The sequence below is a fragment of the Passer domesticus genome, chromosome 9, assembly GCF_036417665.1.
Source record: "Passer domesticus isolate bPasDom1 chromosome 9, bPasDom1.hap1, whole genome shotgun sequence".
Lineage (NCBI taxonomy): Eukaryota > Metazoa > Chordata > Aves > Passeriformes > Passeridae > Passer > Passer domesticus.
In genome coordinates, this window is record NC_087482.1 from 10184039 (window position 1) to 10253837 (window position 69799).

The 69799-nt window shown below is 51.7% G+C and overlaps 1 protein-coding gene and 2 long non-coding RNA genes across 6 annotated transcripts; 2 read left to right on the top strand and 1 right to left on the bottom strand.

Annotated features, from left to right (window-relative positions):
• Positions 1-18445: 18445 nt before the first annotated feature.
• LOC135307131 (uncharacterized) lies at positions 18446-20594 on the bottom strand. Its single transcript, XR_010367860.1, has 4 exons — positions 20341-20594; positions 19921-20034; positions 19127-19292; positions 18446-18601 (listed from the first exon to the last, which is right to left on the bottom strand). It is a non-coding gene; the product is annotated as an uncharacterized LOC135307131 (long non-coding RNA).
• Positions 20595-27701: 7107 nt separating this feature from the next.
• On the top strand, positions 27702-39234 carry LOC135307620 (uncharacterized). 4 transcript variants are annotated; one of them, XM_064432026.1, is made up of 15 exons: positions 27702-28048; positions 29724-29795; positions 29997-30068; positions 30156-30257; positions 30708-30815; positions 31490-31561; positions 31650-31721; positions 31809-31907; positions 32357-32431; positions 36222-36293; positions 36927-36998; positions 37201-37272; positions 37359-37457; positions 38026-38188; positions 38719-39234. In XM_064432026.1, the coding sequence occupies exons 4-15, from the start codon at positions 30218-30220 to the stop codon at positions 38831-38833; spliced, it is 1059 nt and encodes a 352-aa protein (XP_064288096.1). In that variant the 5' UTR covers positions 27702-28048; positions 29724-29795; positions 29997-30068; positions 30156-30217; the 3' UTR covers positions 38834-39234. The 4 variants fall into 4 exon arrangements, with proteins under 4 accessions (XP_064288096.1, XP_064288097.1, XP_064288098.1 ...); XM_064432027.1 differs by lacking the exons at positions 27702-28048; positions 30708-30815; positions 31490-31561 and having other exon boundaries at positions 29059-29795; XM_064432028.1 differs by lacking the exons at positions 27702-28048; positions 29724-29795; positions 29997-30068; ... (4 more) ...; positions 31809-31907; positions 32357-32431 and adding exons at positions 33558-33784; positions 34069-34182; positions 34876-34947; positions 35036-35107.
• Positions 39235-42207: 2973 nt separating this feature from the next.
• On the top strand, positions 42208-51042 carry LOC135307633 (uncharacterized). Its single transcript, XR_010368336.1, has 3 exons — positions 42208-42416; positions 50549-50620; positions 50929-51042. It is a non-coding gene; the product is annotated as an uncharacterized LOC135307633 (long non-coding RNA).
• The last annotated feature ends 18757 nt before the right edge of the window (positions 51043-69799 follow it).

The following is a 69799-nucleotide window of genomic DNA, read 5'->3' on the forward strand; positions in this document are numbered from 1 at the left end:
TGGAGTCGTGAGGGGATCCCAGCCCATACTCTGTCACCACAGATGAGAAACGTTCCCTTGGGTAGAACTTTGGGATGGAGAGAGGACACAGAGATCACACGAGCAGTGTAATTACACCAATCGTGAGGGTTGTAGGCTTTGTTAATTGGTGATATGTCTTTTCGGTATGTGTTTTTGTTCAGATCAATTTCAGGCAAATTATTCTTTGGACGTCTAAAGTAAAATTTGACACAGAATGTGGCCTTGGAGGACCCCAATAGATCCAATTCTTGAGGTTCCTCAAGAGCATTGGGCAGTATTTTTGTCCACTGGTCCCAAGTTTCTACCTGGTGGGGTCTCTTACCTGTGGTGCGGAGAAGCTCTGAATTATAGGCGGGCCAGTCATCGGCTACGAAAGGAATTCCTACTAGACATGTGGAAAGTGGGTTATCAACGCTCCCCATGGATAAGCACATGTTATCCTGTTTTAATGTTCTTGCTAAGGTTACCCAGACATTATGGCTCGGCTGTGGGCCGATCCAACCGACGGCACATGGCACGGTGAGGAACATCCAGGCAGCAGTGAGAACAGCACCAACGGAGATATTTTTCATCTTTGGGCAGGAATGGGGCTTCTGATCGGGAATATAAGCAAAACTTGTTATTTTTATGGTAGGAGGGGAGGGTTAGGGTTCCTTTCATGTTCCTTTCCTCTGTTCCTTCCACCTCCCCCCTTTTATTTTTAGTTTTTTACTGTTTGTTTTTTTTTGGTTTTTTTTGGTTTTTTTTTTTTTTTTTTCTATGGTGCTAAGGGTGGGGGAGTAGGTAAAAGGTTAGAGGCTTTTGGTAAGGGTAGATAAAAGGGACAATAGGGTTTTTTGGGTAAAAAGGGTAATAACATCTAATTCAGAGAACAGTTTGTTTTCAGGCTGTGCCTGGCCTAGGGCTTGATGCCACAGAATGTTGTTCAGCTTTCTGGTTTGTCTGCTGCTGTGTGATGGGACAGTCGTCTCCTCCACTTGTGGATGTTTGGCAACGTCTTCGTCTCCAGGCCGAGCTGGTCTGGTTTTGAGGAGGTCTTGTGTTTGACTCAGGAGGATTCTTGTCACTGCTTGTGGAAGTAGTATTTGCTACAGAAGTAGTATTTGCAGTGCCTAGGTATGGTTTTATGTTTTTTCCTGGGTACCATCTTGGACCAGATGGTAGCAGAACACACGCATATCCTCTTCCCCACGTGATGAGTTCGAAAGGTCCCGAGACTTTATGTGTTTCTGGATCCTTCACCAGCACAGGTGGTTTCTCTGTGAGCTTTGCTTGGGTGGTATTTGCAAAGTGGCGAAGTATTGGTGGATCAGGCTCTGATGTTGTACAGTTCAGGAAGTTGATGACATAGAGAGCCTTGCAAAGTCTTTCAACTGGAGAAATTATTTTTGTTCCTCTCTGTTGCTGATTGAGGACTCTTTTGAGAGTTTGATGTGTCCTTTCCACGATGGATTGTCCTGTGGGGTTTGCAGGTATACCTGTCTTGTGTTGTATTCCCCACTCACTGAAGAACTCTTTCAACTTACGAGAGGTATAGGCAGGTCCATTGTCTGTTTTGATCTCCTTTGGTACTCCCAGGGTGGCAAATGCGAGGAGAAAATGTTTTATGGTGTGCTGCGCAGTTTCTCCTGTATGTGTTGATGCGAATACTGCTCCTGAGAATGTATCAACCGATACATGCACGTACTTTGACCTTCCAAAAGGTGCAAAGTGCGTTACATCTGTCTGCCACAGCTGGCAGCTGTTTAAACCTCGGGGATTGATTCCCGTCCCCATAGATGGTATCTGGTAGTTTTGACAGTTCGGGCATGTAGCAACAATAGCTTTTGCCTGATCTTTTGAAAGCTTGAACATTCTGACAAGGGCAGGCACATTTTGATGAAAAAATGAGTGTGACAACTTTGCCTGGGCAAAGATGTTAGGGACATTAGCAGTCTCTATTGCCATGGCTAAGGTGTCTGCTTTCCTGTTCCCTTCTGCAATGAAACCTGGGAGGTCAGTGTGTGACCTCACATGCATTATATAGTAAGGTTGTTTTCTGTGGGAAATTAAGCGTGTTAATGTGGAAATCAATTGGTATAACTTTGGATTGGAAACTTCTTTGAGAAGAGCATGTTCTGCTCTCATAGCTATGCCAGCAACATAAGCTGAATCTGTGACCAGATTAAAAGGTTCGTCTTTGAATTTCTCAAAGGCTCTGACGACAGCTGCTAACTCCGCAATCTGTGGAGATCCCTCCACTATTTTTATGTCAGATTCCCAATTTTGGGTCTTAGGGTCCCTCCATGTCATTACCGACTTGTGGGATGACCCAGAGCCATCTGTAAAGATGGTTAGAGCTTTGAGAGGTGTCCTGCTTTGGACTAATTTTGGGGTCAGATGAAATGTCACATCACGATTAAAAAGCTTATGTTTTGGTATATGCACTGAAATTTGGCCTGTATAGCTATCTAAGGCATACTGGAGACTCTCATTGGTCTGGAGCAAATGTTCCAGATCCCCAGTGGTCATTGGCAAATATATGCATGTGAACTCACACCCTGCAAGGGAACGGAGGCGAGTTCTAGCCTTTTTTATTAAATGTGCCATAATTTCTTGGAAGGTGGTAATTGTTTTTGTGGGTTGGATATTTGTAAAGATCCACTCCAGGATTAGTAAAGGGTCTCGAAGTTGAGTGTCCCATTGGAAAATCAGTCCATAGAACCTAGGTGCTTTTCCCAGAATGACGAACTGGAAAGGCAGGCTGGGCTCGAAGCGATGGGCTTTGCGTGAAGACAGGGCTTCTTGGACCTTGGTGATGGCATCTCGGGCCTCTGGTGTTAGAGTGCATGGAGAGTCCAGATTCTCCTTGCCCCGGAGAAGGCTGAACAGTGGAGCGAGGTCCTCTGTTGTAATTCCTAGCAGTGGATGTACCCAGTTGATGGATCCGCACAGACTGTGTAAGTCTCTCAGGGTTTTTGGGTTGTCTCGGATGGTGAGCTGCTGGGGTACGATGGTCCTTTCCCGGATCTGGAGTCCAAGGTAAGTCCATGGGTTGGTGTACTGTATTTTGTCCTCACGGATCTCGAATCCTGCCTTTTCTATGGTTTCAATAGTCCTTTTAACTGCTTTGTCCAAGTACGTTTTTTCTGGTGCACAGACCAGGATATCGTCCATATAGTGATGGATGATCGCATTTGGGAATAGGTTCCGAACAGGAGACAGGATGTGAGCAACATACCACTGGCATATACTGGGACTGCACTTTAGTCCTTGAGGTAGGAAAAGCCAATGATATCTTTTGAGTGGAGCCTCTCTGTTAAGAGAGGGGACGGAGAAGGCAAACCGTGGAGCGTCCTGGGGATGCAGCGGGATGCTGAAGAAACAGTCTTTAATATCAATGATAGCAAGTGTCCAGTCTCTAGGCAGCATCGATGGTGAGGGCAGGCCAGGCTGGAGGGGACCCATGTCCTCGATGACCTCGTTGATTTTGCGAAGATCGTGGAGGAGCCTCCACCTGTCCGTTCCAGGCTTTTGTAGTACGAAGACTGGAGAATTCCAAGGGCTGGTGGTCTCTACGATGTGGCCTTTGGCGAGCTGTTCATCCACAAGGGCATGTAGTGCGCGCAGTTTGACTTTAGAGAGGGGCCACTGCTCGATCCAGATCGGGTCATGGCATTTCCAGGTGAGACGAGGAGTGTCTGGCAGTGCGCGCTCCTCAGTGGCCCCAATCAGAAATCCAGACTGGGAATACGTAGGGAGGCACCCCACTGACATAAAATGTCCCGTCCATACAAGGTGATGGGGGCCCTTACCACCAATGGGCGGATGGTTGCCAACTTGCCTTCAGGCCCTTCGACGAGGATGTTGTTCTTGCTCCGCATGGAAACTGTAGCTCCACCGATCCCTGTGATCATGCCTGCCACAGGTTGTAGCTCCCAGTGTGCTGGCCATTCTGAGCGGGCGATGATGGTCACGTCTGCACCGGTGTCCAGCAACCCTGGTAGGTGGAACTTCTCCCCTCTGCAGGTAAGACCGCATTCGATGACAGGCTTACTCGGTCCCACAACCTGTATCCACATTGCTGTGGGGTTGAGAGGAAGCTGTTCCCTGTGATTCTTAGGCAGTAGAAAGGCCTGTGCAAATGGGGTACCCTTTGGAAGAAGATATGGTAAGTCTGTGCAGTACACCTGGACAAAGATTTCTTGTCCCGGGTGCACTGTTTGTACTTCTGGAACAACAAATATTTCCTTTGGGCTATGGAGAGAATCACCTATAATTACGATGTTAGAAGGACCTCCTTTTGGCCCACGTTTGCCTGTGGGAACACGATAAACCTTGTCATTTTTAAAGTCAATGGACAGTGCAGTTACCAGCTGACAGCGCGTTCCCTTTGGTATTGCTCCGTGTGTTGGGTCGTCCTCATGTGGTCTGGAGTCTCCTGGGATGGTGCGTGACTGGCTGTGGATGGCCTTTGATTTGGTGTCCTTGCCTGGGGCCCCACCACGCTCCGATGGAAGTTTCCCGGACGCGGCTGGTAGTACTGCTGATTCTGGGACCTTTTGTGGAAATTGCGAGGGTACCTGGGAGGTGACCTCTCTGGACAGTCCTTTATAAAATGTCCAAAATCTCCGCAGTGGTAGCAGCGGACCTGATCTTTAGAAGCTATTACTGCATATGCACTAGAAACTCCTTCTGCAACACCCTTAGTTACTGCTTGGGCCACTGTGTCTTCAGTGGACAAGTGGCGTGTGCAGCTTTCCAGCATTTGCTCTATGGTAGGCTCTGTGTCTAAGGGTAAGGCTCTCAGAATTGCTTTACATTTTTCATTTGAGTTACTCATGGCAAGTTTACACAACAGTTCTTTTCTTGCCTCTGCGCTCTCTATTTGTTTTTCCAGAGCATCCTTAATTCTATCCACAAATTTGATAAAGCTTTCATCTATTCCTTGTTTGATACTAGAAAAATATTGGGTGGGGGTAGAATCATCTGGGGTGAGAAGTAAGGAGGTTTTTGCTGCTATAGCCACGTCTTGTAATGTTGCCTTAGGTAAAGTATCAGCTTGGTCAGAGGGTTTCTGCAAATCCCCTTCACCAGCCAGCTGTTCGAGTGTAAAATTTGACTTATCAGCATCTGCAGCATAGTTATCTGATAATGTTTTTAATTGCTTTTTCCAATGCCTTTCCCAAAGCATGTACTCGGCGGGAGAAAGGAGGCACTGGGCAATATTTTTAATATCGTGGGGTACCAGAACATGTGCTGAGAACGTAGCTTCTAGGAAATTTCTAAAAATATGTGAACTTCTACCATGTTCTGTGGCCGTATTTCTTAATTGCACAAGTTCTTTATTTGTAATAGGTTCCCATGTCTTTCTATTAGTGGCACCTCCTTTTTTTCCCTTCTTATATTCTACTGGAAAGGCAGTAATTCTCTGAGCTAATTGCCAGTCCCCTGCCTGTGTGGCTTCCATTTTTATTTTTGCCCATGGATCAACATATTCTATTTCCAAATCAGAATCGCTGTCACTGCTGTCATCAGATGACGAGAAGTGAGAGCTATCAGGCCTTGCCTTATGTTTCTTATGGCTGGCTGGAGCTGCATTTGGCAGAGGTGCATGTGGCTGGGCAGGGTATAAGGCAGCACATGGCAGTACGTGGCTACAGCGCGACAGCATTGCCGGAGTGGCCGTGCAATGCGTGATACAGCATGCACAGGACTGGGGGGCGTGGGGAGGGGGGGCAGAACTGAGGGAAGTCTGGGGGGTCCCGACCGGGGGTCCCTGAGGGTGGGTGTGTGCCTGGGTGTGGGGGCAGGGGAGGTGCGGGATGGAGGAGGCGGCGGGACTGGAAGAGGGTGCGGCGGATACAGGATGGCTTGGGTCAGGGGCGGATACGTGAGCGGGCACGATTCCGGCGGCAGGCAAAAGCGCGATGGTGGGGGGGGGGGCGCGGAGACGCAGGCGGGCTGATCCAGTGCCGCAGCAGGGATGATGCCGGGGGCAGGGAAAGACACGATGGTAGCGGGGGGGGCGAGGGCGGGGGAGGGAGTGGGGGCGGGCGCGGCAGGGACAGGAGGGACGGAAAAGGGGGTGGGGGGGGCCCCAGCAGGGTCGGGGGGAGCAGGGGGAGGGGTGGGGTTTGGGTCGGTCCCGGCGGGAACTGGCGCAGATGCTCTCGGAGATAACGCAGAGCAAGGAGGCGCGCAGGGTGTGGCTCCCGAGGGGAAGGCGGGGGGGAAGAGGGGGTGGGCAGGGGCCGTGGGCGCCCTGGGGTCGGGGGGTTGTGGCGCAGATGGCAGGGCACTAGAACCCAGCGAAGTGCTGGAATCCAGGGTGGAGGGGGTGTTATCTCCTCCATTAGCATTTGAAATAGGCGCTTCTGTTAAGTGAGATAAGAACTTTTCGTTTCGTTCGACAGAAGTTAGCCCTGAGGTTAAAATCTTTTTGTTAGTTTTTTCTACAGCTTTAGTGATAGCGTGAAACATAGGTAAAAACTGGGTTACAGAAAAGTCTTGGTTAATTTGAAACTTATATATCGTGGTCCCAATTGTATCCCAAAAGGAGTCTAAGGTAATGGTCTGTGTATTAGTATCTGGGAAGTGGCAGAGAATCCACTTTATAAAATGTTTCAGGTTAGTTTTTGAAAGGTTACCTTTAGAAAAAGAAAAGTTGTTAGAAGATAGGATTTCTAGGATTAGGGAATATAAATCTCTCTCGTTCTGGGATCGCTTACTAAGCTTTGATCCCATTTTTCAGTTCCCGCCAGCAGAAAAAAGAGAAAAAAAAAAGAGAAAAAACCCAAAAAAAAGGACCCAAGGAAAAATATTTTGCGCGCAAGAGAGGCTGTGTTAAACTTACACTTTTCAGCCTGTTGTGGGTCAAAGTTCTGCTGGGGGTCGTCTGCTCGTCAGCCTCCACGGACACTCGCGTGCCCAGGTGTCGGGGTGCGGGTCGGCTGACCTCCTGTCCAGAAGAGTCCTTCTATAACGGAGAGCTTCTCCTTCCAGGATCTCTGGCGAGCGGAGGCAGTGACAATTTCACGAAGAAATGCTGCCCCTCTGAAATGCCAGGTCCGGCATTCAGTTCCGCGGCCAGGCTATCACGGCGGTTCAGATGTCGGCCCAGGGGCCCCTCGCTGTTCGGGCGTCCGCTATGTTCGGTGCGCCAGCTATGGCCCCCAGGGGCAGAAGCCCAGCGGGGAGGCCGGTTGTCCAGGATAGCTCACGGAGGGTCCAGGATCGCCCAGTGGGGGGGCTCAGGCAACCCAGGCAGCTATAGTGATTTGCAGTCAGCTCTTTAGTGATTTCAGCTCTTTCAGCATGCCTGGGGCCGTCACCCTGGGTATCGCCGCAGCAGACGCAGAGAGAGAGAGAGCAGCGCTGTGTGGGTTCCGCAGGGTTCTTTTATTGGGGTCTCCGCGAAGGGTCCATTGACAGCTCTCCTCTCTCGAACCGGGCAGGGCTAGGGGTTTTTATACCTTACAGGGGGATTGAAAACTGTCCAATAGTAAGGGTCAGGGGAAAAGTGACCTATGGATATACAGGGAGATAACAGGGTCCGAAAGCGGAAGAGAGGGGCTTCTAAAACCTTAGTCATGCTGACTTTGGTATTTCCTAGCTCAGGCTTCTGACCTCCAAGGCCTTGCAGGCCCTGTGCCTGCTACAGGCCAGGGTCCACTTTCATGATAACACCCGCCCTTAGTGATCATCCTGGAGACTATGAAATTTCAGGGGATCTCAGGCCCGTGGTGCAGTTTGGGCTCCCTGTCAGCTGATGCCAAATGCCTTCCTGCAGAGACTGGGCACAAGCTGCAGCCAGGCCAGGCTGGGAAGCAGCCCTGCGGGGCGTGAAAGCAGCAGTGGGGCAGAGAGGCTGCCATGGATCCCTTCCTGCTGTGCCGGGCACGGCGTGTCCAGATGTGTCGTTGTCGAGTCGGTCACGACACAAAGCATGGACTACAAGCAGTTTCAGATGGCAACACTTTATTATTGAACATGGCTGACCTTTTATACACTTTTTAATTGTTTATGCTACTTCTACCCTAACTATTGGATACAATAAATCAACATAACACCATTGGTGAAAAGTTACAGTGACTTAACTAACTTTCTAAATATACTTCATGCAGCTGTGAAGTTCTTATCTTTCTTCAGTCCCTCAATTCTCTTGGTCTCCTTGGTTACAGCCTTGGAGAGAGGTCCTTATCAGCCTCTTCTTTCTTCTCAGCTTCTTCTTGCTCCTTTAGCTAAGAGGCCCGCTGTTAGCCCCTTCCACACAGATGTGCAGCCAAAGGCCCTGACTGCTGAGACCCAGGGGAAGCATGAGGGAAATGCACCCACCTTGTTCGGTTTGCAGTAATTCTTTCACCATTTGTCCCATGATTTTGAGTGGCTGATGGGGTTTCTTGTGACCTGTAGCTTTGTTCTTTCGCCTCGGAGGACCTTAGAGCAACAGAGTTCCATTTCCCAGGAACAGATCCCACAAAAGCAGGGATCAGCCTGTGGGGTCAGCAGGGACACACTACTCACCCCTGCCATGGGAGCTGGGCTTGCGTGCAACATCCACCAAAGGACCTGGGAAAGTCCTCCCTGCAGGCACACCTGTAACACAACAGCCACAGAAGCTTCTGCCATCTCTGCTGATCTGCACGGGCACCACTGAGCCGCAGGAGCGGTGAGGGGATCGCGCAGGGCGAGGGCACACACGTGCATGGATCTGTGCTGGCACCTGCAGCGCTGTCAGGATATTGTTAAGAAAGGCACAGGGACAACTTGCCTCCAGCATTCTTCAAGAGCCTTAAGCCATCATCCAGCAGGGCATCCAAATAATGCAATTTGCCATCCCGATCTAGAAGGGAGCACAGATCAGAACCATTTCCCTGGTGTCTTGGGGCCCCCTCTGCCTCAGATAACAGGGCATTGCAAGTGGGTTGGGTAAGGTTGTGGGAGCCAGATGTGAATGGATGTGGCCAAAGCTGCACAGGGGCCTCGGGAGCTCTGGGCAGGCTCCTGGCCAATCCCCATCCTCTTTGCAGGCCCTGTGTAACATCCCTGGCGAGGTGGCTGGAGCAGCCCGGGGTGCATTTGGGCTCTCCCACTCCCAGAGCTAAAACTCTTGCTAAAGCACTAGTGAAAAAATGCAGCAGGCACTGCCACAATCATCCCTCCCTCCGTCTGCCCTCTCTCCCTCCCTTCCTAATTTCTTCCCTCCCTCTATTCCTCTTCCCCCTGAAATTCCTCCCTGAATGGAGAGGACATAACCAGGCCCCTCGGGACACACTGGAGCCTTCCTGTGCTGCTCTGTCAATTCCCCACCATGGGAATGCAGTCGCTCCTAGGTTTCAGGATCTGCCTCCCACGCAGGGACCCCAGCAGGACTGCTCAGTACCCAAGTGCCCTGAGCCTGCTTGGGATAATTCCCCTGGGCTGTGCCAGTCTTGTCTGGGCTTTGCCCGCACTGCCAGGCAGCAGAGGGGGCAGCTCAAACCGTAGCAGGTCTCAAGTCCAGAGGCACAGCAATTACCTCCCATGCCTGTGCCTGGCATCCCCTCTCTTCCTGCAGCCGAGGCTGGCATGGAGCCACTGCTTCCTTTGGGAAACGCCGCCCTCTGTACAGCCTCTCCATCCACTTGTGGAGAAAGGAAAAGCAACAGCTGGATCAGGTAAGACTGATCCCCACTGGATAGGCGGCATCATCAAGAGGCAATTCTTGTCAAAGACATAAACATCCTAGGTAGAACAGGGCCCACTTTCATCACAACACCCGCCATTAGTGATCAGCCTGGAGACTGCAAAATCACAGGGGATCTCAGGGTGGGCATGGCCTGTGGTGCAGTTTGGGCTGCCTGTCAGCTGATGCCAAATGCCTTCCTGCAGAGGCTGGGCAGAAGCTGCAGCCAGGCCAGGCTGGGAAGCAGCCCTGCAGGGCGTGAAAGCAGCAGCGGGGCAGAGAGGCTGCCATGGATCCCTTCCCACTGTGCCAGGCACGGCGTGTCCAGATGTGCAGCCAAAACCCCGGCTGCTGAGTCCCAGGGGAAGCATGAGGGAAATGCATCCACCACGGCATCATTCCAGATCACTCGGCATCTTCTCCATGTGTTTGGATGCCTCCAGGGACTTACTGTACCTTCTGGGTTTGTTCTCCATTCTCAGGGGACCTTACGAGAAATATTTCTATTTCCTCGGAACAGATCCCACAAAAGCAGGGATCAGCCTGTGGGGTCAGCAGGGACACACTACTCACCCCTGCCATGGGAGGCAGGCTTCTCTGTAGGAATCAGCAAAGGAGCTGGAGAAGTCCTCCCTGCAGACACACCTGTAACACAACAGCCACAGAAGCTTCTGCCATCTCTGCTGATCTGCACGGGCACCACTGAGCCGCAGGAGCGGTGAGGGGATGGCGCAGGCCGAGGGCACACACGTGCATGGTTCTGTGCTGGCACCTGCAACGCTGCCCCCCTGGCCCAGCTTTGGGCTCTGAGCTGGCAGCTCTCCCAGGGGAAAGGCCTTGACCTACCCTCAGCATCTCCCAGAGCCTCAGTCCTGGATGTGGGACCTTCACCGGCAGGTTCAGCTGCAACGAAAGGCAGGACAGAAGAGCTCCTGTGGCACTGCAGGAGATCCTCAGGCTGCCCACAAGGCTCAGCCCCGGGGCACCGCCCTGGGCCCGGCCCCTTCCCTCTCTGCTCTTCTCTGTGGCTGCACAGAGCACATGGAAGGACACACTGGCATTGCACACGGGAGGAAGACTGACAACTAAATGCTCCTTCCTCCCACTGACAGCGATCCTGTGGGATCCCTCAGGGCTCCAGAAGGGAGCAGAGCAAATTTTTCAGCCTTTCAACCCTGACAGACCCTTGAGGAAAGTGGCATGAATGAGCTCTTGCCACATTGACACTGATTATTCTATCAGATAAAACAGATATTCAGAACTTGCCTCCAGCATTTTCCAAGATCTTTAAAGTGTCATTCACCAGTACTTGCAAATAATTTATGTCGCCATCCAAATCTAGAGGGAGTAGAGATCATAACTATTTCCATGCTGAGTTTTATCCCCTTCTGCCTCAGGGAGCTGGGTACAGGAAATGGGAAAGGAAAGGCCATGGGAGCCAGTTGTGAATGGACATGGCCAAAGCTGCCCAGGGGCCTGGGGAGCTCTGGGCAGGCTCCTGGCCACTCTCCACCCTCTTTCCCTGCCCTGTGTAACATTCTGGGAGGGGAAAGGGAAATGGGGCTGCCCAGGGCCCCTTGGGACACTCTCCCTCCCACAGAGGAAACCCTCCCTAATGCCGTGGGCAAAACCATCCCCAGCGCTTCCCAGGGAGCAGGGAGCGCTGTGCCGGGAAAGGGCAGCCAGGCTGCCGGCTCACCTGCTCGCCGCGCTTGCAGCGGAGCAGCCTGGGCAGCCCTGGCAGGCAGGGCCACGGCCAGGAGCAGCAGGAGGAAGAGGCGCAGAGCAAAGACCATGGTGCCTTGTCCTGCGCCAGTCCCGCAGCTCTTGCTGCCACCGCTGTCCTGTCACCACTGTCCCAATGTCAGCACCACTGCTGCCACCGCCGCTGCTGCCACAACAGTTGTGCTCAGGGACTGACTGCTGGCTCCTTGTGCTGCTGTGCATCCACGGGGCTCTGGCACCTCTGGCACCTCTGTGACCTCAGGGCCTGCTGAGAGCTCAGCCTGCTGTGACCCCTGAGCCCTTCTGTGACCTCATGGCCTTAGCTGTACCCCCAGAGTGTGCGCCCATCTCTATGAATGCACTGCCCTGATTGTAAATGTTTTGCTTCATCAAAGGGCCATTCACAAAACTTTTTTTTCGCCTACTGACATTGCAGGTCAGGCTGTGTCCCTGGAGATGCTCAGTATTCATACAGAATTCACAGAATGACCAGGTTGGAAGAGACCTTCAAGATCATCCAGTCCAACACATGTCCCAACACCACAACTAAACCATGGCATCAAGTGCCACATTCAGTCTTTTTTAAACCCATCCAGGGATGGTGACTCCACCACCTCCCCTGGCAGGCCATTCCAGAATTTTATCACTCTTTCTGTGGAAAATATTTTCATGATATCCAACCTACATTTCCCTTGATGCAGCTTGAGACTGTGTCCTCTGGTTCTGTCAGTGCTGCCTGGAGAAAGAAACCAACCCCACCTGACTACAACTACCCTTCAGGGAGCTGTGGAGTGATTAAGGTCACTTCGGAGTCTCCTTTTCTCCAGGGTAAACACTCCCAGCTCCCTCAGTCATTCCTCACCAGGGCTTGTGCTCCCAGCCCCTCACCATCCTTGTTGCCCCCTCTGGATGTGCTCGAGCGACTCAATGTCCTTCCCAAACTGATGGCCCAGAACTGGACACAGCACTTGAGGTGCGGCCTCACCAGTGCCAAGTACAGGGACAGAATGACCTCTCTGCTCCTGCTGGCCACGCTGTTCCTGACACAGGCCAGGAGCCATTGGCCTCCTTAGCCACCAGGCCACACTGCTGGCTCAAGTTCAGCTGGCTGTGACCAGTGCCCCCAGCTCCCTTTCTGCCTGGCCACTGTCCAGCCACACTATCCCCAGCCTAGAACACTGCAGGTGCTTCTTGTGGCCAAAGTACAGGACGGGGCACTTGCACCTACTGAGCTTCATCCCACTGGACTCTGCCCATCCCTCCAACCATTCCAGGTCTCCCTGCAGAGCCCTCCTACCTTCCAACAGATCAACACACTCTCCCAGCTTAGTGTTGTCTCCAGATTTGCTAATGAAAGACTCAATCCCCTCATCCATGTTGTCAATAAAACCATTGACCAGAGCTGGCCCCAGCACAGAGCCCGCAGGGACACCACTGGTGACTGGCTGCCAGCTGGGTGCAGCACCGTTCACCAGCCCTCTCTGGGCCAGCCATCCAGCCAGTTCTGAGCCCAGCAAAGAGTGTTCCTCTCCAAGCCCTGGGCTGCAGCTTTTCCCGGAGTGTGCTGTGGAAGACAGTGCAAAGGCCTTTCTGCAGTCCAAATAGACACATCCACAGCCTTTCCTGCATCCACCAGGCAGGTCACTTGCTCATAAAAGGAGATCAGGTTGGTCGGACACGACGTACCCCTCCTAAACCCCTGCTGGCTGGGTCTGATACCCTGGCCATCCTGTAAGTGCTGTGTGATGGCACTCAGTATAAACTGTTACATCACCTTACTGGGTCCTGAGGTCAGACTGACTGGCCTATAATTACCAGGATCCTCCTTCCCACCCTTGTTGTACATGGGCGTCACATTGGGCAGCTTCCAGTCATCTGGAACCTCACCAGTGAGCCAGGACTGCTGGTAAATGATGGAGAGCGGCTTCAGCAGCTCATCTGCCAGCTCCCTCATCACCCTGGGGTGGATCCCATCTGGCCCCATAGATTTAGGAACATCCAAGCAGCTCAGCAGTTCTCTGGCTGCCTCCTCTTGGCTAACAGGGCCCATTCTGCTCCCTGACACCATCTACCAGCCCAGCAGGACACTTGTCCTGAGGACAAGTCGTCTTCCTACTAAAGACTGAGGCAAAGAAGGTGTTCAACGCCTCTGCCTTGTCCTCATCTGCAGTTCCTAAGTTCCCTCCCACATCTAATAAAGAACAAAGGTTGGTCTTACCCTTCCTTTTCCCGTTGATATATTTGTAAATACATTTTTTTATTATCCTTTACAGAAGTCACCATTTTAAGTTCAAACTGAGCTATGGCCTCCCTAATTTTTTTTCCTACATGCTCTAGCAGCTCCTCTAAATACTTCCTGAGAGACTTGATCCTCCTTCCAAAGATGATACATCCTCTTTTTATTCCTAAATTGCTCCAAAGCCTCCTTGCCCATCCAGGCTGGGCGTTTGCCTCATTGACTCATCTTTCGGCACCCAGGGACAGACTGCTCCTGTGCCCTCAAGATCTCTGTTTTGAAGCATGCCCACCTTTCCTGGACTCCTTGGTTTTTAAGGGCTGCTTGCCAAGGAACTCTCTGAAGAAGTCTCCTAAACAGGCCAAAGTCTGCCCTCTGAAAGTCATGTGTAAAAGTCTTATTGATCTTCCTCCTGTTTTCACAAAATACCAAGAATTCTTGATACATTGGTGTTCCCCTGTCTGAGACATAACATACAACAGACCACTCGTGTTTCCTCAGAAAAGCAGCCTTGTTTATTGTCCGGAGTGTTCTTTTATAGCGCATTCCAATCTCCTGGGCCGAGACAGCTCATTGGTCTATCTGTGTGGCCCCAGACTCTGAACCAAGGCAATGTCTGCATCCTAGCAGAGTTCCCACTGCATGTGAGCTTCTGTCAGTCAGACACAGAGGTTAGTTCATGGAGCTGAGCTGGACTGCTTCTTAGAACTTGATTAATGCTGACTACAGATCAGCTTGCAATGCAACAAATTCTATCATTTCATGATCACTGTGCCCCAAGCGGCCTCCAGCCACCACATGTCCCCCCAGCCCACCTCTATCTGCAAACAGCAGATCTAACATAGTCCCTCCCCTGCTGGGCTCACCCACCTGCTGCAACCAACAGTTGTCCTCCACACACTCTACAAATTTCCTGGGCTGTTTTTTTTCTGTTGTATTAAGTTCCCAGCAGATGTCTGGCAAGTTGAAGTCGCCTACAAGAACAAGGGCTGATGATCCTGAAACATCCTCTAGCTGTTCATAGAATGAGTTGTCCACCACTTCTTCCTGGTTGGGTGGATGATAGCAGACTCCCAGTAGGATGTCAGCCTTGTTGGCCTTCCCCCTAATTCTCACCCATAGGCATTCCACCTCATCATCATTAGTTTCAATATCCATGGTGTCCAAAGCCTCCCAAATATAAAGAGCCACACCTTCACCTCTTCTCCCTTTCCTGTCTCTCCTGAAGAGCTTGTAGCCATCCAGTGTAGTGCTCCAGCCATGTGAGGCATCCCACCACGTTTCTGTGATGGCAATGACATCACAGCTCTGCTGCTGGACCATGGCCTCCAGCTCTTGCTGTTTGTTACCCATGCTGTGTGCACTGCTATCCATGCACCTCAGCTGGGCTGCTGATTTCATCCCTAACTCAGGCTTACCACCCTTGGGCCTGCTTCCAGACAGCCCAGCTGCATCCCGTTCCCTCTTCAAACCTACTTTAAAGCCCTCTCAACAAGTTCTGCAAGCTCATCAGCTAAAAACCTTCTGCCCTTAACAGAGAGATGGAGCCCATCTGGTTCCAGCAGGCCAGGTGCCATCAAAGCTGCACCATGATCAAAGAATCCAAAATTCTGCCAATGACACCAGCCCTTGAGCCACTTGTTGATGATATGAGCTCTCCTATTGCTTTCACCATTTTTCTCAGCCACCAAAGGGACTGAGGAAAAGACTACCTGTGTCCCTGTCCTATCAACCACTTGTCCCTGGGCCCTAAAGTGACTTTCAATGGTCCTGACACTCCTCTTCTCAATCTCATCACTTCCAGCCTGGAGTTTCAACAGTGGATAATAATCAGAGGACTGAATCAGCCCAGGAAGTCCCTGAGGAATATCCTGCACCTGGGCCCCAGGGAGGCAGCAGAGCTCTCTGCGGGGTGGGTCCCCTTGACATGGGGCCCTCTGTTCCCCTCAGAAGGGAGTCACCCACCACGATTACCCTTCTCTCCTTTTTGATGTTAGAGCTGGCAATCCATGTTACAGATTAATTATAATTGGGAGGCTCTCCGGACAGATAATTTTCTTCTTAATCATTTGGCTGACTCTTTAGATCCAGGGGCTCATAACTATTCTGAAGTGGCCCCTGGCTAGGGGATGGGGGTTGGGAGGAATTTTTATCATAACCTCCCCGTGCAGGGACCATTTCCACTCCCCTTCATCTACCAGGTGTCCTTCTCTTGCCTGACAGTGTGCGGCATAGGAGTCCTGTGACTCTTGCTGGGCCTTCCGTAAGGATGGAAGGGCTGAACTCCACCAATCTATTTCCCTTTCACTTTCCCTGATACTCCTTAGTCTTTAAACTTCCTCCCTAAGCTCGGCCACCAGTGAAAGGAGATCATTCACCTGTTCACACCGCAGGCAGCTTTTCTCCTCACTGCCCCCTGAAACCACTGCTAAGCTCAAACACTCTGCACAGGAATGGGTCAGGACAGACACATCCTTTTTGGAGGGTTCCACTTAGTTACATGCACTTGTACTAACTACAGTTTTCGATTGCGTAAAAACCATTACTACCAGAAAGTCCAAAGCCAAGCAACCAACAGAAACACTGCAAACAACACACAGTAAACCTCCCTAGCAAGAAAACCTGCAACCCTGCCTGCTTGCCCTGCCTGTGCACACTGCCTCGTGAATTGTCCCTCAGAGACATGCCACGGCCCTGTTTGCCCACTCCTGTTTGCCGCAAACCCTAGAGGCCTCTTTTAATCCGCTGGCTAACCAAGGAGGGAGGAAGCTGCACCCCATCCCTGCGTAACTCACAGGCTCTTGATGGCTTCCCTCTTTTCCTGGGCATGCCACTGGAGGAGGTCCAGGCCCAGATGGTCCCAGGCAAGGAAATGTCCCTCAGCCCAGGGACGCTCAGCATGGGCTGCCCCATCCTCCCCGGGGACCTGCCACTGGTCACAGCAGCCCCTGCCTGGCTCCTGCCTGCCCACACCGTGGCCATCCCCAGCTGTCCCTGGGCACGCAGCTCAGCCAGTGCTGATCCTGGCTGGGCTTTGCTGCTGCTACCACCAGGACACTGGGGTGACAGCTCCATCTCTTTAGTGCAAGAGAAGAGCTGGGCCAAGCCCTGCCCACCTTCAGTAGGGGCCAGAGAGCAGGGCCAGTGCCTTCACGGGGAGAGGACCTTGTGTGGCTGCAGGCAGCATCTGCACAGCAACAAGCTGTTAAAGCAGCTGGCACAGGGACATCGGGCATGGGCATGGAGATGTGCGATAAAATTAGAGGTCCAGTTTTCCCTTAGGTGTTTGGCAGGACACATGAAGGGAGAAAGATACAACTGTGAAAGAGGCCATGGCAAGTGACACAGTGAACAGAGGCTCTGCTATACCTATCATGCACTGCTTGTTCACATCCTGCAAGCAGAAAATCATTGGGATTCATCAAAGTGGAGTCAGGGCATGTGTTCCTGTCTTGCTTTGAACCTCTACAAGATCCGTGGGGAGAGTGAGCCTGTGCTGTGCTGCACTGCTGAGCTGGCAGCACGGTGGATACGGGCAGGATGTCCTCTGTTTCCCCCAGAGCTGGGGCCTGCAGGCACCTTGCCAGCCCTTGGCACAGGCTGTGCCAGCCAACAAAGCCCAGCAGGCTGGGAGGAGAGCCTGGGTGCAGCGCAGTTGCTTGGGCAGTGGCTGCTGCCAGGGACACGGGCCAAAGCCATCCCTGAGCAGCCACTGCCACCCCTGGCCCTCCCTGCCCCGTGACAGCTCCCCCAGCCCCAGGGGACAGGCTCAGGCCCACTAAGGACACACTGGAGCCTTGCTCTCCCTCTCTGTCCTGTCCTCACCATGGGCACCCCATGCAGTCACTCCCAGGTTTCGGGATGTGTCCCCATGGAAGGACCCCAGCAGGACTGCTCAGAACCCGAGTGCCCTGAGCCTGTTTGGGATAATTCCCCTGAGCTATGCCGGTCGTGCCTGGGCTGTGTAAGACTAAACATTAAGAATTAAAGGCAATTTTACATTTTATTGCCAAAGTGTCAGAAGATTCTAGGTTTCCCTGACTGTAAAGCTACTTTATCAATTACAGAACTGTTGGAGCAAAGGGGAACAAATATCTGGTGTCTGTATTCTATGAAAAACTCTCCTCAATGCTACAAAGGAAAAATATATCTAAATGTTTTAAAATGAAAGACAAAGATAACATGAGGGTGCTGTTGGTCTGATGAGCCCCATGCCCAGCTGCTGCCTGCCCATGCCTGGCTGTGCCCAGACGAGCAGCTCCGCCAGTGCTGGTGGTAGCACACAGAAACCTGAGCTGAAGCTGGACTCAAGCCTGTGATAGATGAGTAAAGTGACAGTTCACTCTCACAATAAAGGAGAAATATCATGTATATTTGTTAAGAGAAGTTTTTTATATATATAGATATGTTTTACCCCCTGTTGTGTTGTTATCTTGGGATTACCTGAGTTTGAGACATTTAAGAGGGTCACCTTGCTACGACAGCAGCACCTGACCTCCAATCGAGATGTAAGGAAGTAAACTCCAGCACTGGACATCAAAGAAGGAGTCGATGGACAGAACTTTAAGAAGGGCAAAAGAGTTAAAAGGTGAAACCTCCATTGTGTGGATGAGAATGTGGTGGGAAAAATCCTCTACTCCCGGCACAGTAACATTGTCTTTATTCAGTGTCCTGTTATATTTCTAATAAGGTTTTTAATAAACATCTAAAATTTTTACAAGTAAATATAACTTTTCGAATAATCCATTCCCTGGCTAGAGGGCTGCACCTCCTGTCCTGGATGGGCAGCTAGGCCAGTCCCTTCAGGGAGAGTCGGTTCTGTTCTAGGCAGTGGTTGTAGCATACTGCCAGCTACAAGCTGGTAATACACCTGTGGAAGGGACAACGGACACTGGCACGGAGATGCACGATGACAGGCCAAGTTCTCCATGACTGAGGTATTTGGCTGGACTAGGGAAGTTCCAGAGGTGCTCCTGTGGAGAGAGGAGGTGGCTGAGGCCCCAGCTGCCAGTGGCACACAGGGACCCTCGTGCACAGCAGGGCCCAGAGCTGGCAAGGCTCCCCAGCATGGCTGGAGCTGCTGGCACAGCTGGGCCCAGCTGGACAGCTGCCCCTCAAGGCCCCGGCCAGCAGGGCACGGCTCTGGGCAGGGTCCCTGGCCAGGAGCGGGCCCCAGAGCGCCTCTGCCTTTCAAGGGCAACCTCGGCCCTGCTCTTTCTCCTCCCCACCTCCCTCTGCCTCTGCCCCGTGCCCCTGGGGCTGCTCTTGGCCAGGCAGCCTCAGTGGGAGCCAGCTCTGGCTGCAGCCCCAGAGGGGCCCCCAGGACAAGGCCCAGCAATTGAGAGGCCAATGGAAGCACTGGGCAGCAGCAGAATCCTCAGCAGAGTTGTTTGGACAATCATGGACTGGCCACAGCTCCAATGCAGCCTCAGTGGGAATGGTTCCTGTCTACATTAGACTTTCAAAAGAATCTCTTTCAGGGAAAGATGACCACTCACCATTTCTTCTTCCAGTTACACCAGATTTTGACACAGCACAACATGAGAATAAGGTCCAAAAAAAGCAGGCCAGCCATTAACCCTGCCCAGCAGCCTGTTCCCATATAGAAGACCCTTCCGAGGCCTTTCTGGGCATCATGAACACCTGTTGTGGGGTCGGCTGCATCTGTGGGAGCGATGGGGAGCGTGAGCCCGTGCTGTGCTGCACTGCTGAGCTGGCAGCACGGTGGATACGGGCAGGACGTTCTCTGTTTCCCTCAGAGCTGGGGCCTGCAGGCACCTTGCCGGCCCTTGGCACAGGCTGTGCCAGCCAAGAAAGCCCAGCAGGCCGGGAGGAGAGCCCGGGGACAGCGCAGCTGCTTGGGCAGTGGCTGCTGCCAGGGACACGGGCCAAAGCCATCCCTGAGCAGCCACTGCCAGCCCTGGCCCTCCCTGCCCCGTGACAGCTCCCCCAGCCCCAGGGGACAGGCTCAGGCCCTGTCAGGACCCAGCGCAGCCCCTGCCCAGTCGGAAGCCAGGGCTGGCTCTGGCCCTGGGCTGGCGGCAGGGCTCCCGCTCGGGGCTGCTCCTGTGCCTTGGGCCTCTGGGCACTCAGGGCCAGCTCTGCAGCAGCTGCAGCGTGAGGGACGTTGCTGCACCAGTCCCGTTTCCCCGGGGCTCTGAACCAGCTCCAGAGGCCTGGAAGCCGAGGCGCCTCCAGCTTTGGCTGCTGCCGGGCTGGGCAAGGGCAGGCCCTGGGGGAAGAGCTGCTGCCACACAGCCCCGGCCAGGGCTGAGCCCGGCTCAGCAATTACCTGCTGTGCCTGTGCCCGTGTCTGCCATCGCCTTCCTCCCTGCTGCAGGGGCTGCCAATGAGCCACTGCTTCCTCGGGGAAACACCTCCTTCAGCCCTGCCTTTTGGTCCATCACTTGAGAAACAAAAAAGGACAGTTGGATCAGATGGAACAATTCCCCATTCCTTTGCTGGCATCTTCAGGGCAGCATGGTTATCAAAAATTGGGAAAAGATTTACAAAGTATCTGGGCTTTTGTGACTGGGCCAGGGCCCTCCCTTCCCCAGACAGCTGCCAGTGCTGAGCAGAAATCCTGAGGGGATCGTGCAGGGCAAGAGGACACACGTGCATGGTTCTGTGTTGGCACCTGCAGCGCTGCCTACTTGGCCAAGCTTTGGGCTCTTGAGCTGGCAACTCTCCCAGGGGAAAGGCCTTGACCTACCCTCAGCATCTCCCAGAGGCTCAATCTTGAAAGTGGGTTGGGAAGCCAGATCACTTTCACCAACCGGGTTAGCTGCAAAGAAAGGCAGGACAGAAGAGCTCCTCTGACACTGTTTAAGATTCTCCTTCAAGCCCAAGTACCTGGGAGGGCACCTGGGTGACTGGTGCCCTCCAAGGCACTCCATCAGCTCTGCCTCCCACTCAGGAGCAGGGGGACCTCATGCCTGCAGTGGTCCCACACTGGGATGGAAGGGGCCCCTTGGGGGGCTGTGTGGGCAGAAAGGACTCCCTGGAGCTGCCAGCAGCTCTAAACCCAGCCCCAGGCAGGGCCAGGGCTTGGCAGTGGCAGCAGGAGCAGCTCAGGCTCCCTGGGGCTGGCAAGGGAGCTGCCAAAGGCTCAGCCCCGGGGCACAGCCCTGGGCCCGGCCCCTTCCCTCTCTGCTCTTCTCCCTGGCTGCACAGAGCACATGGAAGGACACACTGGCATTGCACAGGGGAGGAAGATGGACAGCTAAATGCTCCTTCCTCCCACTGACAGCCATCCTGTGGGATCACTGTTGGGTACAAGAGTAGAAATTTGGAGGCTAGGATTTCCACAATCCATCAAACTTCAGAGGATCTCAAGGGAAATGACAGAGGAATATTACTCTGGACAATGATTACACTTGGACTATGATTGCTCTGTTAGCAAAGAGTTGCTGAAAACCTACCATCACCAAGCTCCAACATCCTTAAACTGTGCTTTAACAGCATTTCCCAGTGATGGAAGTCACGTTCCCAATCTAGAAAGGAGCACAGATGAGAACTGTTCCATGCTGTGCTGGGATCCCCTTGTATAGGGAACCGAGCACTGCAAGGGGGTCAGGTAATGCTGTGTGCCTGCACTGCCAAGTAGCAGAGCGGGCAGCTGAAGCCTCAGCAGGGCTCAGGCCCAGAGGCATAGCAATTACCTCCTGGGCCTGTGCCTGGCATCGCCTCCCTTCCTGCAGCAGAGGCTACCATGGAGCCACTGCTTCCTCTGGGAAACTCAGCCTTCAGCACAGGCTCTCCTTCCATGTCTGCAGAAAGGAAAAAGGACAGGTGAATTAGGTGGGGTTGTTTCCCAATGGGAATGTGGCATCCTCAGGAGGCAATGCTTGTCTAAGTAATGGATAAGATTAAGGAGAAAGACCAGGGCCCTGCCTCCTCCAAAGAGCTGCCCCTCCAGATGCGCTCACAGACTGGGAAAGTGCAGGGGATCTCAGGGTGGGCCATGGTGCAGTTTGGGCTCCCTGGCAGCTGATGCCAAATGCCTTCCTGCAGAGGCTGGGCAGAAGCTGCAGCCAGGCCAGACTGGGAAACAGCCCTGCAGCGCGTCAAAGCAGCAGCAGCAGCGGGGCAGCGAGGCTGCCATGGATCCCTTCCCGCTGTGCCGGGCACGGCGTGTCCAGATGTGCAGCCAAAGCCCCTGGCTGCTGAGTGCCAGGGGAAGCATGAGGGAAATGCACCCACCACGTTGTCTCTCCAGGTCACTCCAGATCCTGTCCATCTGTTTGGATGCCTCCAGGGACTTGCTGTCTCCTCTAGGTTTGTTCCTCCCTCTCGGAGGACCTTAAGAAAAGCATTTGCATTTCAGGTGAATGGATCCCACAGAACTAGGGCTCAGCCTGTGGGGTCAGCAGGCACACACTACTCACCCCTGAGATGGGAGCGGGGCTTGTGTGCAGCAACCAGGAAAGGAGCCTGAAAAGTCTTTCCTGCAGACACACCTGTAATTCAACAGCCACAGAAGCTCCTGTCACCTGCTTCCTGACAGGTTCTCAATGATTATTCTTTTAGCAACATTGACAACATACCTGCTGGAGGGTTAAGACCCTGGAAATCTTCATTAAGCCAAGCTGCTGAAGAAGCCTTCCTAGCATGCTCGTCTAGAGGCGAGCACAGATCATATCAGACCCATTTCCATGGTGTGCTGGGATTCCCCTCTGCCTTAGAGAACTGGGCACTGCAAGGGGGTCGGGTAAGGCCTTGGCTGCCAGATGTCAGTGGACAAGGCCAAAGCTGCACAGGGGCCTGGGGAGCTCTGGAATGGCTCTGGTAACTCTCCACCCTCTTTGCAGGCCCTGTGCAACATCCCTGGATGGGTGGCTGGAGGAGCCCAGGGACCATGGGGGCTCTCTCCCTCCCACAGGGGAAACCCTCCTCAAAGCCCTGGGCAAAACCATCCCCAGCACTTCCCAGGGAGCAGGGAGCGCTGTCCCGGGAAAGAGCAGCCAGGCTGCCGGCTCACCTGCTCGCCGCGCTTGCAGCGGAGCAGCCTGGGCAGCCCTGGTAGACAGGGCTACGGCCAGGAGGAGCAGGAGGAAGAGGCGCAGAGCAAGGGCCATGGTGCCTTGTCCTCTGCCAGTCCCACAGCTCTTGCTGCCACCGCTGTCCTGACACCGCTGTGCCAACGTCAGCACCGCTGCTGCCACCGCTGCTGCTGCCGCAACAGTTGTGCTCAAGGACTGACTGCTGGGTCCTAGTGCTGCTGTGCAACCGCGGGGCTCTGGGACCTCTGTGACCTCAGAGCCTTCTGTGACCTCATGGCCAGGGTGGAATTGTTTTTGGAGCTGGATCTGCCTTCTTAGGAAGGGAGCTCATCCTGCCCAGCTGCTCTGCCCAAGGGCTGTGACACAGTCCCAGCCCAGCTGATCTCACAGGCTGGGGCATGAAGAGATGCAGAGCAGCTCTGCCGAGAAGGACTTGGTGTTGCAGCTAGATGAGAGGCTGGACATGAGGCAGCCATGTGCATTCAAAGGAGAGTGCCCAGCAGGTTGAAGGAGGTGATTCCACCTCTCTGCTCTGGTGAGACCCCACCTGGAGTACTGTGGAAGAGGTTTTACAGTGGCCTCTGTGAGCCATCGAGAAGTTTGATAACAAGATCCATGTTTACCCCTGAAAGAATTTCCTACCAATGTTTTTGACATGAAAACCAAGAAAGAAAGATAAATAAGAGAAACCTGCAACTCCCTATTCCAATGAGCATTTTGCTTGTCTCTCGTGACCAATGAATAAAGTGTAAAGTTAAGAGCTTTGTAAGAATGGAGAAAAAGCATGCAGGCTTGAATTAAAACAGGGTTTGAAGCCTTCTGGAAATGGAGTGTGTTGCTTTGTAGTGTCTCAGTCTCTCCCACGACAGAGTACTGCATCCAGCTCTGGGTCCCCAAGACAGGAAGGACATGGACCTGTTGAATCAAGTCCACAGGAGGGACAAAATGCTCTGAGGGCTGGAGCCCTTCTGCTTTGGAGACAGGCTGGGAGAGCTGGCAGTGTTCAGCCTGGAAGAGAGAAGACTCCAGGGACACCTGATTGCTGCCTTTCAGGGCCTTATGGGGGCTTGTAAAGAGATGGGACAGAATTTTTAGTAGAGCCTTTTGTGACCAGACCGAGGGGGAATGGTTTTAATCTAAAAAATGGTCAATTCAGATTAGATGAAAGAAACACATATTTTACACTATTGCTTATTAAACCTTGGCAAAGGTTGCCCAGACAGGTGGACATCCATCCCTGCAGACATTCAAGCTCCTGCTCTGAGCAACCTGACCTAGTTCAAGGTGTCCCTGCTCACTCCAGGCCATTGGGACTAGATGGCCTTTAAATGTCCCTTCCAACCCAAGCCATTCTGTGCTCCTGTGCACCATCAAAGCAGTGCTGCATTAGTGCTGGGCTGATTGTGCTGGCACCTGTATTTTGGTACTTGTGCCATTTAGCAATTGGCCATGAGAGGATTGATGGGCTGGGCAGTGAAGTCTGCAAATAACACACAGTGTGCTCAAGGAGAAAAAGGAGAGCAACACGGCTTCCAGTTCAGGTAAATGCCAGCATTTTGCTGCCCATTCCTGGTTAGAGAAATAAAGGAATGTCCTGAAGATCCCTTCATGTGGGTGCATTATTGGCCGTATCAGTACTTGTGTTCTGTAAAACAGGTTAAGTTGTTACAGCTTCTTGCCCCATTTATCCCTGGATAAACCCCAAATACTGCATTGCTCCTTGTCTACTTTCTTCCAAGTCAAGGCAAATTTTGTTCATTACTGTGTGGGACATAGTCATCTGTTCACAAGCAAATTCCTCTTGCCACTCTCACAACGGCAAGACTGCTTTGTTGATTTGCTCTAATTGGACTGTAATTAAGGCTACCTCTCACTAGAATTATAGCTGATGCATTGGGAGGCAAAGTGTTGAGTCATTTCTCCTGGAATCTGGCACTGTAGAGAGTTTTTTCTGTAAGTAAATGACATCTGAAGACAGGTGTAGTCTACCATACTTCTGGCATACTAGAAGTGAGAAAAAAACCTTTGAATCAGGATTTTATCCTTTCTTCTTTCTCCTCCTCCTCCTAGGAATTTTAATCTCTGAGGTCTAAGCTCTTCAGCTGCCTCACAAACATTGTTTTAATTCAGGCAGGCATCCATGCATTGAGCCACAAATCAGGACCGTGGTGTGAACCTTGAAGCAATGTAGGTTTATAGCACTGAAAATAATAATCCAATACCCAGGTTAAGCTAAGCATTTCCCAAAAACTCCACATGTCCTCAGATATGTTTCAAAAGGAATCACCGTTATAGGTGGGAGTGGGCAGAAAGAGTGTCATCAAAATAAAAAATTCAGCTTTCTGAGATCTTTCTATTCCTATAAAAAGAGAGTCGAAGTTGTTCATGTATGGAACATTAACTAGGAAGTGAATGACAGATTGTGAAAATAATTACTTGGGGAATGAATAACCATAAATAATAACAAGTTTACATATAGGTAATAAGTAAACCATCATGCTAAGAAAAAAAACAGACCTGCCAAAATAAAAACCAATAAGGCTGTTTCATATGTCTGAATAGAAAAAAAAAATACTGAAAAGAATCAGAGATCCTCAAGGGCATTGCTATATATAGAAACTTCCAGCTATTCGGAAAAAATGAAGGTAACTGTAGTGTGCAATAAACAGAGGTAACCTGGAATTTATTGGTGGATATGTTGCAGAATTTCGGAGAGCAGACTGGAAAAGCATAGGGGCTGATCAGACCACGTGTGGCCATTTACAGCAGTCTGAGGGATGTTTCTGGGACCAACTGCAGGAAGGAAAAGCAGCACACAATTCCTGGGACAATCTCTTTGCTGGCTGTGGACTTTTTGACAGTCTGTCCCCTGGGGCTGGGGGAGCTGTCACGGGGCAGGGAGGCCCAGGGCTGGCAGTGGCTGCTCAGGGCTGGCTTTGGCCCGTGTCCCTGGCAGCAGCCACTGCCCAAGCAGCTGCGTTGCCCCCGGGCTCTCCTCCCGGCCTGCTGGGCTTTGTTGGCTGGCACAGCCTGTGCCAAGGGCCGGCAAGGTGCCTGCAGGCCCCAGCTCTGGGGGAAACAGAGAACGTCCTGCCCGTATCCACCGTGCTGCCAGCTCAGCAGTGCAGCACAGCACGGGCTCACGCTCCCCATTGCTCCCACAGATGCAGCCGGCACCACAACACGTGTTCCCGATGCCCAGAAGGGCCTCGGAAGGTGTTGCTATTTTTGGAACCCTCTGTTTGCATGGGATAAGGGCAAGTTTGGCTATCTGTTTCTGCCAGGAAATTATTTGAAGAGCTCATCCGAGCCTTGACTCAGAGCTTCTCCATTGCAGTTCATGTTGTAATAAATAGGTGTGATTCCTGCTGATAAAATTGTAAAGTAATGAATATTGATATAATAATTAATATTTAGAAACAGTAAAACAGTTAGAAAGTGTAATGCCAAGGAAGAAAGGGAGAGGAGGGGCTCCCCCCGTTCTCCTGCAGATGTTCAGAACAGGAAGAAGCAAGAGATAAGTATTACTGAATTTAGTTGGAAGAGAGGAAAGTTTGGTTGGACATCCAGGAAAATGCTAATTATAGGAGATATATTGCTTTGATGCTAGAACATAGTATTGGCTTGTATGATATTAGCTTTGGCTTACATTATACCAGCTTGGTGCGCATGTGTAATCCAAAAGGTGAATCAAAGGACATTGAGGAAGAGGAGAGGCCTTCATCAGAGATGACCCCAAAGAACAGTGCAACCACCTAAAAAACGGTGGAGCATGCGTGGTAAAAGTGATAATGAAGGTGGAGATACAAGTGTGACAAATTGAAAATGGGAGGAGATGGTGATGATGTACAGTGTAAAAAGGAGAATTTCAAGCTTGGCAATTTCTATGTGAGGGGACAGGGGTCAAGCCCTGCCCTCCGTACCCCCCGTGTACCCCGCACGGTTATTTTTCCTTATGCGCTATTATAAGAACCAAATTATCCCTTATCATAAACAAATTATATTGTCAATATTTTGAGTGGATTCAATTTCATATACTTTTCAGCTACTTCATTAAAATTGCTGCAACATTTAATTTGCTTGGTTTTCTTTCATGATACAGTAATTGGAGAAATATAACAAAATTTTTGACTGTAATTCAGTCCTAGCAGTCAGTTTTATACCCCTCCCCTTATTTTCTATTGTTATAGCATATTTTATTACCAATGGGTCGCTCCTTTCCCCCCTGTGATGTTGGTTTTGCCCCACTTGTCCATCTCTCCAAAGACCTGCCCTTTTGTTCACTGTTCCTCCTCCCATTGCATGTCAGTCCCTCTCCAAGCCTGCCCCTTGCTCTAGAAACTTCCCTATCAATTTTGTATCCTTCGGAATCCCATTGGTTTGTTTAAGTTCTTCCCCTCCCCTGTAATCCCCAATTGGTTTAAACCTTGTATTCCCCGCCTGGTGTTCCACCCTCAGTTTCTCCCAATTGGCTAAAGATTGGATCCTCCCCTGGGACCCTGCCAAGTTTGGAAGTTGGTGTATGCCTTTAATGCAGTGTTGGTCTGGCCCTGATGGTCTGTAGAGTAATCACCTTTGGAAAACATAGAGCAGACCTCACCCTGTTCCTTGTCCCTACCCTCAGGGCAGTCCTACCCCCAAGGCAGTCCACCTGTGCTGTAGAGCAGCTGTGCCCTGCAGCCACAGCCCAGATTCGACAGTTTTCTGGGGGCAGCCCAGTGCCACTGTGGGTGTGGGCAGCTAGTGGGGCTGAAGACATGGGGCAACACAGCACTTCCCAAATCAGCTCTTCTGTTGCAGTAGAGAGATGCAGCTGTGACCACATTGTCCTGGTGGTAGCACCAGCAAAGCCCACCCGGCACCAGCAGTGGCTGAGCTCCGTGCCCAGGAGCAGCCGTGGATGGCCACGGTGTGGGCAGGCAGGAGCCAGGCAGGGGCTGCTGTGCCCAGCGGCGGGGCCCCGAGGGGATGGGGGAGCCCATGCTGAGCGTCCCTGGGCTGAGGGCACATTTCCTTCTGTGGGATCATCTGGGCCTGGACCTGAAGAGGCACAAAGGGATATTTTGGGGTCCCTGATGAGGGTCCCAGGTGTCCTGCATGTTTTAAATAATAAGCTTTTTTTGATTAATAAGGAGAATTTATTTCATAATTAAATTACAGTCTTAGAATGTCTAGAAGCAAATATCAGATTGGCCCTGAAGCAGGCTGACAGCGTCAGGTGAGACAGGTGGGGCATTTCTCTCCCCTGTGCATCACGAAGGGACAGCTCTCACAAAGTGTTTTTGTACATTTCCAAGCTCCAAGGGTTGTTGGGGACAGGCGTTTTTCTGCTTTCTTATGGTTGATCTTATCCTTTTTGCATTTTCATGTAGTTTTTCCTTCTTGCTGCAGCTCTTGCTGAGAGTTTCCCCAAAACTGGTAAATAATTCACATTGTTAGAAGAAAATCTCCTGGAATATGCATTCTAGGAGGCACACATTTATCTTATAGATGATGCAAATTGAATGCACATTGCTGAGGTTTGGTCAGAGAAATAATCTTCTGGAATCAGCATTTCTGGGGACGAATATTCAGGCTAGGATTTTGGTGCATGTTGATTGCCCAGAACCCTCTTTTGGTATGCTAGGATTTTCATTAGGCGAGATTACTGTAGTCTCAGCTTGAATTTGTACATACAATCTATCAGAATCCATCCCTTTCTATATTAATTTATTAAATTTGTACTTTTAGGATACACTTTGACAAAGCTTACTTATTTTTGAATTTTATATTTAGTATTTATAAAACTTAACAACTACACTTTTATACTACTAGTCAGGGTGTAAAATTAACAGCTCTTCTCATAAAGTAGATTATTCTAAATCTTTAATTTCTTTTCTTTGGATTGTCAGTTATATTTTTTTTATCAATGCATGTGCTTATTGTAATTTAGATATATTTTGACTCCATAGTCGTTTAAGGCTGGTAATATTTGTAAAATAAGTTTTTCATGTATTCTTATGTTGCCTGCTAAAATACGTCTTTACAACTGTCTCATGTACTTGTTTTCTTAACTCTTGAGCAATTTGCTTTATTCTACTCTCAGGATTTATTTCTTCTCTAGCTCTTACAGAAGAAAAGGTTTTAATATATTGCTTACAAATTTTGCCATTTTATTCTTTTTGCTCTATTCCACATTTTCTTTATTGCAGTGTCTTTTACTACTCATAGTGCACATTCTGATTTTGTTAAACTTATAGCGTACTGCACTAACTTGGGAGTGTGCATATGGCTCATTATTTTTGGGCTTGGATGACTAATACAGTGACAATAATCCTCTGCAGTTTTAACTCTCTAGCTCTCTCAAAGCCCCTTTGGGTTGCAGCCAAAGGGCCAAGATGTGTATCTTCTTGGTAGCAGAGCTTACACCTTGGGATCTAGTCACTGATGTCATTTGTCTCATTCTCAGTATTTACTTCATAAGATTTAGAAGAGCCTTTTAAATTGTTTTTCGGGATTTATGATAGCATCTGCTTATTTCTAATTGTTATAGTTTTATTTCTTTGACATTTTAGCTGTAAAGTTGTAATTAGTCTGTACACTTCTCTTTCCTTCAGCAATACTTGGCTGTTTTCCTTTAGTTTAATTTGATCCTTATTAAATATCTAATGGCTTTTGTTATACACTATCTGATTTAATTTTACTTTTAATGTTTCTTGGAACTTAAATCTGGTTTGTATCTTATATACTTAATTTTTTCAGATTTTTCATGCATCATATTACTTGTTCTAATATATTCTTTACAGTGTTTCATTAGCTTTTACTTCTGTTTCTTTTCTCTATTCTGACAAAAGCACAAAAATATTTTATTTTTTGAAATAAATTTGCATATCACAATCTAAATATTCAGTTCACTTAAAACAACCTCATGAATAATACAGTTTAAAATAAAATATTTTACTTCTCATAACAATTGTTTTTACAGCTTACAAGCTTAGGTATTAACATGCATCAGTCTATTTTGCTTCAAGGAGTAGTTGTGACTTTTTAGTGAGGTTTGGCTGGTGTTTCTGCTGGTGGATTTACAGGTCTTCAGTCCTGCCTTTCTTTGCAGCTGAACCTGCTGGTGAAGGTGGTGCAGCTTCCCAACCCACGTCCAGGACTGAGGCTGTGGGAGATGCCGAGGGTAGGTCAAGGCCTTTCCCCTGGGAGAGCTGCCAGCTCAGAGCCCAAAGCTGGGCCAGGGGGGCATCGCTGCAGGTGCCAGCACAGAACCATGCACGTGTGTGCCCTCGCCCTGTGTGATTCCCTCACCGCTCCTGCGGCTCAGTGGTGCCCGTGCAGATCAGCAGAGATGACAGAAGCTTCTGTGGCTGTTGAGTTACAGGTGTGTCTGCAGGGAGGACTTCTCCAGCTCCTTTGCTGATTCCTACACAGAAGCCTGGCAACCATCACAGAGGTGAGTAGTGTGTCCCTGCTGACCCCACAGGCTGAGCCCTGCTGCTGTTGGATCCATTCCTGGGAAATGGAATTCTGTTGCTCTAAGGTCCTCCGCGGGCAAAGAACAAAGCTACAGGACACCAGAAACCCCATGAGCCATCCGAAAACATGAGGCAAATGCTGAAGGAAATGCAGCAGGCAGGAGAAGGTGGGTGCATTTCCCTCATGCTTCCCCTGGGTCTCAGCAGCCGGGGGCTTTGGCTGCACATCTGGACACGCCGTGCCCGGCACAGTGGGAAGGGATCCATGGCAGCCTCGCTGCCCCACTGCTGCTGCTGCTGCTTTCACGCCCTCCAGGGCTGTTTCCCAGCCTGGCTAGGTTGCAGCTTGTGCCCAGCCCCTGCAAGAAGGCATTTGGCATCAGCTGACAGGCCGCCCAATTGCACCACAGGCCTGAGATCCCCTGCAATTTTGCAGTTGCCGGGTAGAAGAGAAAGGGCAGCAGTTTGGAGAAGGGAGGACCCTGGCCTACCCAGAAAGTTTATAGGGATTTTCTGATTCTTAGCCATGTCTTTGACAAGCATTCCCTCCTGAAGGCACCACCTCCCCAGTGGGGAACAGCCCCACCTGATCCAGCTGTCCCTCTTCCTTCCTCCAGAAGTGGATGGAGAGGCTGTGCAGAAGGCAGCATTTCCTGGAGGAAGCAGTGGTTCTGTGCCAGCCTCTGCTGAAGGAAGGGAGGCCATGCCAGGCACAGGCACAGGAGGTAATTGGTGTGCCTCTGGGCCTGAGCCCTGCTGAGGCTTGAGCTGCCCTCTCTGCTGCCTGGCAGTGCAGGCACAGCCCAGAGAAGACTGGCACAGCCCAGGGGAATTATCCCGAGCAGGCTCAGGGCACTCGGGTACTGGGCAGTCCTGCTGGGGTCCCTCCGTGGGAGACACTTCCTGAAACCTGGAAGCAACTGCACGGGCTGCCCATGGTGGGGAAAGGACAGAGAGGGAGAGCAAGGCTCCAGTGTGTCCGAGAGGGCTTGACTATGTGACCTTGGGCTGTGGGATTTCTTCCAGGGGAAAAGAGAGATGGAGAGACAGAAGAAGGTAGAAAGGGAGGGAGAAAGGGCAGGAGGGATAGAGGGTTAGTTGTGGCACTGCCTGCTGCAGTTTTCCCAGTGCTTCAGCAAGAGTTTCAGGTGTGGGAGTGAGAGAGAGCCCCAGGGCCCTGGGCTGCTCCAGCAGCCCCTCCAGGGATGTTGCAAAGGGCATGAAAAGAGGCACCAGGAGCCAGTCCAGAGTTCCTAAGGCCCCTGTGCAGCTTTGGCCATGTCCATTCACATCCAGCTCGCACGGCCTTACCCGACCCCCTTGCTGTGCCCAGTTCCCTGTGGCAGAAGGGGATCCCAGCACACCCTGAAAAATGTTCTCAATCTGTGCTCCGATCTAGCTGAGGTTGCTCAGAAGGCTTCTCCATTAGGTTGGCTGCATAAAGTTTTGAAGCCCTTGGAGTCTCCTGCAGGTATGTTCTCAGTGTGCCACCTAGGAATAATTGTTGACAACCTGGCAGGACCCAGGTGACAGAAGCTTCTGTGGCTCTTGTGTTACAGGTGTGTCTGCAGGGAGGACTTCTCCAGCTCCTTTGCTGATTCCTACAAAGAAGACTGGCTCCCATGGCAGGGGTGAGTAGTGTGCTCCTGCTGACCCCACAGGCTGAGCCCTGCTTTTGTGGGATCCATTCCTGGGAAATGGAACTACTTTCTCTTAAGGTCCTCTGAGAAGGAAGAACAAAGGCAAAGGACAGAAGAAACCCCACGAGCCAAACAACATCCTGAAACAAATCGTGACAGAACTGCACAAAGGGCATGGTGAGAGCATTTCCCTCTGCCTTACCCTGGGACTCAGCAGCCGGGGCCTTTGGCTGCACATCTGGACACGCCGTGCCCGACACAGCGGGAAGGGATCCATGGCAGCCCCGCTGCCCCGCTGCTGCTTTCACGCCCTGCAGGGCTGTTTCCCAGCCTGGCCTGGCTGCAGCTTCTGCCCAGCCCCTGCAGGAAGGCATTTGGCATCAGCTGACAGGCAGCCCAAACTGCACCATTGGGCTGAAATCCTCTGCAATTTCCCAATTCCCAGGCCCATCTGGAGGGGTGGCTGCTTGGAGGAGGGAGGGCCATAGCCAGCCCCAAGGCACTGGAGGGATCAGGATTTTCCTGATCCTTATCCATGACTGGGACATGTGTTGCCTCCTGAAGAGGCCACCTCCCCTGTGCATAATGATTCCATCTGATCTAGCTGTGCCTGTTCCTTTCTCAAGGGATGGACAGAGAGGCTCTGTGGAAGGTGGCATTTCCTGAAGGAAGGGAAGAGATGCCAGGCAGAGTCCCAGGAGGTAATTGCTGTGCCTCTGGGCCTGAGCCCTGCTGAGGCTTGAGCTGCCTGGCAGTGCAGGCACAGCCCAGACAAGACTGGCACAGCACAGGGGAACTATGCCGAGCAGGCTCAGGGCACTCGGGTACTGAGCAGTCCTGCTGGGGTCCCTCCATGGGAGACATGTCCTGAAAACTGGAAGTGAGTGCATGTGGTGCCCATGGTGAGGAATGGGCAGAGGATGTGAGCAAGGCTCCAGTGTGTCCTGAGAGAGCCTGGTTATGTCCCCTTGGGCTGTGGGAGCTGTTCCATGGGCAGGTGGGCAAGCAGGAGGGAGGGACAGAGGTTGGGAGGGATAGTTGTGGCACTGCCTGCTGCAGTTTTCCCCAAGCATTTAGTGAGGGGTTCCTGTATGGGAATGAGGGAGGCCCAGGGCCCTGGGCTGCTCCAGCAGCCCCTCCAGTGATGTTGCAAAAGACATGGGAAGTGTGTGGAGTGTGACCAGGAGCCACAGGCTCCCACAGCCTTACCCAACCCCCTTGCAGTGCCCAGTTCCTTAAGGCAGAAAGGGATCCCAGCACACCATGGAAATGGTTCTGATCTCCGCTCCTTTTTAGATGAGGATCACGTCTTAAATTACTTGGAAACACTGGTGAATGGTGGTTTGAAGACCTTGCCAGATGTTGGAGGCAAGTTCTCAATGTACATTTCCTGACAGAATAATCAGTGTGAATGTGACAAGAGCTGAGTCAAGTGGCATTTCCCTTAAGTTCCTCTGAAGGTTGATCAGTTCAGGAAATCTTGCCCTGCTCCTTTCTGGAGCTCTGAAGGATACCACAGGATTGCTGTCAGTGGGAGCATTTATCTGTCCATCTTCCTCCCGTGTGCAATGCCAGTGTGTCCTTCCATGTGCTCTGTGCAGCCAGGGAGAAGAGCAGAGAGGGAAGGGGCTGGGCCCAGGGCTGTGCCCCGGGGCTGAGCCTTTGGCAGCTCCTTTGCCAGCCCCAGGGAGCCTGAGCTGCTCCTGCTGCCACTGCCAAGCCCTGGCCCTGCCTGGAGCTGGCTTTAGAGCTGCTGGCAGCTCCAGGGAGTCCTTTCTGCCCCCACTGCCCTGCAAGGGGCTCCTTCCATTCCAGTGTGGGGCCACTGCAGGCACGAGGTCCCCCTGCTCCTGAGTGGGAGGCAGTGCTGAGGGAGTGCCTTGGAGGGCACCAATCACCCAGGTGCCCTCACTGCCACTTGGGCTTGAAGGAGAATCTTCAACAGTGTCAGAGGAGCTCTTCTGTCCTGCCTTTCTTTGCAGCTAACCCGGTTGGTGAAAGTGATCTGGCTTCCCAACCCACGTTCAGGACTGAGTCTCTGGGAGATGCTGAGGGTAGGTCAAGGCCTTTCCCCTGGGAGAGTTGCCAGCTCAAGAGCCCAAAGCTGGTGCCAGCACAGAACCATGCACGTGTGTGCCCTTGCCCTGCGCGATCCACTCGTGATTTCTGCTCAGCGCTGGCAGGTGTCTGGGGAAGGGAGGGCCCTGGCCCAGCCACAAAAGCCCAGATATTTTGTGAATCTTTTCCCCATTTTTGATAAGCATGCTGCCCTGAAGATGCCAGCAAAGAAATGGGGAATTGTTCCATCTGATCCAACTGTCCTTTTTTGTTTCTCAAGTGATGGACCAAAAGGCAGGGCTGAAGGAGGTGTTTCCCCAAGGAAGCAGTGGCTCATTGGCAGCCCCTGCTGCAGGGAGGAAGGCGATGGCAGACACGGACACAGGCACAGCAGGTAATTGCTGTGCTGGGCTCAGCCCTGGCCGGGGCTGTGTGGCAGCAGCTCTTCCCCCAGGGCCTGCCCTTGCCCGGCCCGGCAGCAGCCAAAGCTGGAGGCGCCTCGGCTTCCAGGCCTCTGGAGCTGGTTCAGAGCCCCGGGGAAACGGGACTGGTGCAGCAACGTCCCTCGTGCTGCAGCTGCTGCGGAGCTGGCCCTGAGTGCCCAGAGGCCCAAGGCACAGGAGCAGCCCCGAGCGGGAGCCCTGCTGCCAGCCCAGGGCCAGAGCCAGCCCTGGCTCCCGACTGGGCAGGGGCTGCGCTGGGTCCTGACAGGGCCTGAGCCTGTCCCCTGGGGCTGGGGGAGCTGTCACGGGGCAGGGAGTGGTGAAATGAGTGGCACCTGTGGCATGGCTGCCTGTAGTTTTTCTCAGGCCTTTAGGGAGGGTTTCTGCAGTGGAAATGAGAGAGTCGTGCAAGGCCCTGGGGTGTTCGCCCACCTTTCCAGGGATGTTTCACAGGGCCTGAAAAGAATCTGGAGTGTGACCAGGAGCCAGCCCAGAGCTCCCCAGGCTGCTGTGCAGCTTTGGCCTTATCCATTCACGTCCGACTCCCACAAACTTACCTGACCCCCTTGCAGTGCCCAGTTCCCTGAGGCAGAAGGGGACTCCAGCGCACCATGGAAATGGGTCTGATCTCTGCTCCCTTCCAGATGAGGTGTCTGGGAAGGCTTCTCCATTAGCTTGGTTGCATAAAGTGTTGGTCCTATCTGACCCCCTCTCAGGTATGTACTCAGTGTGCTACCAAGGAATAATTGTTGTGAACCTGGCAGGAATCAGGTGACAGAAGCTTCTGTGGCTCTTGTGTTCCAGGTGTGTCTGCAGGGAGGACTTCTCCAGCTCCTTTGCTGATTCCTACACAGAAGCCTGGTTCCCATCGCAGAGGTGAGTAGTGTGTCCCTGCTGACCCCACAGGCTGAGCCCTGCTTTTGTGGGATCCATTCCTGGGAAATGGAATTCTGTTGCTCTAAGGTCCTCCGCGGGCGAAGAACAAAGCTACAGGACACCAGAAACCCCATGAGCCATCCAAAAACATGAGGCAAATGCTGAAGCAATTGCTGCAGGCATGGTGGGTGCATTTCTCTCAGCCTTCCCCTGGGACTCAGCAGCCGGGGCCTTTGGCTGCACATCTGGACACGCCGTGCCCGGCACAGCGGGAAGGGATCCATGGCAGCCTCGCTGCCCCACTGCTGCTTTCACGCCCTGCAGGGCTGTTTGCCAGCCTGGCCTGGCTGCAGCTTCTGCCCAGCCTCTGCAGGAAGGCAGTGGCTCCATGCCAGCCTCGGCTGCAGGAAGAGAGGCGATGCCAGGCACAGGCACGGGAGGTAATTGTTGTACCTCTGCACCAGAGACCTGCTACGGTTTGAGCTGCCCTGTCTGGTGCCTGGCAGTGCGGGCACAGCCCAGACAAGACTGGCACAGCCCAGGGGAATTATCCCAAGCAGGCTCAGGGCACTCGGGTACTGAGCAGTCCTGCTGGGGTCCCTCTGTGGGGGACACACACCGAAACCTGGGAGTGACTGCATGGAGTGCCCATGGTGGGGAAAGGACAGAGGAGTAGAGCATGGCTCCAGTGTGTCCTGTAAGGGCCTGGCTATGTCCCCTGGGGCTGGGGGCGCTGTGCCAAGAGAGGGAGGGAGAGAGGGACTGCAGTAGGGAAGGAGGTGGGGGTGGTTCTGGCAATACATACTGCAGTTATCCCCAGGGATTTAGGGAAGTCTCCCTCAGTGGGGAGGGAGAGAGCCCCAGGGCCCTGGGCTGCTCCAGCTGGCCCTCTAGGGATGTTGCACAAGGCCTAGAGGGGGCAAAGATTGTAAAGGGTGTGGAGATTAACCAGGAGCCAGCCCAGAGCTCCCCAGGTCCCTGTGCAGCTTTGGCCATGGCCACTCACATCTGACTCCCACGACCTTACCTGAGCCCATTGCAGTGCCCAGTTCCCAAAGGCCGAAGGGGAACCCAGCAGAGCATGGAAGCAGTTCCGTTTTATGCTCCCTTCTAGATTGGGATCGTGACATGGATTCCATGCTTGTCTTTCTGGATGAGAGTGTGAAGACCTCGGCAGATGGTGGAGGCAAGTTCGCAAAGTCCCTTTTTACTTAGAGAATAATCAGTGTCAGTGTGGCAAAAGGTCACGCATGTCCCACTTTCCTTAAGAGTTGGAAGGTTGTTGAATTCTGGAAGCGTTGCCCTGCTCCCATCTGGAGCCCTGAAGGATCCCACCTGTGGAGGACTGCTGTCAGTGGGAGGAAGGAGCATTTAGCTGTCCATCTTCCTCCCGTGTGCAATGCCAGTGTGTCCTTCCATGTGCTCTGTGCAGCCAGGGAGAAGGGCAGAGAGGGAAGGGGCTGGGCCCAGGGCTGTGCCCCGGGGCTGAGCCTTTGGCAGCTCCTTTGCTGGCCCCAGGGAGCCTGAGCTGCTCCTGCTGCCACTGCCAAGACCTGGCCCTGCCCAGGGCTGGCTTTAGAGCTGCTGGCAGCTCCAGGGAGTCCTTTCTGCCCCGATTGCCCTGCAAGGGGCTCCTTCCATGCCAGTGTGGGGCCACTGCAGGCATGAGGTCCCCCTGCCCCTGCTCCTGAGTGGGAGGCAGGGCTGAGGAAGTGCCTTGGAGGGCACCAATCACCCATTTGCCCTCACTGCCACTTGGGCTTGAAGGAGAATCTTCAACAGTGTCACAGGAGCTGTTCTGTCCTGCCTTTCTTTGCAGCTAACCCGGTTGGTGAAAGTGATCTGGCTTCCCAACCCACATTCAGGATTGAGCCTCTGGGAGATGCTGAGGGTAGGTCAAGACTTTCCTCCCTGGGAGAGCTGCCAGCTCAGAGCCCAAAGCTTGGCCAGGGAGGCAGCGCTGCAGGTGCCAGCACAGAACCATGCACGTGTGTGCCCTCGCCCTGCGCCATCCCCTCACAGCTCCTGCGGCTCAGTGGTGCCCGTGCAGATCAGCAGAGATGGCAGAAGCTTCTGTGGCTGTTGAGTTTCAGGTGTGTCTGCAGGGAGGACTTTCCCCGGTCCATTGGTGGATGTTGCATGCAGGACCAGCTCCCTTCGCAGGGGTGAGTAGTGTCTGCCTGATGACCCCACAGCCTGAGCCCTGGTTTTGTGGGACCCATTCCTGGGAAATGGAAATATTTCTCGTAAGGTCCCCTGAGAATGGAGAACAAACCTAGAGGAGACACTAAGTCCCTGGAGGCATCCAAACACATGGAGAAGATGCCGAGTGATCTGGAGAGACGCCATGGTGGGTGCATTTCCCTCATGCTTCCCCTGCGACTCAGCAGTCAGGGCCTTTGGCTGCACATCTGGACACGGCACAGTGGGAAGGGATCCATGGCAGCCTCACTGCCCCACAGCTGCTGCTTTCACGCCCTGCAGGACTGTTTCCCAGCCTGGCCTGGTTGCAGCTTCTGCCCAGCCTCTGCAGGAAGGCATTTGGCATCAGCTGACAGGCAGCCCAAACTGCACCATGGGCCTGAGATCCCCTGGGATTTCCCACTCTGTGGGTAGATGCAGAGAAGCAGCTCTGTGCAGGAGGGAGGGCCCTGGAGCAGCTCCAAAACGCTGGCCATTTTCCTTGTCCTTATCCATGTCTTTGACTAGTATTGCCTGCAGGAGAAGGGCACAGCACAGAAGAATTACAGTGTGCAGGCTCAGGGGCTCGGGCAATGAGCAGTCCTGTGCCGAGGGCCGGCAAGGTGCTTGCAGGCCCCAGCTCTGGGGGAAACAGAGAATGTCCTGCCCGTATCCACCATGCTGCCAGCTCAGCAGTGCAGCTCAGCACAGGCTCACGCTCCCCATTGCTCCCACAGATGCAGCCAGCACCACAAAACATGCTGACAACATCGGGAAGAGCACAAGAGTTTTCTGCTGGGTAACACCATGTTTGAAGAAGTTGATGGCCATTGTGGCTGGTGCAGCACTTTGCCTGATGATGTGCTATGCCGCAATCTGGTATTGCTGGAAGAGAAACTGGTGAGTGTTGTGCTGATCTCTAGCTCAAACAGCTTCCTTTAAAGGCTGCTCATAGTCAGGGAACATTCCCAGAGAGGCTGCGGTGGAGTTGTGGCCAGTCCATGATTGTCCAAATAACTCTGCTGAGGGTTCTGCTGCTGCCCAGTGCTTCCATTGGCCTCTCAATTGCTGGGCCTTGTCCTGGGGGCCCCCCTGGGGCAGCAGCCAGTGCTGGCTCCCACTGAGGCTGCCTGGCCAAGAGCAGTCCCAGGGGCTCGGGGCAGAGGCAGAGCAAGGTGGGGAGGAGAAAGAGCAGGGCCGAGGTTGCCCTTGAAAGGCAGAGGCGCTCTGGGGCCCGCTCCTGGCCAGGGACCCTGCCCAGAGCCGTGCCCTGCTGGCCGGGGCCTTGAGGGGCAGCTGTCCAGCTGGGCCCAGCTGTGCCAGCAGCTCCAGCCGTGCTGGGGAGCCTTGCCAGCTCTGGGCCCTGCTGTGCATGAGGGTCCATGTGTGCCACTGGCAGCTGGGGCCTCAGCCACCTCCTCTCTCCACAGGAGCACCTCTGGACAGGAGTTTAAAGACGGTGGCTGCACCTTACTCCCAGACAGTTTGAGCTGCTCCTCTGGCCGTCATAAGGGCCTGGACAGCCCTTTCACCTGTTCTGTGTAGGGAACCGAAGATCAGCCATCTACAAGGAAACCTCCTACTACCCTGTAGATCCCACTGCCACCTGCTCTCCCCATAGGTCTCCCCAACATGACTTCATCCCTTTTTTGATCTCCCTGCATCCCATCCCCGCCAATTCTCAAGTTCTTCTGGAGACCCCAGGCCCAGCTGAGCACCCTCCAGCCCCTCCTGAGACCAACACATCCCTTCCTCTGCCCCTCTGTCCCTGGCCTTGCCCTCTAAACAACACTGGAGTTAAGCCCTGCTGCCCTGCCAGGGTAGGCGATGGCCCAGCTCTTCTCTTGCACTACAGAGATGGAGCTGTCACCCCAGTGTCTGGGAGGTAGCAGCAGCAAAGCCCACCCGGCACCAGCACGGGCTGAGCTCCGTGCCCAGAGGCAGCTGGGGATGGCCATGGTGTGGACAGGCAGGAGCCAGGCAGGGGCTGCTGTGACCAGCGGCAGTGTCTCGATGGGCTGGGGGAGCCCAGGGGGCAGGGAGCAGCGTGGGGCTCCTGAGAACAAGTGACACTATTTTGTATTTGTTTTTCGTTTTTAGAAATTTGACTTTTTAAAAAATATTTTAAAATTTATTTACTGTAGAGAGATACCCCTAAATATTTATTCCCGAGTAGTGTAGTAGTTAAGGACTTTACAAAATAGTATTAGAATCCTGAAAAGGCAAACCTATTTTTAATTCACTTTTAATTTTTAGAAATATTTAGAAATATTTTTTGTAGAGACATATCTCCAAAATATTCATCCCTTTTTCCAGAATACATTTGTATTTTTAAAGCAGTTTTACAGTTCTGGAAAGGTTTTTACACTTATACAATAAAAAATAAAATGGCATTTCTGTGGTAATCTTTACTCTGTGAAGAACTAAGACACCCTAAGACACCCAGCCAGCTGCAGAAGCAAAGATCTTTTCCCACGGGAACTTTGTACCTAGTCACAACCAAGTGACGTAAAACCATTTCCCAGATATTTCCAGGGATTCTTGACCAGCTCAACTCTTAGTCTTCAGAGGCAAACTTTGAGCACAGTGGGAATCTTTTCAAGTCACCATCTTTGTTTGCTTGTGCAAGAACTGCCTCAGTTCCAGAGCAGGGGCTTCTCTCAGCTTCCTGCTGGCCCCGGGCTCTCCTCCCGGCCTGCTGGGCTTTGTTGGCTGGCACAGCCTGTGCCAAGGGCCGGCAAGGTGCCTGCAGGCCCCAGCTCTGGGGGAAACAGAGAACGTCCTGCCCGTATCCACCGTGCTGCCAGCTCAGCAGTGCAGCACAGCACGGGCTCACTCTCCCCATGGATCTTGTAGAGGTTCAAAGCAAGACAGGAACACGTGCCCTGATTACACTTTGATGAATCCCAATGATATTCTGCTTGCAGGATGGGCACAAGCAGTGCATGATAGGTATAGCAGAGCCTCTGTTCACTGTGTCACTTGCCATGGCCTCTTTCACAGTTGTATCTTTCTCCCTTCATATGTCCTGACAAACACCTAAGGGAGAACTGGACCTCTAATCGCATGGCACATCTCCATGCCCATGCCCGATGTCCCTGTGCCAGCTGCTTTAACAGCTTGTTGCCATGCAGATGCTGCCTCCAGCCACACAAGGTACTCTCCCCTTGAAAGCACTGGCCCTGCTCTCTGGCCCCTACTGAAGGTGGGCAGGGCTTGGCCCAGCTCTTCTCTTGCACTAAAGAGATGGAGCTGTCACCCCAGTGTCCGGGTGGTAGCAGCAGCAAAGCCCAGCCAGGATCAGCACTGGCTGAGCTGCGTGCCCAGGGGCAGCTGGGGATGGCCACGGTGTGGGCAGGCAGGAGCCAGGCAGGGGCTGCTGTGTCCAGTGGCAGGTCCCCGGGGAGGATGGGGCAGCCCATGCTGAGCGTCCCTGGGCTGAGGGATATTTCCTTGCCTGGGACCATCTGGGCCTGGACCTCCTCCAGTGGCACGCCCAGGAAAAGAGGGAAGCCATCAAGAGCCTGTGAGTTACGCAGGGATGGGCTGCAGCTTCCTCCCTCCTTGGTTAGCCAGCGGATTAAAAGAGGCCTCTAGGGTTTACGGCAAACAGGAGTGGGCAAACAGGGCCGTGGCATGTCTCTGAGGGACAATTCACGAGGCAGTGTGCACAGGCAGGGCAAGCAGGCAGGGTTGCAGGTTTTCTTGTTAGGAAGTTTTACTGTGTGTTGTTTGCAGTGTTTCTGTTGGTTGCTTGGCTTTGGACTTTCTGGTAGTAATGGTTTTTACGCAATCGAAAACTGTAGTTAGTACAAGTGCATGTAACTAAGTGGAACCCTCCAAAAAGGATGTGTCTGTCCTGACCCATTCCTGTGCAGAGTGTTTGAGCTTAGCAGTGGTTTCAGGGGGCAGTGAGGAGAAAAGCTGCCTGCGGTGTGAACAGGTGAATGATCTCCTTTCACTGGTGGCCGAGCTTAGGGAGGAAGTTTAAAGACTAAGGAGTATCAGGGAAAGTGAAAGGGAAATAGATTGGTGGAGTTCAGCCCTTCCATCCTTACGGAAGGCCCAGCAAGAGTCACAGGACTCCTATGCCGCACACTGTCAGGCAAGAGAAGGACACCTGGTAGATGAAGGGGAGTGGAAATGGTCCCTGCACGGGGAGGTTATGATAAAAATTCCTCCCAACCCCCGTCCCCTAGCCAGGGGCCACTTCAGAATAGGTATGAGCCCCTGGATCTAAAGAGTCAGCCAAATGATTAAGAAGAAAATTATCTGTCCGGAGAGCCTCCCAATTATAATTAATCTGTAACATGGATTGCCAGCTCTAACATCAAAAAGGAGAGAAGGGTAATCGTGGTGGGTGACTCCCTTCTGAGGGGAACAGAGGGCCCCATGTCAAGGGGACCCACCCCGCAGAGAGCTCTGCTGCCTCCCTGGGGCCCAGGTGCAGGATATTCCTCAGGGACTTCCTGGGCTGATTCAGTCCTCTGATTATTATCCACTGTTGAAACTCCAGGCTGGAAATGATGAGATTGAGAAGAGGAGTGTCAGGACCATTGAAAGTCACTTTAGGGCCCAGGGACAAGTGGTTGATAGGACAGGGACACAGGTAGTCTTTTCCTCAGTCCCTTTGGTGGCTGAGAAAAATGGTGAAAGCAATAGGAGAGCTCATATCATCAACAAGTGGCTCAAGGGCTGGTGTCATTGGCAGAATTTTGGATTCTTTGATCATGGTGCAGCTTTGATGGCACCTGGCCTGCTGGAACCAGATGGGCTCCATCTCTCTGTTAAGGGCAGAAGGTTTTTAGCTGATGAGCTTGCAGAACTTGTTGAGAGGGCTTTAAAGTAGGTTTGAAGAGGGAACGGGATGCAGCTGGGCTGTCTGGAAGCAGGCCCAAGGGTGGTAAGCCTGAGTTAGGGATGAAATCAGCAGCCCAGCTGAGGTGCATGGATAGCAGTGCACACAGCATGGGTAACAAACAGCAAGAGCTGGAGGCCATGGTCCAGCAGCAGAGCTGTGATGTCATTGCCATCACAGAAACGTGGTGGGATGCCTCACATGGCTGGAGCACTACACTGGATGGCTACAAGCTCTTCAGGAGAGACAGGAAAGGGAGAAGAGGTGAAGGTGTGGCTCTTTATATTTGGGAGGATTTGGACACCATGGATATTGAAACTAATGATGATGAGGTGGAATGCCTATGGGTGAGAATTAGGGGGAAGGCCAACAAGGCTGACATCCTACTGGGAGTCTGCTATCATCCACCCAACCAGGAAGAAGTGGTGGACAACTCATTCTATGAACAGCTAGAGGATGTTTCAGGATCATCAGCCCTTGTTCTTGTAGGCGACTTCAACTTGCCAGACATCTGCTGGGAACTTAATACAACAGAAAAAAAACAGCCCAGGAAATTTGTAGAGTGTGTGGAGGACAACTGTTGGTTGCAGCAGGTGGGTGAGCCCAGCAGGGGAGGGACTATGTTAGATCTGCTGTTTGCAGATAGAGGTGGGCTGGGGGGACATGTGGTGGCTGGAGGCCGCTTGGGGCACAGTGATCATGAAATGATAGAATTTGTTGCATTGCAAGCTGATCTGTAGTCAGCATTAATCAAGTTCTAAGAAGCAGTCCAGCTCAGCTCCATGAACTAGCCTCTGTGTTTGACTGACAGAAGCTCACATCCAAAGGGAACTCTCCTAGGATGCAGACATTGCCTTGGTTCAGAGTCTGGGGCCACACAGATAGACCAATGAGCTGTCTCGGCCCAGGAGATTTGAGTGGGCTATAAAAGAACACTCCGGACAATAAACAAGGCTGTTTTTCTGAGGAAACACGAGTGGTCTGTCGTATGTTATGTCTCAGACAGGGGAACACCAATGTATCAAGAATTCTTGGTATTTTGTGAAAACAGGAGGAAGATCAATAAGACTTTTACACATGACTTTCAGAGGGCAGACTTTGGCCTGTTTAGGAGACTTCTTCAGAGAGTTCCTTGGCAAGCAGCCCTTAAAAACCAAGGAGTCCAGGAAAGGTGGGCATGCTTCAAAACAGAGATCTTGAGGGCACAGGAACAGTCTGTCCCTGGGTGCCAAAGGATGAGTCTATGAGGCAAACGTGCAGCCTGGATGGGCAAGGAGGCTTTGGAGGAATTTAGGAATAAAAAGAGGACATATCATCTTTGGCAAAATGGTCAAGTCTCTCAGGAATTATTTAGAGGAGCTGCTAGAGCACGTAGGAAAAATAAATTAGGGAGGCCAAAGCTTAGTTTGAACTTAAAATGGTGACTTCTGTAAAGGGATAATAAAAAAATGTATTTACAAATATATCAACGGGAAAAGGAAGGGTAAGACCAACCTTTGTTCTTTATTAGATGTGGGAGGGAACTTAGGAACTGCAGATGAGGACAAGGCAGAGGCGTTGAACACCTTCTTTGCCTCAGTCTTTAGTAGGAAGACGACTTGTCCTCAGGACAAGTGTCCTGCTGGGCTGGTAGATGGTGTCAGGGAGCAGAATGGGCCCTGTTAGCCAAGAGGAGGCAGCCAGAGAACTGCTGAGCTGCTTGGATGTTCCTAAATCTATGGGGCCAGATGGGATCCACCCCAGGGTGATGAGGGAGCTGGCAGATGAGCTGCTGAAGCCGCTCTCCATCATTTATCAGCAATCCTGGCTCACTGGTGAGGTTCCAGATGACTGGAAGCTGCCCAATGTGACGCCCATGTACAACAAGGATGGGAAGGAGGATCCTGGTAATCATAGGCCAGTCAGTCTGACCTCAGGACCCAGTAAGGTGATGGAACAGTTTATACTGAGTGTCATCGCACAGCACTTACAGGATGGCCAGGGTATCAGACCCAGCCAGCAGGGGTTTAGGAGTGGTAGGTCGTGTCCGACCAAACTGATCTCCTTTTATGAGCAAGTGACCTGCCTGATGGATGCAGGAAAGGCTGTGGATGTGTCTATTTGGACTGCAGAAAGGCCTTTACACTGTCTTCCACAGCACGCTCCTGGAAAAGCTGCAGCCCAGGGCTTGGAGAGGAACACTCTTTGCTGGGCTCAGAACTGGCTGGATGGCTGGCCCAGAGAGGGCTGGTGAACGGTGCTGCACCCAGCTGGCAGCCAGTCACCAGTGGTGTCCCTGCGGGCTCTGTGCTGGGGCCAGCTCTGGTCAATGGTTTTATTGACAACATGGATGAGGGGATTGAGTCTTTCATTAGCAAATCTGCAGACAACACTAAGCTGGGAGAGTGTGTTGATCTGTTGGAAGGTAGGAGGGCTCTGCAGGCAGACCTGGAATGGTTGGAGGGATGGGCAGAGTCCAGTGGGATGAAGCTCAGTAGGTGCAAGTGCCCAGTGCTGCACTTTGGCCACAAGAAGCACCTGCAGTGTTCTAGTCTGGGGATAGTGTGGCTGGACAGTGGCCAGGCAGAAAGGGACCTGGGGGCACTGGTCACAGCCAGCTGAACATGAGCCAGCAGTGTGGCCTGGTGGCCAAGGAGGCCAATGGCTCCTGGCCTGTGTCAGGAACAGTGTGGCCAGCAGGAGCAGAGAGGTCATTCTGTCCCTGTTCTTGGCACTGGTGAGGCCGCACCTCAAGTGCTGTGTCCAGTTCTGGGCCATCAGTTTGGGAAGGACATTGAGTCGCTCGAGCACATCCAGAGGGGGCAAGGAGGATGGTGAGGGGCTGGGAGCACAAGCCCTGGTGAGGAATGACTAAGGGAGCTGGGGGTGTTTACCCTGGAGAAAAGGAGACTCCGAAGTGACCTTATCACTCCACAGCTCCCTGAAGGGTAGTTGTAGTCAGGTGGGGTTGGTTTCTTTCTCCAGGCAGCACTGACAGAACCAGAGGACACAGTCTCAAGCTGCATCAAGGGAAATGTAGGTTGGATATCATGAAAATATTTTCCACAGAAAGAGTGATAAAATTCTGGAATGGCCTGCCAGGGGAGGTGGTGGAGACACCATCCCTGGATGGGTTTAAAAAAGACTGAATGTGGCACTTGGTGCCATGGTTTAGTTGTGGTGTTGGGACATGTGTTGGACTGGATGATCTTGAAGGTCTCTTCCAACCTGGTCATTCTGTGAATTCTGTATGAATACTGAGCATCTCCAGGGACACAGCCTGACCTGCAACGTCAGTAGGCGAAAAAAAAGTTTTGTGAATGGCCCTTTGATGAAGCAAAACATTTACAATCAGGGCAGTGCATTCATAGAGATGGGCGCACACTCTGGGGGTACAGCTAAGGCCATGAGGTCACAGAAGGGCTCAGGGGTTACAGCAGGCTGAGCTCTCAGCAGGCCCTGAGGTCACAGAGGTGCCAGAGGTGCCAGAGCCCCGTGGATGCACAGCAGCACAGGGAGCCAGCAGTCAGTCCCTGAGCACAACTGTTGTGGCAGCAGCGGCGGTGGCAGCAGCGGTGCTGACGTTGGGACAGCGGTGTCGGGACAGCGGTGGCAGCAAGAGCTGCGGGACTGGCGCAGGACAAGGCACCATGGTCTTTGCTCTGCGCCTCTTCCTCCTGCTGCTCCTGGCCGTGGCCCTGCCTGCCAGGGCTGCCCAGGCTGCTCCGCTGCAAGCGCGGCGAGCAGGTGAGCCGGCAGCCTGGCTGCCCTTTCCCGGCACAGCGCTCCCTGCTCCCTGGGAAGCGCTGGGGATGGTTTTGCCCAGGGCTTTAGGGAGGGTTTCCTCCGTGGGAGGGAGAGTGTCCCAAGGGGCCCTGGGCAGCCCCGTTTCCCTTTCCTCTCCCAGAATGTTACACAGGGCAGGGAAAGAGGGTGGAGAGTGGCCAGGAGCCTGCCCAGAGCTCCCCAGGCCCCTGTGCAGCATTGGCCATGTCCATTCACAACTGGCTCCCATGGCCTTTCCTTTCCCATTTCCTGTACCCAGCTCCCTGAGGGAGAAGGGGATAAAACTCAGCATGGAAATAGTTATGATCTCTGCTCCCTCTAGATTTGGATGGCAACATAAATTATTTGCAAGTACTGGTGAATGACACTTTAAAGATCTTGGAGAATGCTGGAGGCAAGTTCTGAATATCTGTTTTATCTGATAGAATAATCAGTGTCAATGTGGCAGGAGCTCATTCATGCCACTTTCCTCAAGGTTCTGTCAGGGTTGACAGGCTGAAAAATTTGCTCTGCTCCCTTCTGGAGCCCTGAGGGATCCCACAGGATCGCTGTCAGTGGGAGGAAGGAGCATTTAGTTGTCAGTCTTCCTCCCGTGTGCAATGCCAGTGTGTCCTTCCGTGTGCTCTGTGCAGCCACAGAGAAGAGCAGAGAGGGAAGGGGCCGGGCCCAGGGCGGTGCCCTGGGGCTGGGCCTTGTGGGCAGCCTGAGGATCTCCTGCAGTGCCACAGGAGCTCTTCTGTCCTGTCTTTCTTTGCAGCTGAACCTGCTGGTGAAAGTGGTGCAGCTTCCCAAGCCACATCCAGGACTGAGGCTCTGGGAGATGCTGAGGGTAGGTCAAGGCCTTTCCCCCTGGGAGAGCTGCCAGCTCAGAGCCCAAAGCTGGGCCAGGGAGGCAGCGCTGCATGTGCCAGCACAGAACCATGCACGTGTGTGCCCTCGCCCTGCGCCATCCCCTCACCGCTGCTGCGGCTCAGTAGTGCCCGTGCAGATCAGCAGAGATGGCAGAAGCTTCTGTGGCTGTTGTGTTACAGGTGTGTCTGCAGGGAGGACTTCTCCAGCTCCTTTGCTGATTCCTACAGAGAAGCCTGCCTCCCATCGCAGGGGTGAGTAGTGTGTCCCTGCTGACCCCACAGGCTGATCCCTGCTTTTGTGGGATCTGTTCCGAGGAAATAGAAATATTCCTCTTAAGGTCCCCTGAGAATGGAGAACAAACCCAGAAGGTACAGTAAGTCCCTGGAGGCATCCAAACACATGGAGAAGATGCCGAGTGATGTGGAATGATGCCATGGTGGATACATTTCCCTCATGCTTCCCCTGGGACTCAGCAGCCGGGGTTTTGGCTGCACATCTGGACACGCCGTGCCTGGCACAGCAGGAAGGGATCCATGGCAGCCTCTCTGCCCTGCTGCTGCTTTCACGCCCTGCAGGGCTGCTTCCCAGCCTGGCCTGGCTGCAGCTTCTGCCCAGCCTCTGCAGGAAGGCATTTGGCATCAGCTGACAGGCAGCCCAAACTGCACCACAGGCCATGCCCACCCTGAGATCCCCTGCGATTTTGCAGTCTCCAGGCTGATCACTAATGGCGGGTGTTTAGATGAAAGTGGGCCCTGTCCTACCTAGGATGTTTATGCCTTTGACAAGAATTGCCTCTTGAAGATGCCGCCTCTCCAGTGGGGATCAGTCTTACCTGATGAGCTGTTGCTTTTCCTTTCTCCACAAGTGGATGGTGAGGCTGTACAGAAGGCGGCGTTTCCCAAAGGAAGCACTGGCTCCATGCCAGCCTCGGCTGCAGGAAGAGAGGCGATGCCAGGCACAGGCATGGGAGGTAATTGCTGTGCCTCTGGACTTGAGACCTGCTGAGGCTTGAGCTGCCCTCTCTGCTGCCTGGCAGTGCAGGCACAGCCCAGAGAAGACTGGCACAGCCCAGGGGAATTATCCCGAGAAGGCTCAGGGCACTCGGGTACTGAGCAGTCCTGCTGGGGTCCCTGCGTGGGAGGCAGATCCTGAAACCTGGGAGCGACTGCATTCCCATGGTGGGGAATTGACAGAGCAGGACAGGAAAGCTCCAGTGTGTCCTGAGGGGCCTGGTTATGTCCTTTCCATTCAGGGAGGAATTTCAGGGGGAAGAGGAATAGAGGGAGAGAAGAAATTAGGAAGGGAGGGAGAGAGGGCAGAGGGAGGGAGGGATGATTGTGGCAGTGCCTGCTGCATTTTTTCACTAGTGCTTTAGGAAGAGTTTTAGCTCTGGGAGTGGGAGAGCCCAAATGCACCCCGGGCTGCTCCAGCCACCTCGCCAGGGATGTTACACAGGGCCTGCAAAGAGGATGGGGATTGGCCAGGAGCCTGCCCAGAGCTCCCGAGGCCCCTGTGCAGCTTTGGCCACATCCATTCACATCTGGCTCCCACAACCTTACCCAACCCACTTGCAGTGCCCTGTTATCTGAGGCAGAGGGGGCCACAACACACCAGGGAAATGGTTCTGATCTGTGCTCCCTTCTAGATCGGGATGGCAAATTGCATTATTTGGATGCCCTGCTGGATGATGGCTTAAGGCTCTTGAAGAATGCTGGAGGCAAGTTGTCCCTGTGCCTTTCTTAACAATATCCTGACAGTGCTGCAGGTGCCAGCACAGATCCATGCACGTGTGTGCCCTCACCCTGCGCCATCCCCTCACCGCTCCTGTGGCTCAGTGGTGCCCGTGCAGATCAGCAGAGATGGCAGAAGCTTCTGTGGCTGTTGTGTTACAGGTGTGCCTGCAGGGAGGACTTTCCCAGGTCCTTTGGTGGATGTTGCACGCAAGCCCAGCTCCCATGGCAGGGGTGAGTAGTGTGTCCCTGCTGACCCCACAGGCTGATCCCTGCTTTTGTGGGATCTGTTCCTGGGAAATGGAACTCTGTTGCTCTAAGGTCCTCCGAGGCGAAAGAACAAAGCTACAGGTCACAAGAAACCCCATGAGCCACTCAAAATCACGGGACAAATGGTGAAAGAAATACTGCAAACCGAACAAGGTGGGTGCATTTCCCTCATGCTTCCCCTGGGACTCAGCAGCCAGGGCCTTTGACTGCACATCTGGACACACCGTGCCCGGCACAGCGGGAAGGGATCCATGGCAGCCTCTCTGCCCTGCTGCTGCTTTCATGCCCTGCAGGGCTGCTTCCCAGCTTGGCCTGGCTGCAGCTTGTGCCCAGTCTCTGCAAGAAGGCATTTGGCGTCAGCTGACAGGCACCCCAAACTGCACCACGGGCCTGAGATCCCCTGAAATTTCATAGTCTCCAGGATGATCACTAAGGGCGGGTGTTATCATGAAAGTGGACCCTGGCCTACCCAGAAAATTGTGTGGATTCCTGATCCTTAACCATGACTTCCACAAGTACTGGCTGCTGAAGATGCCACCTCCCCAATGGGGAACAGCCCCACCTGATCCAGCCGTCCCTCTTCCTTTCTGCAGAAGTGGATGGAGAGGCTGGGCAGAAGGCGGCGTTTCCCGAAGGAAGCAGTGGCTCCATGACAGCCTCTGCTGTAGGACTGGAGGCGATGCCAGGCACAGTCACAGGAGGTAATTGCTGTGCCTCTGGGCCTGAGCCCTGCTGAGGCTTGAGCTGCTGTCTCTGCTGCCTGGAAGTGAGGGCACAACCCAGGGGAATTATCCCGAGCAGGCTCAGGGCACTCGGGTACTGAGCAGTCCTGCTGGGGTCCCTGTGTGGGAGACATGTCCCGAAACCTGGGAGTGACTGCACGGGGTGCCCATGGTGGGGAAAGGACAGAGGGGCAGAGCAAGGCTCCAGTGTGTCCTTAGTGGGCCTGGCTGGGTCCCCTTGGGCTGTGGGAGCTGTCCCAGCAGATCGAGGAAGGGTGGCTGGGAGGACAGGCAGGAGGGAGTTTGCGAGGGATACTTGCAGCACTGCCTGCTGCAGTTCTCCCCAGGGATTCAAGGAGGATTTTCCTTGTGCGACTAAGGGAACCCCCACGGGCCTTGGGCTGCTCCAGGCACCTCTCCAGGGATGTTGCACAGGGTCTGCAAAGAGGATAGGGATTGACCATGAGCCTGCCCAGAGCTCCCCAGGCCCCTGAGCAGCTTTGGCCTTGTCCATTCACATCTGGCTCCCATGGCCTTACCCGACCTACATGCAGTGCCCAGTTCCCTGAGGCAGAAGGGGATCCCAGCACATCATGGAAATGGTTCTGATCTTTGCAAACTTCTAGGTTGGGATCAAGACATGGATTATCTGGGAAAACTGCTGGATTATGGCTTGAGACTCATGGGAAATCCTGGAGGCAAGTGCTCAATGTACCTTTCCTGAGAGAATACACAGTGACCAGGTGGCAAGAGCTCATACATTTGCCCTTTCACTTAAGTTCCTCTAAACGTTGATGGAATATGGAAAATTTGCTCTGCTCCCTTCTGGAGACCTGAAGGATCCCACAGGATCACTGTTAGTGGGAGGAAGAAGCATTTAGCTGTCCATCTTCCTCCCGTGTGCAATGCCAGTGTGTCCTTCCGTGTGCTCTGTGCAGCCACAGAGAAGAGCAGAGAAGGAAGGGGCCGGGCCCAGGGCTGTGCCCCGGGGCTGAGCCTTGTGGGCAGCCTGAGGATCTCCTGCAGTGCCACAGGAGCTCTTCTGTCCTGCCTTTCTTTGCAGCTGAACCTGCTGGTGAAGGTGGTGCAGCTTCCCAAGCCACATCCAGGACTGAGGCTCTGGGAGATGCTGAGGGTAGGTCAAGGCCTTTCCCCTGGGAGAGCTGCCAGCTCAGTGCCCAAAGCTGGGCCAGGGAGGCATCGCTGCAGGTGCCAGCACAGAACCATGCACGTGTGTGCCCTCGCCCTGCGCCATCCCCTCCCTGCTCCTGTGGCTCAGGCATGGCAGCTCTTTGGAAACAGGAGAGCCCTGTCCCTGCCATGAAAGCCAAGACGTTTTCTGAAACGTATCCCCGTGTTTAACGCACATGACATCCTGAAGATGCCGGCACCCAAATCAGGAACTCTTCCATCTAATCCAACTGTCCTTTTTCCTGTCTGAAGTGGTGGACCAAACATCTGTGCAGAAGGAGGCACATCCTGGAGGAAGCATTTCCCCATGGACAGCCCCTGCTGCAGGAAGGAAGGCGATGCCAGACACGGGCACGGGCACAGCAGGTAATTGCTGTGCCGGGCTCAGCCCTGGCCGAGGCTGTGTGGCAGCAGCTCTTCCCCCAGGGCCTGCCCTTGCCCAGCCCGGCAGCAGCCAAAGCTGGAGGCGCCTCGGCTTCCAGGCCTCTGGAGCTGGTTCAGAGCCCCGGGGAAACGGGACTGCTGCAGCAAGGTCCCTGGCGCTGCAGCTGCTGCAGAGCTGGCCCTGAGTGCCCAGAGGCCCAAGGCACAGGAGCAGCCCCGAGCGGGAGCCCTGCCGCCAGCCCAGGGCCAGAGCCAGCCCTGGCTCCCGACTGGGCAGGGGCTGCACTGGGTCCTGACAGGGCCTGAGCCTGTCCCCTGGGGCTTGGGGAGCTGTCACGGGGCAGGGAGGGCCAGGGCTGGCAGTGGCTGCTCAGGGATGGCTTTGGCCCCTGTCCCTGGCAGCAGCCACTGCCCATGCAGCTGCGCTGCCCCCGGGCTCTCCTCCCGGCCTGCTGGGCTTTGTTGGCTGGCACAGCCTGTGCCAAGGGCCGGCAAGGTGCCTGCAGGCCCCAGCGCTGGGGGAAACAGAGAACGTCCTGCCCGTATCCAGCGTGCTGCCAGTTCAGCAGTGCAGCACAGCAGGGGCTCACGCTCCCCATTGCTCCCACAGATGCAGCCGGCACCACAACACAACTGCCCGATGCCCAGAAGGGCCTCGGAAGGGGCTTCTGTAAGGGAGCAGCCTGCTGGGCCAGGTTAATGGCAGGCGTGCTTTTTTTGGAATTCACCTTCATCTTATGCTGTGTCTACATTAATTATTATTGGAAGAGAAAATGGTGAGTGTTTTCTTCATCTTTCTGTGAAACAGCTTCTTATGAAAATCTAATACAGACAGGAAACATTCTCAGGGAGGCTGCAATGGAGTTGTGGCCAGTCCATGATTGTCCAAATAACTCTGCTGAGGGTTCTGCTGCTGCGCAGTGCTTCCATTGGCCTCTCAATTGCTGGGCCTTGTCCTGGGGGCCCCGCTGGGGCTGCAGCCAGTGCTGGCTCCCACTGAGGCTGCCTGGCCAAGAGCAGCCCCAGGGGCTCGGGGCAGAGGCAGAGGGAGGTGGGGAGGAGAAAGAGCAGGGCCGAGGTTGCCCTTGAAAGGCAGAGGTGCTCTGGGGCCCGCTCCTGGCCAGAGACCCTGCCCAGAGCCGTGCCCTGCTGGCCGGGGCCTTGAGGGGCAGGTGTCCAGCTGGGCCCAGCTGTGCCAGCAGCTCCAGCCGTGCTGGGGAGCCTTGCCAGCTCTGGGCCCTGCTGTGCACGAGGGTCCCTGTGCGCCACTGGCAGCTGGGGCCTCAGCCACCTCCTCTCTGCACAGGTGCTCCTGTGCATCGTCAGCAGATGAGCCTAAGAACACAGGCAGCGGGAGCTTGACAGTTTATCCCAGCTCTCCACTTCTGCCCCTATCTGCCCTGCCGTGGCTGCAGCAGCGTCAGGAGGCCGTCCCAAAACCCACCCTCCTCAACTAGACCCTCTGCCCCTGAGCCTCCTGGTCCTGTTCCCCGGCCAGGAATGAAGGTGGGCATCCCCTGTCTGCCAGGGCAGGGCTTGGCCCATATTTCATATTCAAATAAAAGAATAAAGTTTTCACAATTATGTCCATGTGGTAACAGCAGCAAAGCCCACCCGGCACCAGCACTGGCTGAGCTCCATGCTCAGGAGCAGCCATGGATGGCCACGGTGTGGGCAGGCAGGAGCCAGGCAGGGGCTGCTGTGCCCAGCGGCGGGGCCCCGAGGGGATGGGGGAGCCCATGCTGAGCGTCCCTGGGCTGAGGGCACATTTCCTTCTGTGGGATCATCTGGGCCTGGACCTGAAGAGGCACACAGGGATATTTTGGGGTCCCTGCTGAGGGGTGCAGGGATCCCTCATGAGGCACAAAGGAGTATTGATGGCCTCTCCTAAGGGGTGCAGGGATCCCTCATGCGTTGGGCAGCAGGGTTAAATTTGAGGGGGTTTTTTACTCTTCTCAGCACAGCACAGGGACACTTGGCCGAGGTTTTGCCAAGCTGGGAGAAAGCCTCTTGCAAAGGCTTGGGCCCAGCCTGTGGGCACAGCGGGCGGGCGCAGCCCATCCCCTGGGCCAGTCCGGGCTGCTCAGGCCGGGCCGGGCCGGGCCAGGCTCGGGCTCCGGCAGGGAAGGGCCGCGGCCCTGGGCTCTGCTGAGGCTGCTGAGCTCCGGCCTGCCCTGTGCTGCAGCCCAACACATTGACAGCCATGGCCGTGCCCTGGGCCACCGCAGGCACCCGGGGCTACAGCTGAGGCCGCGCCTTCTGCCACTGAAGGGAGGCTGGCTCTGTTCCCTCGGAGGGCACAGCTTAGCTCCCAGCACCTTTGGGAACCTGCCTGCCGGGCAAGTGCTGCGGGGCAGAGAGTTCCAACCCTTCTCACTGGGAAGTGTGGCTGGTGGTGTGGGGGTTTTAACATTTTTTTCCCTCTAAATTTGTGTCCTGGCAGAGGGTTAAGTTTGCCTGATCTCAGTAGGGCGCTTTTCTTCTTGGCAGTCAGTGGGGTTTCAATGCAACCACGGTTGAAGGAGGATCTCTGGCAGATTGGGCAGTGGTTGTGGGACACCTTGGCTTCATCCTTCCTTTGGCTGTGACTTGCACTGGTGCTTGTGCAGGCATTTTACAGTAAGTGGCTTCAGTTTGTTCCTCTTTGTACCAAAAACCAAGAATAAACCTCTTTAACACCACTGTAGTATTAAGAGGCAGGCCTTACTTTCTTGACTTGCTGGATGCACAGGCCATTGGCATCACAGGGCCTTCTTGGTGGGGTCTTCAGATACCCTGGTGGTCACTGAAGAAGGAAGCTGAATTTTCTGGGAAAAAGACAGTTTCCCATGTGTGGAAAAGAATAACCTGTCACTTCCCCATCCCTTTCTATACAAAGTGATACAGGCAAGTGCATTCATCTATCTCTATCTGCCTTGTCTATCTATCTATCTATCTATCTATCTATCTATCTATCTATCTATCTATCTATCAATCATCTATCTATCTATCAACTATCTATCTTAATAATCTATTGTGGTGTTGCATTTTATTCAAATGGTATGCTCTGTCTCAAAAATGTAGCTCTTGAAAATATATGGTTTATTCCAAGCTGTGTTCCTCCCCTGAAGTCCCATGAATCTACAATCCCATTTGCCCAAACCTTATTTCGCACCTACATTGAATTTCCCTCTTAAGCTGTGCGAGGAAGACCAGATTCTCTCATGGCCCATCTCTCCCCTAGGCTCGCCCTCTCTCCCCCTCTCTTTCCCTTTCCCCCTTCTCCCTCTGAAACCATGTTACTCCCGGGGCTGGGACCCCCAATAAACCCTCATCTAATCAGCACCTTCAGAAGCCGTGTGGAGTCTCCTTGCGTGCCTGCTGCTGCCAGCGAACTCACAGCCCAGGGGGCCCTCCGGGGACTCCCTGGGGAGCTCCCCTCAAAGGAACTGGTACAATCCATGAAATATTTCTATGCATGATATTTTGTTTATTGGTAAATTATGACACATCTCTTGAGAGCTGGAAAAGAATACCATCCATCTTTGATATAGAAAAGCTTGGGTGTAGGAGCAGAGATGATCTGTGATTTCCTTCTTGCTAGACATATGCTGGCTTGTTTAGATTGACTTTCAGCTGAAATCCTACAAAGCTGGAAAATGACTGGTGGCCATCACTCTGATATCCTTAAAAGCCCTTTTTTCATTTTAATTTTTTTCATCTATGGTGGCTGGTAAATACCTTTCTTCCTTAAGCTATGTGCAGGCAATATTGGAGGTAGAAAATAACATAACACGGCATATTTTAGATACTTGATAGTTTCCTTGTGAAATTTTATGGCAGTATCTCCTGCCTCACAGCTAAAGCAGCAGGTCAGCTACTGAGCACAACTTACTGCATAGCTGCAGCTCATGTTTCTACAGTGGAAGTGGCTTTTTGTTCTTCTGCATGGGTATGAAACACTACCAATTGAAAGGTTGATTACAGAGCAAAGAGCCTTGTTTAGTGTAGCCTGGACTTTGGGAAGGTGGTAGCTGTTAGATGAATACCCAGCAAACTACCTAAGTTATTTTTCGTGACTACTCCCTCGTGATTTTGGCCTGGCTTCTTTAGGAGATTCTGTTTTCATTTAGAAATGGCATAGTGGAGCCAGTGCTGCCTCAGGACAGGTGGAGCTGGGACAAATGGCTCATTGATTTTGATCTCAACAAAAAGCCACCTGAGCTCCTCATGACAGCAACCCCACAGAATGGTAATGGATCCATTAAAACTAACTCATCACAGAGCTTTTAACTTGAGGCTCTGACTTATGTTGCTTGTTCAGTTCTGCCATGGAGGAAGGGAGTTTGTAGACAAAGAGGTTTAGCAAGGAGATCCATGTACAATAAAAGTGCTTCTATTTCAGCAAATGAAGTATCTTAGGATGTAAACCCTAATCCATACTCCAGTCTTATCCCTCCATTACCCAAATTCTTGGTCTTAATTCCTTAGTCAGTAGGAAAATATGACAGGGAAGTGTAGATCCTCCTTTCCTTCTTCAGCTGGACAGCTTGTAACCTCTTGTTCCACAAACAGGAGCAGACAACCAGGAATGTTGTCTTCAAACCATATTTTTGGAAAGTTTTCACTGTGTTTGTTTTTGTCCCGAAGTAACTGAGATTCATCAGAGTATTTACAAGCCTTAAAGGATGGATTTATTTGGGTTGCTAGAATCTTTCATATTTTATGACTTTTCTGCTGCACAAGAGCCTGGCACTTGCAGAACTCTTGCCCCATGCACTTCCCCAGTGCTTCTTGCAGAGAAGCTTTGGGAAGCACTCAGGAAAAGTGCCATGTTCATGTGTGGTTTGTGGAGCCCACAGGACAGGGAAATGTCTTTGCAGTGGGCACTGCCTTTTATTCCAAGGTGTAGAAGGATTCTTGGCTGAACAATGCCATGATATTCCCCTGTGGGAATTGGACAGCCCTGGTCTGCAGATTACAGAGTTACTCTGAAAACCATGTATCGTCCTCAAACAGGAACAAGATAGACCATGTGCTGTCCTCAAATAGATGCAACAAGGAAGAATGAGCATTGTGCCAGGATGAAACCAAATGCGCCAAGCACGTTGTGGGAGCTCCTAATTTGGCACACCTTAGCTAAAGATGCTTATAGTGTGACAACCAATCAGTAATTAAGATGTATGTGTGAATGTAGCTACTTAACCAATGAGCATTAAGCATTAGTGGCAGGAGACAGTGTATAGAGGAGGATAACTATGTCAAAGTTGCTTAATAAAGGAGAACGACGTGTAGCCACATTGGCTGTGAGTGTCATTACTCAGCCGACTCTCCGTGGGACCCTCCTCACCAAGGAATTGTCATTGCTGTGGGCACTGGCTGTTATTCCAACACCTGTGTCATTTATTCTACTGGAATCCTTGTGAGAAAGGTTGTTCTTCGCCATTGAGAATTTTAGGTGACATTTTTGATCTCAAACAGCCCAAAGTTTTCCATCTCACAGGTTTCTGATGCTGGTTTTCCCTTTCCAGTCTGTTGTTGGCCAAGGAAGATGCTGCTTAGATTCTGCAGGCCCCTATACCCTGGTACTATTATAGGTAAAAATCGATCCAGCCAATTTAATAAAAATAAAATATAAATTTATTCACAACCGATATGCAGCCACGACAGCCAACAATCAAGGACAGCACCGACCCCGGGATGGAAGCTGGGTGAACACAGATCCGCCTTCTATCGCACCCAATCCCCCCTGTTCACCAATGCCGCTTGGCAGAATCCCTTCTTATACTCTTTTTCTAGCCCATGGCAGAGTCCCTTTGTCTTTCCTCAGGGTTCTTCACATTCATGATGCCTCTATTCTCCGTCCTGTGCTGGACAAAACCTTGTGCAGGAACTGATGTGTATCCACTCTTTGGTTACCGGAATCCCGTATGCAGATGCATGTCCTTGATGGTCCCCTCTGTCTAAGAGGAACATCTCCATGGGCCATCATCGCTGGGCCTCCTCCTGTTCACACCAGTGAGAACGACAATCTCCTGTGCCGGCTGGGTTCACTTCCTATGTTAATGACACTCCTCCTACCCGACTGCCAGCTGCGGTTTGCTCACCCTGTGAAGCAATCCCCTCTTCCCTTGCTACTGTGATTTCAAGTTTTATATTTTATTCTTATATATATATATATATATATACATATATATATATAGTATGAGTGTGAATTACCATTATATATATATCTATGTATCTATCTATCTATCTAGCTATATATATATATATTCTATCAGCACGAATTACCATAATATATATAACAGGTACCAAGCTGAAAGTTCTCCAGTGCTCCACAGCAGCCCAGTTATCCACAGGAGGGCCAAGATCAGCTCCAGAAGCTCCAAGGGATTCTAACAGATGAATTTCTGTCTCTCAGGAAGGCAGGGCTGGGTCTGAAGTAAAGGGTCTGACTCTGCACCCACTTTGCATTGCAGCAGCTGTCCCACACTTTGTGGAAGGCACATAACATGTGCCACTCTTAAATCAGCACTGGCTTAGTCAGTCTTATAAGCCTCTTAAAAAAACCTAGCCTGAGCAAATAATATTTGCGTTTTAGTTGCTTGGGGTGTTTTTGGGTTTTTTTGTTGGTTTTTTTTTTTTCCTTGGTTCTTTGCTTTGGTGCTCAGAGATCATGGAGGAAGAGGCAGATTTTCTGTTCAACTTGCCTGTCAGTATGCAAGGGGCAGGAAAAGAAGATCAGTGTTTCACCATCTGGTTAATGAGCTCTAAAAGCAATTGTGCTGTCCCTAATCAGGGGGTGGGGGCACTGCTAACAGCCTGGATTGCCCCCACCTGTGTTCCCCTCCTTACCAAAGTGCTGTGTAAATCCAGAGCCTTCTGTCTCGGCCTGATGGTGCAAAAATCCTCCCAATATCCATCCCTTTGCAAAAATAAAGGCTTTGTGCTCATTAAGATGAAAAGCTGTATGGGTAGCCTGCAGCTAATGTTGTTTTGTTGCCTGGACCCCAGTCAGTGCTTGTTATGATTAGAAACTTGTATTTTTTTTAAGTTTCAGAGTTAACAACAAGTCAGACCATCAGACCTCTTTAGTTTCACTGCCAAAGAAAAGCTCTTCAATTACCTGTTAATGTCCGGTGATTAACCATTGTTCCCCTGATGCTGGCTTCTTGCCAGGGACGGACACAGGGACAGACCCTCCAAGTATGAAGAGAATAGGAGTGACATCAGAGCCAGTATGCAGATGAGAAATGCATTGCGCCCCAAATTTTTACAGTTTTACCGTTTTTACAGGAAAAACCCCTAAAATTACGAGCCAACAAGTGACCTAAGTGACGTCTAAGGATAGGAGCATTGTCCTGGAACTGCTTGGATCCTTTTTGCTTCTCACCCTATCCTGAAAAGATGTTGATTAAAGAGAAGCCCCGGGGTGTTAGACAAAAAAGCCAGGAATCTGCTAATCTCCCGTGAGGATGGAATCCCCAGCTCTGTCTGCAGACCAGTGGTCAAAGCTGCATCACCCTCCTTCTCCGTGCCATGCCTGGGAGCAACGGCGGCGTGGGCGCAACCCGTCGATTTCTCCCCACCTGAGCTGATTCTTCTTAATAAAGGCATTAAAAAGTAGAAAGATCTCCTGTCCATTTATTTCAGTGCTGACATCTAAATGACTGACCAGCCCCAAGCTGCTCTTAAGACTGATTTGATCAAAGGCACTGAAGCTCTGTTGAGTGCAAATTCTTCAGGAAAACAAGCACAGGAACTTGGATAATGTTGCTGGAAAAAGCAGAGTGCAGAGTTGAACCTCTGAGGACACCTCCCTGCTGCCTCCCCCCACCCTTTTATTTTAAATTCATTTAATATTCTGAGTGTGAGCTCTTGCATGAAGTGGGTCCTCAGCAAGGAGCTGCTGGGCCTCCTGGCTGTGTCCCTTTGTGCTCCCAGTGCTTCTTGAAATAAATGGGGCAGGAGATCTTTCTCCTTTTTATTGCCTTTATTAAAAAGAATCAGCTCAGGTGGGGAGAAATCAAAAGTTCACGCCCACGCCGCCGGTGCTCCCAGGCGTGGCACGGAGGAGGAGGATGATGCAGCTGTGTCCACTGGTCTGCAGGCAGAGCTGGGGATTCCGTCCTCACCAGAGATTAGGAGATTCCTATCTTTTTTGTCTAACACCCCGGGGCTTCTCTTTAATCAACATCTTTTTGGGTTAGGGTGAAAAACAAAAAGGATCCAAGCAGGCACTGGACTACGCTCCCATCCTTAGACATCACCTAGGTCCCCTAGTTCTATGTTGGCTCCTTGTTTTTAGGGGTTTTCCTGGAAAACTGCAAAATTTGGTGCAATGCATTTCTCATCTGCATACCAGCTCTGATGCCACTCCCATTCTCCTGGTACCTGCAGGGACCCTGTGTCACTCCCTGGCAAGCCTCATGGGGACAATGGTTAATCGCCAACCATTAAGAGGTAATTGAAGAAGAACTCTTAACAATGAAGCTAACTGAACAGCAACTGGTCCAACTTGTTTTAACTCTGCAACCTTAAAAACATAGATAACTTTTTATTCATAACACTTCTGGTCTGGTTTGGCTGGGAAACTTGTCCATCCTGCCTCTGTGGCTGCTCCCTGTCATTCCAATGCACAGCCCTTGCCCGCTGCTTGGCATTTACAAGCTCTGATTACTTCATTGGGTAACTTGCATCTTGCACTCCACGACATTAAATTGTGTTTACTCAGACTCTGCCCTATCCTGAGTTTCTGGAACACATTTCTAAGCCTTCCAGCTGTAGCCCAAGGGAAGCTGTTTCTGTCTTGCATAACAAAATTGGCAATTTTTTTGCAAAGACAGCCCGTTACAAAGGACTTGCTGTGTGCATTAACATCTGAGGGGCTGCTTTCAAAGACAGGCAAAAAACCCATGAACAAACAGCAAACCAACCAAACAACATATTTTTAAAAATTACTTTATTTTTACCTCTTATTTTTAATCTTTTCCAAGCTGGCCTCCTTTTCTGCTGCAGTGTTTTTCTTTGGACAGAAAAGCCCCCTTGCCAGATGATGCGACTTCACAGGAAAACAAAACTCACACACAATGCATATATGAAAGCTAAACGTAGAGATTCCCATTATCACAATCACCATCATTGATTTTCAGTGTATTTTGATGTCAGATTGTTTCCAGAAGGGTGAGAACAGTATCTCAGATCCCCTGGCTACTTTGGTGTCGTAGCCACTTATTATCTCTCCTTTCTTATTATCTTTCCTTTCTGCACTTCTGTAGTTGCTCTGCCCATTTGTTGCTCTTGGATCTCTGCCTCCTTCACCTGATTTTTACCTTTTTCTGGATTTGTGGGGATTTTTCTGTTGGTTTTGGCTTTTTCTTGGTGGTTGTTTTGTTTACCTATTTTATTTGGTCACAGTTTTGCTATAGTTTTTTGTGGGTTTTTTTTAATCCACTCAACAGCAGAATCAGCTTGTGATTTCTATTATGAAGTTTTGATATACAGGTGTAGCACATAAAGGTTGTTTTTGTTTTTAAAGTCATCTCAGACACAGACCTGCAAGCTCCTGTGACTTTGAGAACTGAGTGCTCTCAGACAGCAAATTGTGTATGAATAGGATACTTGTAGTACCTATCTCCATTACACACAGCTGAATGTCAAGTGGTTGGAATTGTTATAGATAGAAATTGATCAAGCCAATTTAATAAGAATTAAAAAAGAAAAGAATGGAATGTATTGCATGACTGATATACAGTCTTGAGATCCACAATCAAAGGGACAGCGTTGAGCCTGGATGGACACTGGGTGAACACTGATCCGACCTCTATCGCATCAGGCCCGCTCTGTTCACTAAGGCAGTCTGGTACAGTCAGGTTTTATACCCTTTCTGTCGCTCGAGGCAGCACCTCTCTTGTTCTTTTCATAGTCAAACACATTCATGATGTCCTCTTTCTACAAGTTGCACTGGACAATGTGGTTCCTGGCAAGCTGTGAATGCTGATGGTAGGGGGAACCTGGTATTGGGATACAAGTTCCCTGATAATTTCTGCTATCTTGATCTCAGAGCTTGATGAGCGTTGACCGCCCAGGTGGCATTTGAGTAAGGATCCATCTCCTTCCCCAGCTAGGCTCTTTTAATTGCAAGTTAGACCCCTCCTCACTGCTGTATGCAGTTTTGCAATGGCATGTGGCAGTCTCTAAACATGAAGCAATTCCTTGGCTTCCGCTGAAAATGCTTTTGAGTATTTCTTTTCAACATTATAACGTATCTTCATCTCATATTCTACATAAGCACAAATTACCTGTATCACATATTACAATCCCTCCCCTTCTATATAAACACATTAATTCATGCTAGAGTCCTAATATCCTTTAATTCATTTAGTGAATTTTCCCTTAGCCCATGTAACTTCTTTAATATCTATGTGTGTTAGCTATTTTGTGTTTTTAGGAAATATAGTTACCTTTTTAATTTTCACCAGCCTCTCTGTCTTTTTCCTATTTGTCCTGGGATATCTCCTGATATGTGGGAGCTCAGTACATCACTCCGGATGTCCAGAGCTACCGAGACAACCCTTGGGGCGCTCGGAGGCCCTGGAATGTTGCCAAAAGTACCTGGTGGCTTGACTTTGATCCTTTTAAAGAAATGACACCTGAAGGTGAAGAGATGAGAGAATTTCATGTCTAAATGGTGAGGGGATGTTATTCACTTGTTAGAACTTAAGTTAGAATGCACTGTACAGGGGGGTTTTATGTATTGTACAGGGGGGTCTAGAATTCTGTGCATGGATCAGGAGTCCCAAGATGGAGGAATTTGGGCATGCCCTGTCCTTCTTCTTTCTTCTCCTTGGCATCCATGTTCAGGATGATGTTGGCAGGTGTGGATTGGTTCATAGAAAGAGGACACTTGCCAACAAGGGCAGAAAGTATTGGGAAGTAAAGGTAAATATCGAATACGTAATTTTCATTATAAAAGAGACAACCGCCTCGTGGGCGGGAGAGAGTGCCTTTGGCTGTCTTGCTGATCAGACCTCGGCTGGACAGACAGAAAATCTTTGTAGATAAGAAATAATAAACTCGACTGAAGACCGAAAGCAAGAGTCCAGACTCCTTCTTCGAGAGCGCGGCCTACCCAGAACCACTTTTTCCCGTGCTGGGGCAGAGACAAGCAACAGCCGACCCCGGCATCTGGCGTCCCTGGGTGGGCCCGAAGGGGGGCCCGAAGGTGGGCACGAGGAGCGACAGCTCAAGCGGAGAGCCGAAGAGTGAGCTGCAAAGAGAACACCCAGGTGGGCAGCACCCGAGCGGGCAGCTCCCAGGCGGGCAGTTCCCGGAGCTGGACTCATTCCCAGGAGAGCACTGATAACTCCTTGGGAAGGCAGCCAGAAGAGTCTGAAGAAGCAGCAGCCAAAGAGAGAACACCGCACTCCACTTCTCCCGAAGAGACCTCGTATCAGAACAGCCCGGAGCGGAATCAGAAGGGCCCCTGAATCCATCTCCTGTGACCTGCTGGACGGGAACCGGGAGCCTCCAGACTGCTCTGACGACATAAATTCGGTGAGAAGGTCAAAAATTAAGAAACATGGGGAACACACTCACACAGGAACAAATAGAAACATTGTCAGCCTTACAAGGCGTGACAGAAGCGTACGCAGAGGGGGTTTCTAAAAAGGAGCTCAAAGAGTTATTATTGTGGGTCAGATATAATTATCCGTTTGCAGAAACACATGTGTTGTTTGAGGTGGGCTTTTGGCAAGAAGTTAACAGACATTTATATTTTTTAGCTGCCAGAAAGGAAGAGACGGCTTTCAAGCTGTTATCTCCAGCGAGAATTATGTTAGAGGCTATCTCTGCAAGGTGTCGGAGATCAGCCAGGGAATTAGGTTCCACAACTCCCACAAGGGCGGGGAAAACAGAGCATGGCTCGGTGCAGAGATTGGCTCTGGTTCCAATTGGCCCGGGGGGGACAGCTCCCGAGGGAGAGGAACAAGGGGAAAAGGCACTGCTTTCAGCCCTGTCATCCCAAAGTCCCAAGAGACCTCCAAAACGCCCTGAAACCCCAGAAACTGAGGGGGGTTCAGGCTCCGATTCAGACGCGAATACAATCCCAACCCCAGAAGAGCTAAGATCTTCACCCAGCGAGATCGAGGGGTCGGGGACGATTGTTCCTGAATTTCGAATCTCGGGGGACGAAGGGGCGGGGGAGGCGGAAGAATCGGGAAGGGGGGTCCGCGGGGGATTGAAGGGGGATGGGGAAACGCTTTCTCGCGGCGGCGCGGCGGCGACGGCGGCGGTCGCGACCGGCGGGGGGGGCGCGGAAGCGGTGGGGAACACGAGTTTTGGCACGGGTTTTGGGGGACCCACACCGGGGGTGGCGGCCTTGGCAGGCGCCGTGCCAAAGACGCACGCGGGGGGCGAGACACGCGGGACATCCGGGAAGGGCTCCCAAATCACAGCGTCCACGTCAGACGCGGGGAACAAGCTCAGAGCAGCCGCGGAACTCCAAGCAGCACCCGTAAGTAGACGTAGGGGACGCACGGCGGTGACGCAGGACCCGGAAATCGAACCGCGGCGGTCAGCTCGCATCGCGGAGCAAACACGGGCACGGGCGAAGCAGGGATCGTACACACGGGTACGGGGTGTAGACACAGCATCAGAGAGGGAGGAGTCGGGGACAGACACTGGGGAGGAGACATCAGAAGGGGAGCGGGGCGGAGACAGTGACATCAGTCCAGGGGAGACGGGAAGCATTCCCGAAAAAGCGCACACGCGAAAAGTGCGGGCGGAGCGCGGTCGGGGGCGGGTCCGATCCTCCGTGACGTCTCGGGCGAGGAGGGGCCGATCTCGGGGCTCCGTATCCCGGGGCTCCACCCCTTCTCCGGTTCCGGTTTCCTCGATCCCAACCCCTGTGGTTCAGACCACTCCCATCTCAGGGCGGTGCTCAGGTGTTCAACCTCCATTGCTGGCTCAGTCAAAATCCGTGCAGGCTCAGGTTCCACAAACACAACTGCTGCAGCCAATCGATGTGGCTGAAGAGCCGATCGAGCTCGTGACGTCATCGCACCTGTCCAGGCAACCCAGTGGGGGGATGACCGAAATGCAGGGCAGAGCCACAACGTTATCTCGTGGCAGGACTGCAACCATGCAGCAGTTTTTTCCAACAACGTATAAAGGGAAGGCAACGTTAAAGAAAACAGTACCACAGTTAGAACTTAAAGATACATTATACGAGGATCAAGGGCAAGAAGAAGACGTGATACGAATCGCAGCATCAGAGGGAATTCCGGCATGGATGTTTTCAGCAGCAGAAGCAAGGAAAGGATATATGCCATCATTCGATGCGATGAAAAGGGTGCAGACACAAGAGTTTCAAATTCCTTATTTAAGTCCAGGAGCGAGGCCAAAAACCTCGAGTCAAAGACTGTTTGAAAAACAATCACTGCTGACATCAAAGACTCCACTGTGCATGCAATTGCCAAAAGAATTTCTACAGGAAGAAGAGGAACAACCAATGAAAATGGTGGATTGGAAACAAGTCAAAAAAGAACTGACAGAAGAAGCTTTGCTGCAAGGATCAGGAGATTTGACAATGCCAGTGACATATGATGCGCAGGGGCAGAATCCAAGGTGGGAGAGATTGAATCACGATGTGATCAAAGACTTAGCGAGAGCTGTTCAACGCAATGGGCTGGATTCACCATACTTTAAACAGCTCCTGAGGGGGACATTTAACATGTATGACCTGACGCCATTTGATATTCGAAGCCTTGTGTCAATGATTCTCACAGACACACAGAATCTCATCTGGGAAAGAAGATGGCGAAGATATCTCACAGAGTTGAGGAACAATTATCAAGGCGGGCCAAACGCAAACCTCACTGAAGCACAGTTGGCAGGAGATCCTCCAGATGACAATCCAGCAGAACAAGCGGTACGTCTTCCAAGGCGAGTGTTGAATGACATCAAGGAAGCGGCGCGGAAAGCGATCTTGCAGATCGCTCCAGCAGGAGTTCCAGATGTCCCATTTTCAACCATCAGGCAAGGTCCCACAGAACCATATTCATCATTCATAGATCGACTCACGCAAGCGGTGGATCGACAGGTGACCATCGAAGCTGCGAAGCGACCACTCTTGGAAAGTCTCGCATTCGGCAATGCCAACCCGGATTGCCAACGAGTCATCACTGCAATGCCAGGAAGACCATCCTTGGCAGAGATGGTGGAAGCATGCAGCAAGGTGGGAACGCCTCAACATGTTGCGTCGATCGTGAGAGATGAATTGAGAGGAGAGTGGGAAAGCCAGCAGAGAGAACACTTGGGAAAGCGATCAGAAGAAGAGATGCTGGACAAAATATTTCAACAGCAGAATGAAATTCTTGCAACCATCCAGAAGAAAAACAATCCACCTGGAGGACAGTGCTATAAGTGTGGAGCATTTGGACATTTTAAGAAGAATTGCCCACAAGCGCACGCACAAGCGCAGATGCAAAAACCGCAAAAACCACTTTGCGCACGATGCGGAAGAGGAAGACACTCTGTGAAAGAATGTTATTCTCAGACGGATGTGGAAGGAAACCCTTTACCACAGCCGGGAAACGGGAAAAAGAGCGCGCACACAAATCGCCAGCGCGCAACGACACAAGTGATGGCGATGACACAAGAGCAGGCAGGACAGTCATCGGAGAGCATCAAGCAGACACCCTCAGCAAAGTCCTCAGCAGACTCTCCAGCGACCCAGACCTTCTTCCACCAGGAGCGCAGTGCACATTGGCAGCTTCCAAACTAGTGTGTTTCTTGGACGAAAGTCATGCGGAGATACCAACAGGTGTCCATGGACATTCGGACAAAAAACAAGATTTTTTAATAGTAGGGCAGGACAGAAGTAGTATCCTGGGACTCATTGTTTATCCATCAGTTATATCAGCAGACAGAAATACAGAATTGACAGTTCTAGCAAAAGCCCTCCGTCCACCGTTGATCGTGGCGGAAAACACTCAAGTTGCGAGAGCTTTCGCATTGCCACCACATGCCATTGGGCAGGTTTTGTCAATCTTTGATGAGGAAGGGCATCCTCTGAGAGAGAATGTTGAAATTCATGCCACGTGGATCAAACATATAGGTCGGGATCGACCCACACTCACATGTCAGTTGACTTGTGGGGACAGAACAATAGTGGTCAGAGGAATGCTTGACACGGGAGCAGATGTCACAGTAATTTCGTACATCTTTTGGCCCCGTGATTGGAATTTGATTGTGCCTCTGGGATCTCTCTCAGGCATAGGGGGAGCTTCTCTATGTCTGCAGAGTGAGAATTCTATTGTTGTCACAGGACCGGGAAACAAGACAGCGATCATTCGTCCGTTTGTTGTGCAAAAGCCAATCACCGTTTGGGGAAGAGATTTGTTGGCTCAGTGGGGGACGAAGATCGAGATGGATTTTTAATTGGGGTCACTGCGGCACTCGCCACGCTGAAACTGACTTGGAAAACAAATGATCCGGTTTGGGTGGATCAGTGGCCCCTTGAACGAGAAAAGTTGAGTGCGCTGAAGAACCTGGTCCAACAACAATTGGAGAAGGGACACATCAAACCAACAAATAGCCCTTGGAATTCTCCAGTGTTCGTCATCAAGAAGAAACTATCAGGTAAATGGAGGCTGTTGCATGATCTCAGAAAGATCAATGAAGTCATTGAGGACATGGGACCTCTTCAGTTGGGACTTCCATCCGTTTCGATGATTCCCAGGGATTGGCAACTCGTGATCATTGATCTCAAGGATTGTTTTTTCAGCATTCCACTTCATCCAGATGATGCACCAAGACTTGCCTTTTCCGTTCCAAGTATCAACAAGGAAGCACCGTTGCAACGATACCATTGGGTGGTACTTCCACAAGGTCTGAAAAACTCGCCGACAATTTGTCAATGGTACGTGGCACGAGCTTTGTCACCAGCACGGAAGAAATTCCCGCAGGTGAAGATTATTCATTATATGGACGATTTGCTCATTGCAGCGTCAACACAACAGGAGCTGCAAAAAGCTCGTGACTGTGTGATCACAGAGGTGCAAAAGGCAGGTTTGGAAATCAGTGTTTCAAAAATTCAGGAGATTGCACCTTGGACATATTTAGGGTGGAAAATCTCGGAGAGAACGATAAAACCCCAAAAAATGGAGGTCAGCACAAAAGTCAACAATTTGCATGATGTGCAACAACTTTTGGGAGAAATCAGACCAATTCTAGGGATCACGAACAACGACATTCCAGCGTTGCTCAATCTTTTGAGAGGGGACACAGACATTCGATCTCCCAGGACACTCACGCGAGAGGCAAAAAAGGAATTGGAAAAAATCACAGATGCTATTCAAAAGCGTCAAGCACATCGGTTCGTTGAATCATTGCCTTTTGAGTTGGCAGTGCTGGGAGAGAAAACACAGTTCCACGGTTTGATCTTTCAATGGGATTCATCCCAAAGAGATTCTTTGATAATTATAGAATGGATTTTTCTACCATACAGGCCTTCAAAAACAATTCTTACAGATCTAGAAATGATGGCACAAATCATCATCAAGGGGAGAACAAGATTGTTGACAATGGCAGGACGAGAATTTTCAATCATTCATTTACCATTGAAAAAAGATTATTTTAAATGGGCGATGCAGAAATCAAAAGATTTAATAATTGCATTGTTAGCTTTCCCAGGAACTTGCACAATTCATTTTCCACAACACAGAGTGCTGCAGTCGCAAATATGTTACAGGGCAAAGCCAAGAATAAGTGAAGAACCTCTAGACGGGATCACAGTATTCACTGATGGCTCAGGGAAGACACACAAGTCAGTGATCACATGGGTGAACTCAGAGACAGGGAAATGGGACTCGGATGTGAGGATGATTCAGGGTTCTCCACAAATTGTGGAATTGGCAGCAGTCACTCGAGCATTTCAGTTGTTTGAACAACCTCTCAATTTGATTACGGATTCCGCATATGTCGCGGGGGTAGTCAGACGCTTGGAAGGTTCACTCTTGAAAGAGGCCAACAATGAAATATTGTATTCATATTTGGTGAGCATGAAAACTTTGTTGGAAAATAGAGAACATGAATATTTTATCACACACATCAGAGCTCACACAACACTTCCAGGGTTTTTAGCAGAGGGGAATGCGCGAGCAGACAGGTTGACAATGCCCATTTCACAGACACTCCCAGACATTTTTGAGCAGGCAAAATTAAGTCATAGTTTTTTTCATCAGAATGCACATGCATTGATGGAATCCTTTCGTCTCACAAAAACTCAGGCGAGAGAGATCATCAATGCTTGTCCAGATTGTCAACTTGTACAGCCGCCAGCCTCAACAGGAGCGGTCAATCCGCGAGGACTGGAAAGTCTTCAACTATGGCAAACAGATGTCACAAAATATCCCTCATTTGGGAGGCTCAAAAATGTTCATGTTTCAGTTGATACATTTTCGGGAGCAGTCTTTGCTTCAGCACATGCAGGAGAAACAGCAGACCATGCTTGTCGACACTTTCTACAAGCATTTGCGTCATTGGGCGTGCCTCAGGAAATAAAAACAGATAATGGTCCAACTTATACAGGCAGGGTGCTTGACAAATTCTTGAAAAAATGGGGTGTCAGACATACCTTTGGTATTCCACATACACCCACAGGTCAAGCAATCATTGAAAGAACACACCATACCTTAAAATCCCTTCTAGATAGACAGAGGAGGGGGGAGCCAGAGGCGACGCCACACATGAAACTAAATAAAGCATTGTATGTGTTGAATTTCCTAAATAGTTCATCCTCAGAACCCAATCCTCCGATCTTGAGACATTTCTCAAACAGTTCACAAGCAAGATTAAGGGAGAATCCTTTAGTTTTGGTCAGAAACCCAGAATCAGGACAGATAGAAGGTCCTTTCAAACTAATCACTTGGGGCAAGGGTTTCGCTTGTGTTTCCACAGAGCAAGGTCCGAAGTGGGTGTCGGCACGACACGTGAAGCCGTTTCGAACGCAAGAACAAAAGAACACAGATCCCGGAAACAGAGAGACAAGTACTCAGACAGAGGAGGAGACTCAAACTACAAGCAATAATCTAGAAGAAACAGAAGAATAAAAGACTTTGGGGGGTTTTCTGAAAAACTTTGGGTGAGAAAATGGTGATATTTAGTCAGAAAGGTGGGGTGATAAACTTTGCAATGTTCATGTGTTTTGTCTCATTGCCAATGGTTTTGAACAACAAAGCAAATTTACCAGTCAATCAGCCAGAGAAAAATGTCTGGGAAGCTTTAGCCCAGGCAGCAGATTTAGATAGCATTTGCCTGACGCACTCCAGACCAGGGAGGCCATTTTCAGCATGCATGATTGGATTGCCAGTGAGTGAATGGCCAATTCCAGGACACACTGCAATCGAGATCTCACAGGTCGTTAAAGATCCTGTGAATGAATGGTATACTTGGACACATTCTCTTCCTGTGGCTTCTTCTGAACCTCAGGAATTGGAGATTTTCGGGTCCATGACAATGAATGTATGCATGAAATTTGAAATTTCAGGTACAGCAAAGCCAAACAAAACTATTGATGTTACTCCCAGTCATGAATTCTACAGAAATGCGTCAGCCTGGTGCAACAACACCATGGTGACAGACAAAGGGTCACTCCAAGTCCCAGTGCAACTGCCAAGGGGATTCTTTTTGATTTGTGGAGACAGGATTTGGCATGGTATTCCTGCGAATGCCAAGGGAGGTCCATGCAGCATTGGAA

Bases quoted from the DNA above. Each gene is read 5' to 3' on its own strand.
- LOC135307620 (XM_064432026.1), top strand. From the start codon at position 30,218: ATGAGGCAAATGCTGAAGGAAATGCAGCAGGCAGGAGAAG. The intron at 30,258-30,707 runs GTGGGTGCATTT...TCCTTCCTCCAG, and splicing joins AATGCAGCAGGCAGGAGAAG to AAGTGGATGGAGAGGCTGTG. The intron at 31,562-31,649 runs GTATGTTCTCAG...CTTGTGTTACAG, and splicing joins GCCCTTGGAGTCTCCTGCAG to GTGTGTCTGCAGGGAGGACT.